Source organism: Hakea prostrata, chromosome 1, assembly GCF_041222555.1.
Source record: "Hakea prostrata isolate BN-2017 chromosome 1, UWA_Hpros_2, whole genome shotgun sequence".
In the NCBI taxonomy this organism is placed as follows: Eukaryota; Viridiplantae; Streptophyta; class Magnoliopsida; order Proteales; family Proteaceae; genus Hakea; species Hakea prostrata.
The window spans coordinates 23,526,920-23,587,867 of record NC_142600.1 but is presented as its reverse complement, the minus strand read 5'-3'; the positions used below and the strand labels follow the sequence as shown (position 1 = coordinate 23,587,867).

Genomic DNA, 60,948 nt, shown 5'->3' with positions numbered 1-60,948 from the left:
AGAAAGTAGAAAAACTTATGCACCTCTGAATAACGACGGATCTGGACTCCTCCCCATTCAGCAAAAGAAACGCAGGCACTTTAAGTTTTTCAATCCAAGTCAGGTTTGCAATATTCGGTTTTCAGGGAACTGGGTTTTAAGTAGGGTAAAAGAGGGTGTTTTATCTTAACCCTTGAATTAGCATATAACACGTGGCAACATCTTACACCTCACTAGGCTTTCCCTGGGAGATATTCTCCCTAGACAAAGAGGACCCAATCCCTTGCTACAAGCTTTTGGTTTTTGATAGAGTAGCGTGTAAAGGTATATTTACCCACAATCCCTTAAAACCTGGACAGCCATTCTCAGTGTCTAGCCATCTCCAACAGTGAAGTTCTTGAGTTCTTCTATCTACATAATGTAATCGCTTGGTTTAATAAAGATTACGATTCAAAGCTTCCCTTGCAACAGATTAGGAGAAGAGACTTTTGAGCAGGAAGATAATTAGCCATAGTGCTTAACGGTAAAAGAATTTTTTGAGACTAACAAGTCAAAAAACTTTAGACCCAATAGGTTTTCAATAAGAAGATGAATCAAGTCCCCTACCTTCAGAAAATTATCTGGTAAGGGGGTTATGATCATAGTTGTGGTAGATACACATTTATAAGACATCAACAGGAAACCAAGATTAATTACAATGGAGGGAGGGGGGAAAACTACACTAACCTGGACAACCAAAGTATAAAGCCTGTGTATAGATAATACACAACAATGAGATCATATATTTCTTGGATACATTGAAAATGAATACCAATAATCTAACCCGAAGGGGTTGGCTCAGTTAGCAAAGACCAACGACCTCATAGTATGAGGTCAAGAGTTTGAACCAAAATAAATTGTTCAAGACTAAAATTACAACTAAATTAATCACAGGTCAACCAGATCTTTCGCTAGTATGTTCACCATCCATAACCAAGAAATGGACACTCTAGGCCTGGTAAGTTCAATATTTGAGCCAACAAGAGTCTGAGCTTGCCTGATGGAGCATGGTCTGAGAGCCAATATTATATTCTCCTCATACCTTCTCTTTCAAAGGAATACCATCCAGAAAGTATGGAACTGTCGCCACAGGAAGTCCTCAAATCACTGATGGCTAAATATGCCAAGTCTGATAAATGGCATGCCTTCGTTAAGCTGGAATTCACCTATAGCATCCCCTCTCTGCAAATAGATATTGCATGTCATGTTCAACCCCTATATCCATCTCCGATGCACCTTAACCAAATAAAGGTCGAGGTTTATACAAAGATTTACCAAACAAGAGAAAAAAACAGGCCCAGGTAATATAGAAACTTACCTGATACTGTATATGGTTGAAGTTATCATAGATCAAATAACTCTTACTGTTTCCAGCTCACCAAACGAACATTAGATCAGCAAAGGGGTACTAGCAGAATATGGATGAAAAATAACCAGAATTCTTCCACAGAAAGGGATACATGCATTTAGGAGATTCATAGCAAGGATTTGCTATGAATTAGCAGATGACATCACGCCTATGATACAATTGCTGGTTCAAGGATGGCCACACATGTATAACCATTGAGCACACACTAAAGGATTTAGTTACCAAAGGTTTCATACACGTGAAAGATTTGACAGTCATTCAAGCTGTTTTGTCCAATCAAAAGGCTCCCATTCTTGGACAAAGCTAGTAACTGCTTGTCTTTGTGTGTCCATTGATCCATACTTCCGGTGACGATACATGTCTTCTTCTGGCAGCTGCAGCATGCCTCTGATAACATTCAATCCAAGGCTGCTTTCGAATTGCTTTTCATCATCGATTACGTGAACAAACCCCTTATTTAGACCAAACTCGACATGGAAGTACGGGAAGTCCTTAGGGATTGAACCACGTAACCCCTTCTCACTAGTGTCAATAAGCTTCTTTGCATTGTGCTGGCTCCACTCATCTTCAGCTTCATCAATTGCCTGAAAAACCAAACATTTGATCGTCCATGAAAACCAAACTAAACAAATTATAACAAATGAAATAGAAAATAAAATAATCAAATAGAGGCTTTTGGTTAATGGTGTTTCCTGGATATGCAAGGTGACCAGAAGACAGGTTGCAACAGAATCAAAGCAGGTTCCATGACAGAAAGCAAAAATTAACCAAGCAAATTAGTCATATACAAGTGAATCATGATCATCTAGGGATATCTGATTGTCATATGACAAGCTGCCAACGTAAAAAAGTACATTGTTAATAACAAATCCAACATAAAATTAAAGAAATTTCATCAGTAATTTAAGATAGGGACATGGCTCTTTGCCTTGGAACATGGCCCTGCAGCAAAGAGACTAATTACAGCACAAATAAGAGCATTAGTAGGGAAGGGGTATTCTGCATTTACAATAATATTGTCTTGCAGGTGAAACACAGCCTGGTAGGGTTCTTTATCCCCATTACAGAAGTAAATGTGGCTGATAGAAGTCAGAAGACACATTGATGAGAACCAAAGTTCACCCCCCGGCCAAAACCCTAACTTTTGAATCCAAAACCCACCCAAAGAGGGAAGCCTCCCTAGTCTGGCCGAACCCTTTTTTTTTTTTTTTTTTGGGGGGGGGGCAATTTTGACCTTATTCCCCCTTAGACTAATTAATCCCTAATTTCAGCGTGTCTTTAGTTAATTAAGTTTTAATTTCAGCATGTGAGTCTTCAGTTTCTTTAATTTTCAGCATATGTCAATTAGAATCTTTAGTTGGATAGATTTCAGCACATGTTAGAGTCTTTAGTTAATTAGAATTTTAATTTCAGCAAGTGTAAATTAGAGTCATTATTAATGGTTGTGATTGAATGTAATGGGATCCTATCCTATAAAGGAGTCCCACTTGAGTTTAGAGTCTTTTAATAGGCTAAAAATAGCCTATTCTTTATTTGTAAAAGTGAATCTGATTATTTGAATTAGAATATTAAGTTTGAGGACCATGGTTCCTGTTTGAAGAGGCCGTGGCGGATTTTAAGTAAAGCTTTCTTCAATGCTGATCAGCAACTTTATCTAGCACTCTTCTTTGGAAATTTCAGCAAGCTCCCAACAAAAATCCAAGTCCAGCAACCCCCAACCCCTTCCTCCCTCTCCCCTACCTTCGCAAGGCTCCCCCACCCCTTCCCTTTCAATTGAAGGCGCTCCCAGCTCCTTCCCCATCCCTGCACAACCCTAATTTCCCCCCCTGCTGCCATACTCTGGCAGCGTCATTCAACCAAGGCCCATGACACCCCAGCCCTTTCCCCCATCTTCACAATCTCTGTTAGACCCTGCCCTACCCTTTCCCTACCTACAACACCCCCCTCTCTTCTCTGACCCTCTCAGTGCGCTCTCTTTCTCTCTTCTTCCCTATGGCAGCAGCAGCAGCACCTCTCCCCTGCTAGTTCCTTAATCCCACCCCCTTCCCTTCCCTTTCTCTCCTAGTTGGATCACATATCACCCCTCATCCCATCCCTACTATTAATTCCATCTAAAGTCTAAAACTCTAACACTTAACAAAATTCTGCATTTCATCTTCTTCATTGAAATTCTGCAAATCATCTTCAACCACTAGACAGTCTAGACCTAAAACCTAGTTCAACATAAACCCTCAAGCACACACCAAACCCACTTAGGTTTACCATCTCCTACACCTACTCTACTTCCCCTTCCAAATACTAACACTAACTGACTTCCCTAAGAGTCCCACTCCAAGTAGGAAACCTCAACTAAACCAACACCCATCAGAATTACACCTAAAATTACAAAATAAGAACAGACCATTCTTAACCTAACCGAAACCCTAAGACCCCAGTTTCTAAACCCTAACTTCTATATTCAGATCTGAAACTATCATTAGAGCAAGGTTTTCAAGTTAGAACCCTCAGCCCCTTAACCCTAAGCCTGGCCGAATTCTTCTAAGCTTTCATCCAACCCTTGTGAACCCTAAAACCATCCCAAACATTCCCTAATATTAGTCTTATAAATATAGGGAAATCATCAAAAAACCTAACCCTAAAATTGGGTTGCACATCACACATCTATGATCAATCATTTCTGGAAGCTTTCATAATGTTTGTTGTCTTCTAGTCTCATTGAATTCTTCAAAAACCACTAGATATACTTAATAATGTTTTTTGGTCTCCTAGTCTCAATAATTCTCGAAGAACTGTTACATACAGGAAATCAATTACTTTATAATATAAGCAAAAGTTAGTACCAAAGAACCAGAAAGCTTCCAAAGTCAGAATCTTTAACAAATGCTCAAACTGGAAAGGATCAAACAAGCATCAGCAGGCATCATCCGTCAATTATAGTTGAAACCATTGTTTCCTTGTATTTCTTCTTCTATTATTCAGGTCCAACTCTTACTTAAACCTATCTAGAGTTACTGAACTATATTCTTCTTTACAAGTCATGAAATGTGTTTCTTTTCCAGAAGCGGGAGCAAAGGTGAAGCTCCACAAGTGTTGCTTCAATTTAGCTTGACAAAGTTATCATTGAATGTACTTGTTTTGGAATACCAGGACAACAGAACTTAGAGAAGAAAGACTAACGTATAAACAAGGCTTTCCAACACGAGCAAAACTGCTATGTTCACAAGCTTGTCAGAACTGTTAGAAGTCAGGGGTAAAAAGGGAAAGGTAAGATCTTGAGTTAGCATCAAGGACAAACTTGAGAATCCAAGTTTCCTAGTTTGTGTCAATCTCTTATTCTGTTCCATGGAGTACTCTTATTAGAACTGTTATCATGTTGATCTCTATAAATAAAGAGTTGTTTACTGACTCAAAACTCAAAAATGAAAGTAGAACTAGGTTCCTACAAACACACTAGGCCCAACTCAACCCTAAGTAGACCCAATTGGGGAACAGAAAAACTACCAAAATACCTCTGGGCTGGCTGAAATTCCCTGAGTTGCTGGTAGGGCTGCAGCGTATTGGTAAATTCCCTGGGCCCTCTATGGGTGGCCCTGGATCTTGTTCACATAAATTGACTTGTTGACAGAGAGCAATGCTTGGTTCTAAACCTTTTACTCTTATGAATCCAAATGTGAAACTTACACCAGAAAGGTAGAGACGTTCTTGATGATCCGGAGAGATATCGAAGTCTTGAAACCCTACTGTAGTTATAGTTTCAGATCTGGAATTGCAATTAGGCTTAGGGTTTAAAGGAATCTAGGATTAGTTGGAGGGTTTCTAGGGTTCGGTTAGCCTAGGGTTTATGCTGTAGTTGTTAATTTATTTTATATTTCACCTAGGTTTCTTACTTGGAGTGGGACTCTTGAGGAAGCCAAACTAGGGCCAGGATTTGGTAGGGGAAGTAGAGTAGCCGTAGGAGATACTAACCCTAAGTAGTCTTGGAGTAAGGCTGAGGGTTAATGTTGAACCAGGGTTTAGGTCTAGAGGTAGAAGATGAATTGCAGAATTTTAATGAAGAAGATGGAAGTCCTGAACTTATAGAAGTACTAGGGTTTAGGTCATTTGATGGAAAATAAGAGTAGGGATTGGGTCAGGGGCTAGGTGTGATCCCATAGGGGAAAAGGAAGGTAACTGGATGGGAATAATGGAGTCGAAAGGGGAGGGGTGTGGCTGCTACGCTAGGGAAGGAGGATTGGGGAAGGATTGTGTGGGGTATAGGAACAGGGAAGGGGGTAGGAGAGGGGCTGGAATAGTCTGCCATGGAGAGGGATGATGAGGGAGGGTTGCGAGTGGAAGAGAAGAAGAAGTGAAGGGCTAGGTTGGGGTTGGGAATGGTACTTACTTAAGGTTGAAGAAGAATGCTGTATTCAGAAATTCTGCAGAAAATAACTTGCTTGAAAGTAGCTGCCAGCCCCTCAAGGGAATCAATGACCTCTTTGGATTGCCTCCAAAATCAATCAATATTTTTATTCATCGAATCAAGGTGCTGTTTACAAGGTTTGAAGGCTTATTTATAGCCTACTGTAAGGAATTAGTCAAGACTTAACTTTAGAAAATAAATTAGACTTGGACTCTAACTTGCATGCAAAATCAAACTAAAACTCTTACGACTTTAACTCACACAAGGAACGTTCCCAACTAATTCTAGAGAGTTCCAATTTGAATTCTAAGAATAGACGTTGGCTCATTGCAAGGAATAGGACAACCCTAATGGACTCCTTCACAAACTTAGAATCCAACATTAACAGGAACTCTTCAATAACTTGCAAAATAAGGACTCAAGTTCAAAAAAAAGTAGATCTAGGGTCCCACACAAAAACTGAACCTAATGGAACCCTGGGTTGGACTCAACAAAAATATGCAAAATACCAAAATACCCCTGGTGTAGGCCAAAATTCTCTGGGTTGCTGGGAGGGGCATAGGACACTTGGCAAGCCCTTTGGGCCCTCATTAGGTGGTCCCGGATTTGGTTTACATCAGGGAGTGTTAGAAGTCAGGGATAAAAAGGGGAAGATGAAATTTTGAGTTAATGCCCAAGTTTTCCCTACTTTGTATCATCTCTTACTGTTTTTGGAGTTCTTTTATTAGAACTGTAATCGTATTGATTTTCTATAAAAGAGTTGCTTTATTGGAGGCTTACAAATCATGGAAGGCCTCCAAGGGCTCTAATCTTTCTTCTTCTTCTTCTTCCTATCTAACCTAGCGGCTCTTCTTTGCCTATTCTCTGATTTACAAAAACAAGTGCCAAATGTTCAATTTATAGTTGCCAAAGCATACAATCACCTTATGTATCAAGGTGCCAAGACATAAAGAACAAAGGACCAATAGCTTGAATTAGAAAAATAGTTGAATATGTGCAACCCAACCTAGTGTTTTGGCTTGGCTTGGCATGATGACTACACAATGCAATTGCAAAACTATCCTAAACCAGTCCGATGAAGCTAAGAATAAGCTTCCTCGATACTTCAAGAATTTTCCAGCCTTCTACTATAGCCCATATGGGAAACTTCATCCCTTTACAATCTTTTCCCTTTTTCAGCTAATTTTGTCCTTTCATCCAGAAAAAGGGAAAGGAAGTTCCAGAAAAAGAAAAAAAAACATTTTACCATATATTTCAAGCCAGAAATCCAAGGACATTATTCACTAACTACACATATACAGTAAGCAGCACTATGATATACCCAGTGATAAAATAAAAGAGCTGACCTTCTTAAAATAAAGAGGAGCCTGCCTCGCAATACCCTGTGGTAAAGGAATGCACTCCACTAAGCAATGGCGACGTTGCTGCGCTAATCCGGTAACAGTTTCAAGAAATACTACGTCCTTCTCTTGCTTTGCAAACATCATGATAAGGCACTTCTTGAAGTTGCGAATTTCTTCCCACACATTGTTGTCAACATTTCTTGTGGCTGATTCATGCTGTACATGGGAAAGATAAACATCACCATCCAAATCCCAACAAGAAAAAGAAAAAGAAGGGGCGGGAGGGGGGGGGGAGAAGGAGACAAACAAAAAAAAGCGCAAAATTTTCTTGGATAGCCAAAAGACTGCTGTGTGGGTGGTTGTCAAATTTTCTGTCATGTATCTGTAAGTAAATGCCATATGCCTAACACCCTCGCCCGCAATAGAGAGAGGAGGGGAAAAAAAGACACGCCAATATCATGGTTTGAGATCTCAATCTCGATAGGGATCCCGGTTCCTTTAAAAACCGAGATCAACCAAGATCTCAGCTGAGAACGGGTAAAAATCCCCAATCAATGAAAATTGTTATCATAGACCGCTTCTTCCGCCTTCTCCTTTGTGTGAGAGTTCTAGTTTAGTGAGTGTATAATCTTAGTGCAGGAACCTAAGGAGACGTCCCTTAACTAACATGAAAAAACCCTCATCAGTTCGGATTGCAGGCTGCAACATGCCTGCATGAAACCAGAATCACTAGTAATCACCGATCAACCGTACAGGGGTGAATTCGTTCCCGGGCCTTGTACACACCACCTGTCACACTATGGAGATGGCCATGCCGAAGTCACTACCTTAACGGCAAGGAGGATGCCAAAAGCAGGTCTAGTGACTCAAAACCACCTCATTGTATTGGCCGGGGAAAATTCAATGGTTTCGACCTTGAGAGTTGAGACCAAGTTTCGATCCTTGTCAGTACAGAACTAGCTCTGGTTAAAAAATGACAGGGCGTTCCTGGATGTAGCATCACTGATGAAAGAATGAACAGCCACCACGTTTAATGGTCAGCTGTGATTCAAATCAGGTAGTGCTTTCATATAATTAGTAAGAGGTAACCTTGGGTCTTGGTAGTCTTTACACTTCAGTGGGTGATCAATGTGGCACAAAATCATTAAATTGCTGGAGAAGTTGCATAACTTCCTCTCAGCAGCATATTATTCAGCTAGTACAGAAACCAAACAAAATGAAAAGACAAGAGACATATAATGCACTGACCAGCATAGGTAAAATGCAGCAATGGCCTTGCACAACAGTCTGCCAAGGTGGTAGCGCCAAGTAAGTGAAATTTGCTATTGAAACAACAAGATGTTTTGGCCTTGTAGGGTTCTCAAAACAGAACTGGCAGCGCTCTTGCTGAGTGAAGATCCGCTTTGAAATCCTACTCTCCTCTCCTTTCTTTTGCTTTTGTTTTCTTCTAGGGCCATCATCAAAGTCATATTCATCGTCTGCCTGACCAGACAGGCTGAATTTTTTGTTTTGCACTATTTTTTGAGCTAAATGCATATCAGCGTCGTCCTCATTTTTCTTCTTCTGTAGAGAAACATCTGTCAACAAGCCCCTGTTGTCAAAAAAATAAATATAATAGTATCAAATATCAATTCAGAGTATGTTTTTGTTCTACTTCCCACCTTATTTTTTGGGTGTTGGGTAGGAGGCAGTGCTGAGTCAATAAAGGTGATAAATTAAGGCAGGAAAATTTTGCCAAAAACAAAATGCAAAGGTTAACAATTTACAGTTTCACAAAAATGATTATGCTCATAAAACAAAATATAAGAGGCACTCGATTGTCGGAATATAAATCTACCTTCCTGAAGTCTCCCTGGCTCCCTGGCGAACAAATTTATCTCCACCATCCTGCTTCCCCTTCAGGTTCTCTGCTTCTTTCTGCAGAATGCAAGAAATTTAGTAATCAAGATTAACAACTAACACTTCAATCCTCCAGAATATCTGTCCATTAATGTTCTCTACAGCCACAATCCCCCACTGGCAGCAAAAATAAAATAAAATAAACAACTACTAGATGCCATGGTTTCTAGCCAAAATATTTAAATGCAGAACAAGGCATGCAATTTGTCCAACAACACTCTGATCATGAAATTTAGGCTCTATGCATCACGTCAACCCATTTCCAAGAACACTCTGATCATGAAATTTAGGTTCCATGCATCATGTCAACCCATTTCCAATAACACTCTGATCATGAAATTTAGGCTGTATGCATCATGTCAACCCATTTCCAGAGTCATGAGACAAAAGTAGATGAAGTAATTGCCTATAGGGTCCAAGTCAAAAGCTATTTACAAATAGACATTTAGGCCAAAGAGATTTAAGTGCTCAATCAAGAATATGCTGTTTCAGGTCAACTCCAGTAGAGAAGTCTACAGTAACAGTTAAAAGTTTATTCTGAGAGGTCTGTGACAAGATAATATCCGCATTGTAACGAGTTCCTAAATGAATAACCTTCCAAAAAGAGAAAGAAGCATATGATTCAATGCAATTCTATACTCAAGAAAAAAAAATTGCATCATGGGCCATAAACGATTTACACCCATAATTACAACATTTACTAGCAACTAAAAAGGAATAACTCACTAACAGTAGTCGAAGTAAAAGGTACCAAACTTTCAAAAACTACATTGTGTATAAGTCTCATGTCTCACCATTAATCTGTCGGCTTCTTCATTCTTTCCTTTCATGCGAAGTTGCAATGCCTTTGCTGCCAACTGATTTACACTCAATCCTTGTGTGACAACAGGACTATCTTCATTAGGTTTGTCAGTCTTCGGCATAACCACTGCTGAGTCCGTATGTTGATGCCTATCATAATCTGAATGAGACGAACCTGGCGAACCATCATTTTTATTCTGGTGACGAGCAAATTCAACAATAAAGCTTCCATCGTTCGCAAACTTATTTAAGCTAGATGCCGCAGTAGAGATAAGCCCAGCATCCTCAGCAGACATTTTGTGACCCTTCCTCTTCCTCCAGGATAATGAATCATGAAATTTAGGTTCTTTCATCTCAGGATGCCGGCTAGATACATCCTTTAAATACTCTCGGCCATTCCCAGGTAATTTTTCTGGAGTCTTGCTTTGGTCATCTACCACAGTTTTATGTTTTTCAGCTATCCCTCTCTTCCTATCTTTTATGGCACCCAAATGAGCATGAGAAGGAGCAGCTGCATGAGATGCCGCAGAAACAGCCAGTTGACCAAGAGATCCCCAACGTTCTCCAACAACCTGGAAAAATCATGTAATTATATGCATCATCGTCAAACGTAAATAACCCAGAGTACTGCAGCTTTGCAACAAAAGGTGAGTCAATGTACCTCCTCAAGTTTGAGCCCTTCCCTAGCTGCTTGCTCCTTCGCACGCTTCAATGCCTTCAGTCGCCAGCTGGCTCCACCATCTCCAACAACTGAAGAAGACAAGAGCTGCTTCCCACCAATATTTGTCCCATTTCCTTCATCAGGATAACCACTTCCATTGTCTTTCAGATACGGATTAAGCTCTCTGGGATTGGATTTCTTTACCTGCAAACCCACAAATGAATGATATGCAACCAACAAAAAGTCCATACATAATGCATCAGCGTTAAATATTCAAACAAAAAGCAAAACTACAACCAAACCCCAGTTCTCACATTTACCTTCAGAGTTACTCGGGCCAGGGTTAAACCAAGCCCACCCTGAGCTCCCAAGTCTTGACTAGATTTTCCTTATCTCTTAAGCTTAGGTTGAGGTTCGGATGATCCCCAGAACCATGGTTCACTTGACTTGCGCTCACGAGGACAAGTCATAAAGTGCTTGGTCGACAGTTCAAACATAAAATGCAGATCCACATGGGTAAAGAATTGATTTTAAGTTTTCCAGTATGGATTTTTACTTGCTTTTGGCTTGAAAGAACTAGGTGTGACACCTAATTTTGACTTTGATATGATGGGTTCATGAGAAATTGAGTGTTTAGCTCTTAGGATTGCACTTGTCATAAGTGCCAACTTCACATATTGCAGTTGCAACCTTCTCAATCAAAACCATCCAATGTTAATGATATGTTCCATATTTCTGTACCCAAATAGCATACACAGATACATTTATATACAGAGCAGCACCAAAACAAATGGCTCTTGAGTTATCGGCTTCAGAAAACAGGTAGTAATCCAACCTCTGGCCCATCCCACCCGACCAAAAAAAATTAATGAAGTCAAAAAAATCTAAAAATTATTTATAAAGGCTATCAGTTATTGAGTTTGGTCAGACTAAAGTGATGTTTTACCAAAACTGTACCGTAACCCCGGCTCCAAAAGCCCAAGCTGGACCCAGATTTCGCCAACTTGGGGTAATTTTTGTCTGCCAACTCATTTGGCCATCTTGGTGGATTATTGAACCTGGGTCAGAAACTTGTTACACAGCCTATTTTGGGCCTTTTGAACACAATGGAACTATCAGCTTTTGAAGAAAATAAGTCTAAATAAGCATATGAGGTACTAAAATCTTAAAATATCCTCCTCTAAACACACTAGTAATGGAGAGCACTAATGGCATACATAAGATGTACAGTAAGTCATAACAATTAGAAATGAAAAGATGCAAATCATCAACCTAAACACAGTTTACAAAGTCACAATTTCACTTGACTTGCTTAAGTCTCACATACATCAAACTCTAAAGAGTTCAACTGTATTATACATCATTCTGACGTTCAAATAACAAAAAAGAAAATACAGACTACATTGCTCTAAATTTTGAACTGTTGTAATATGTGCATGTATCAAGTAGGTTTCCAACATCATAAAGTTGGTATAGAATTTCTTGTATGCTTCCGCAGGATGCAGATAAGTGCAGTCATCAGCAAACAGGGGGAACAAGAACCTAGGCATTGCAGCCTTTTCAAATAGGGCTGCAGCTTCAAGGATCTCTAGGGCTAGATTTGAATTCCAGGCCCAAAACTAGGGTATCAATTAGGGTGTACAGCTAGTTGCTTCCCAATTGGTTCCTACCAATTATGTTCTAATTCCCTGCTTGGGGTTTGGCTTTGTTTGATGGGATATAGATGGACCAAGGTATAAGGATATTTAGGGTATGAATGATACTTTAAGCCATCCCATGGGAGGTTGATAAATTTCTCAATATGGGTAAGAAAAGTAAGCAGAATGGGATAAAACTTGAAAGGAATTTATATTTTGATCCTCAGAATAATGTTTTCAAGTTTAAATGATTTTGGATGGGTAGTGATGAGAACCAGGTCTAGGGTTAGGGGTATCTTAGTAATTTCCCTAGCCTTAGGGTTTGCCCAGGAAATTCCAGTGATGGAGAAGGCTGAAACAGGGGGCCTGAGGTTGTTTTAATGCTCTAAAACACTGCTGTACTTAGTTCTTCAGATCTGGATTTTGTCAGGTTTAGGGTGTTTTCCCGAAATAAAAAAGTTCTGCAGAAATCTCAATGAAGAAGATGGAAGTGCAGAATTTTATAGACTGGGTAAACTACGTTTAAAAAGACAAACAACACTAGGAGCAAGACCTAGGGTTAGGGGCGGCTCTAAGGAAAGGGAGATGGCAGCCTATTGGGCTGGGACAAGGAAGCTACAGGGGGTGGGGCTCTAAGGTAGCCGAAGGGAAGGAGGAGGGGGAGGGAGGTCTGCAGGTGTTAAGGGGAAGGGGTGAAGGGGCAGAGGAAGAGGTCAAGGGAGTCATTGGACCTAGGGGGTGCTACTGAATTGATGCAGCAGCAAGGCAGGGGGTTGGGGAAGGTTGCGCAGAGAAGGGGAGAAGGGGGATGAGCTTGAGTGGGAGGGAGGAAGGGAGGGAGGGAGGTGGGGACAGTAGATGCTATTGCAATTGCTAAAAATAAAGAGAACTCAAACTTCTGCTAAATAAGGACATACCTCTTCAACCTTGGGCAATTCTGCCTGATCAGTAGCTTGAGTAGGCATTCTCTCTGTAGTTGGTAGAGGTTTAACCATCCAATCTAATCCCATCTCTTTCCTTGCTTGTTCCTTTTTGTCTATAGGAGATTTTTGGCCATCACCTACAGATGAGAAAGAGAGCAAGTTGTCAAACCCTGAGATCAAACTAGTGAACACCCACACTAGCAACCAAACAAGAATACCTGATAAGTCGTCCTCTTCAATAGCTTTTCTATCTTTTCTTTTCTTAGTTTTCTCACTTCCATCTTTCCCCGTTTCCTTCTTGGATCTTTCTTTGCCACCAGAAGAATCATTAACACCTTCACTTTCAGAGCCAGATTCTGGTTTTTTTCTACTTCTTTTTGACCTCTTCTTGACTCTACCACTCACTTCATCGGGTGAGCTCTCATCATACATCTTCTTTTTTCTCCTCTTCTCATATTTCCTCTCATCAAAATCAGAACCATTCTCACTTTCACTTCCAGCAACAGAAGAGGAGTGTTCATCTGAGGAATACCAATGCTTCTTCCTACTAGAACTTCTACTAATTTTTTCTATTTGCTCGTCATCAGAACTATAATGAGAGCTTTTTTTCCTCCGATGTCTTTCCTTCCTATTTCCAGATTTCTTTAAGTTCGCCTCATCTGGTTCTACCTAGAACCCAAACAACAAATATCAAACACATAAAACAGATCAAGTCATCAGAAACCCAAATAAAGGATAGAATTCAAAAGATAATAAAAAGATTTTGAAAGGACAAGTAAATCTAAAGATGGTTTATTGCACCAACCTGATCCCTTGGGATGTACTTGACTCCAGCAAACATATTATGCTCTTTTGCCCTACACGTACGTCACCTAATAAACAAAACCATAACATGTCAACAATGATTTTACTGAATTAATCTCAGACGGAAATTAACATGATAAAAGCTGAAGGAACAAACACGAGCCCATTCATAATAAACACCCCTTGCTGATTCTTATATAGAATCATAGATAACATCAAACAAAGTCACAAATATAAGATATAAGTTCTATAACAGTGATAGAAACATGTGAAATTGTTGAATGGAAAATGTCTGATTAGATGCCTAGGGTCTTGTTCTACAACAATGATTTTTTTATTTTTTTTAAATGGATAGCTTGACAAAAATGGTTATGGCACGGTTTTGAGAAAAAATGTCACATTAGAGAATCAGTTCTCCTCGAAAATGGGTGTGAAATACACTTGCGTCTTAAGTGAACGGTGGGCCTTGAAGGAATTTTCCATTAGAACACAATATGACCCAAACAAAATAAAAATATCTCTACACACTCATTGTCACAAGATGGTGCTTAACCTCTACTAGTCGGCGTTTTATTTTCAAGCTCAATCTGCAACTCGACTTATCGTTCCTTCACCCTTCAACATCAATATTTTTTTAATTGAGAAAAAAAAAAAAAAAATCCTTACCTACTAATTATACACACCAGCAAAACCGGAGAAAGTTGGGAGATTTGTAGATGATAAGTTGATTTCATGCATATTATTTTATATGATTAATTAACTATATTTCCATGTATTTACAATTGTTTATATCAATTTACCCTAATATGATATGAAAATGAATATGTTGCACCCTTTCCTTTAATTTCTATAATTTTGGTGATTTTATATATTTCCTAACAAATTCTAATAAAGATTTATTACTTTTACATGTAGGAAATTATCAATCAAATCTGGGTATTATTGCAAGAGTCCTACCTCAAGTCAAAAACATAAAGAGAATGAGTCCTTGCATGCTTCTACGTTTTATTTCCTATTTAGGATTTGATCAAAGAAGGGAAAAGAGGAAGAAGAATCCAATTCAAATAAGAAGGATAGAAGAATCCCGATTTTGAGTGTCTCTGTCCAGTTTTGATCAAGATCTTCATCGGATGGTCATATGGTGTCCGATCGAGCTGATTTTTGGAGGAGAGCTTCACGACTTCTTGGTCTTCAAATCCAACGGTGGGATTATGCATTGGAGATCTCTAAGTTAGTCCGATTCATACGTCAAGACACTCCTTGGTTAAGTCAGATAAGAACTCTGAGTTTGATTCAAACTCTGAGTTTAATTAATCTATAAAAGGAGAGCAAACTCCAGGAAGAGGAGGAGGACGTTTTTGGGAGCTTTGGAGGAGCGGAGAGATCAAACCAGGAGACGTTGGTTGGCTTTGGAGATCTGAATCTTGGGAATAAGTTTTTCTTGATCTTCTTTCAATGTTCTTGAACTCCTCTGTAATGTTTTTAGTTTCTAGTATGAACTAATTTAGTTTTCTAGGGATCGGATGTAGCCTATCTTTGAATTCCCACTCTTGACTTCATCAATATAATTTTGAATATTGTTTCCTTTGATTGAGTTTTTACTCCTATTCTTTATGCTTTTGATTAATTGGCCACTAATCAACTGATTTGTTAATCATAATGAACTGAGAGGGGATTTATGTGTTTAGTTCATTGGAGTAAAAGCCATGAATTACATGTAGGATAGATATATATTTACATGGTTTGTGTAGTTGTTACATGGGAATCCCGTTTAATGATTTCTTGTTGTTGTAATCCACATGAAATATAGTGGGTTAGCAATTGAGGGAATTTCTATTAGTACTGGAGAGACTAATAGATAGGAAGGAATCTCGACTATCAATCGGAAAATATTTCTCAAATTATAAAGAGGGAGAAAAGGGTGGGAATGCTTAGTTATGGTGAAATCGACCCCTAGGTCTTTAGCAATTAATAATCTCAATTTAACTTTCAATTTGCAATATAGTCTAGAATAATTATCTTTCTTATTATTTGTTCAAATAAAATTGGTATAATTAATTTGGTACTTAATCTATAGTCTTGAGGGATCGATTTTTTATCATTATATTACTTGTTCGCGTACACTTGCGTTGTACTTTTTCACAACAAGTTTTTGGCGCCGTTGCGGGGACTATTAGATTAATATCAATATCAATTATTGCTAGTTTTAATTTGAATTCTTTTATTTTTCATTTTATTCTTTTCTATTATTTTATTTTATTTTATTTTTTAGTTGTGAATTGGAGTTCTTTCGGGTCTTCTGATTTGCTGAGAAGGAGAGGAAACGATAATTTACTTCCTTTTGATCCTGAAATTGAAGCAACTTGTGAAGGAACTCAAAAGCAAAGAAAGATAGAACAAATTCATCTTCCACTTCTAGAGCAATGGATCTTGAAAATAATCCACCACCACTTGAAGTTGAAGCACCAAGGCGCAAGACTTTGGGAGAGTATGTTGCGCCAACTGTGAGAGATAATAGGACAGCTATAAGGCGTCCACCTATGCGCTAACAATTTTGAAATCAAGCTGCTATCATTCAATGGTGCAAAATAATCAATTTTCTGGATTGCCTAGTGAAGACCCAAATCTTCACATTGATGGGTTCTTGGACATTTGCGACACATTCAAGAGCAATGGCGTTCGATGATGCCATAAGATTGAGATTGTTCCCTTTCTCATTAAGGGACAACGCTAAGAGTTGGTTGCATTCTCTACAACCGGATCCATCACTACTTGGGATCAAATGGCTCAAAATTTTTGGTAAAATTCTTTCCACCATCTAAGGCTGCTAGTTTATTAACAGATATTTCTATTTTTTTGCAGTATGATTCAGAAACACTATTTGAGGCATGGGAAAGATTCAACGACTTGCTAAGGAAATGTTCACACCACGGATTAGAACAATGGAGGCAAATTCAGATTTTTTATAATGGTCTATCTAATTCCACAAGAACATTAGTAGATCTTTGCAGCGGGAGGATCAATCATGAACAAGGATCCAACAGAAATTTTTGATTTGTTGGATGTTATGGCCTCAAATGCATATCAAAGGCCAAGGGATAGAGTTGCCCCAAGAAGAGTTTTGCGAGAGGAATGGACCGATCCTATGCGCCATGGCCGTCAACTTGAAGCATTAACAAAGCAAGTAGGGTTGTTAGCAACTCAAGGCACCAAACCTCCAGCTGTGATATGCAACTATTGTGAGGGAACACATTATAGCAATGAATGTCAGATGGCTAATCCTTTTGAGCAAAATCAGTTAGAGCAAGCAAAATATGTGGGGAACTTTAACCGACGAAACAATTCATATTCAAACACATACAATCCAGGTGGAGAAACCATCCAAATTTTGGATGGAAAAACAATCAAGATCTTGAAAGACAACCTGAAAACCAACAAGCTCAACCATTGCAGAAGAAGACTCCATTGGAAGATGCTATTGAGAAAATGGCTACAATTTCTTCACAATTTATGCAGAAGCAAGAGACCACCAATCAGAATCTTTTTGCATCCATTAAAAATTTGGAAGTAAAATGGGGCAAATCGCCCATGGGATGAATCAAAGGCAAAAAGGATCACTACCTAGCAATCTTGAGACAAATCCTAGAGAGTATGCAAATGCTATTGAGCTTGAAGTGGAAAAGTATTAGAGGAACCTTTCAAGAAAGCCGTAGTAATGAACCCTCTTCGGGCGGTGCATGATGAGCAAAAAGATGCGAGAGGAATACGTTAAGGAGGAGGAGAAGCCAAAATCCAAATTGTTTCCGGACAATCCACCACCTTATAATCCACCCATTCCATATCCTCGGCGGTTCGGGCGTAACTAGATAAGCAATTTTCTAAATTTCTTGATGTATTTAAAAAATTGCATATTAATATTCCTTTTGCGGATGCTTTGGAACAAATGCCGAGTTATGTCAAGTTTATGAAAGACATTCTTGCTAACAAGAGGAAACTTGAAGACTATGAGCTGTGGCATTGACGGAGGAATGGGTGCTATTCTCAGTGAAGCTTCCACCTAAGCTAAAAGATCCAGGGGAGTTTCACAATACCATGCACTATAGGAAATTTTCATTTTAATAAGGCTTTATGTGATATTGGTGCTAGTATTAATTTAATGCCTCTATCTATTTTCGGAAACTAGGCCTTGGAGAAGCTAAACCTACCACAGTATCACTTCAAATGGCAGATAGGTCGATTAAATATCCAAGGGGAATCATTGAAGATGTCTTGGTTAAAGTGGACAAGTTTATATTTCCAGCAGATTTCTTAGTATTGGATATAGAAGAAGACCAGGACATACCCATTATTCTTGGTAGGCCATTCTTGGCGACTGGGAGGACTTTGATTGATCTTCAAACAGGTGAACTTACTATGAGAGTACAAGATGAAAAGATCACATTCAATGTATTCAAGGCCATCAAGTTTCCAAATGAAGCCAATAACTGCTTCAGAATTGATTCTATTGAGAGGTGTACAAAGGAGGTATTTCAAATAAGCTATCCAGTTGATCCAGTTGAAGTTTGTTTGGTAGGTGTGACAAATGCAGAAAATAAAGGAATTTTCGAATGTGAGATGCAGTTAGAAGCTTTATCACCTATATATGTTGACAAATTTCCTACTGAGGACCATGGCTAGTAACTTAATCACTACTTTGGAAGTGTCTTCGACCCCCAGAAGTCACTCTTTTCTTTGACCTAAAGTTGGGGGTAGTTTGGCTGCGAACTATGATGCAAGCGCTGTTTGGGAGGCAACCCAAAGTTTTTCTTTACTACTTCTTTGATTTTTCAATTGTTAATTTTTTTAGATTCGATGTTTTTTGTTTCTTTTTCCATAATTTGTTTTTTTTAGGAGAATGAAAAGAAGGGGCGGATTTGGACTACATCACTCTTAAAGCTATGAATCAAGGGAGTTTTTTTCACCTTACTTTACATCTGATTACTTTTCTTTCCCATTGCAGGCATTTAATATTTTGATTTTTTTTTGTTGCATTGAGGACAATGCCCTTTATAAAGTTGGGGGTGGATGCTAAGATTCCTGTCTATGGGTTGAGACTCACTATGTTGATTTCTTTTCAAAAGCAGAATTTTTCAAATCATTTCAAAACTTTTTATCAGTGGTTGAAGCTTACTTGTCTAGTTAGTAGAGTAAAATAGAAGGAAGTTATGACATTAAATCTCTAGATCTTATTTAGTATTTCATGTTTTAGTTGTGTTCATCTATAATTCTTTGAATATGATGACTTTGCTAAATATCAGATGAGTATGTGAATCACTTTAACCTTAATTATGCGACCCTTTGAGCACTAAACCTTGCTATTGAATTATTGCATTTAGGGATTTTCAAATGAGACTGCAATTTTCTTGTTCAGTCAACATATTAGAATCCACCTAGATTTCTTCTTGAGGCGAAATTCATGAGTGCCACCATGTTTAAGGATATGATAGAGGCCATTATTCTTTCATTTTAAAAAAAAAAAAATATTCTCTTCTAATCTCTTCCACCTCTACTATACCATGATTCACTATATGGAGATGTATATGGTTTATATGTTAGATCTCATTGGTGACTCTCCCAAGTCGTGTGATCCCTTGAATAGACCGAAGGTGATATGGATTGTTAAAAGCATGGTGAGGGTTAAAAGCATTGTGAGTAGATCTTCTTTGTAGTTGCGGGTCTCCGTAGTTAATGCCACTGAGTGAGCCTTTTGGATTCTCACTGGGTTAACATTGCACAATTGGGGCTTAGGGACAAAGGCCACCGCAACGCTTGGATAGATAGTAATTTGAGAGCCATGTTACGGGTGTAGGATATGTCTTGGACTGCTTCTTGGGAGATGTGTTATCACCTTGAAAAAAAAAAAAAAAGTATGAAATTGCTATTTCTTTTTGCAAAAGGAAGAAAAGAAAAGAAAAGAAAATTGGTGCTTCAATGTTATCATCTCCATATATGTATTTCAGCTCTAGTCTACATTTCTTCCACCTTCACAAGTCCTCTTGACCTTGGATAAGTAATTACTCTTCATTAGAGAGGGATGATAGGTTGGACATATAAGAATTGACCTTGAAACTAGGGAGTTGTCGGTTGAATTTGGGATCTCAAACATGCATCCACTTGATTGGTTAAGGTATACACACACACACGGGTCAAACTTTTGATTTTTGTGATCTATCTACTCATCTCTTATTTAGCTTATTTTATACATTCTTTGAATTATGGTTGAACTTGATTAAGATTGAATATTTAATCAAAATGAGAGTTTGTCTGATCCTGATATTTGCTCGAGGACTAGCAAATGTTAAAGTTGGGGGTAATTTGATAAGTTGATTTCATGCATATTATTTTATATGATTAATTAACTATATTTCCATGTATTTACAATTGTTTATATCAATTTACCCTAATATGATATGAAAATGAATATGTTGCACCCTTTCCTTTAATTTCTATAATTTTGGTGATTTTATATATTTCCTAACAAATTCTAATAAAGATTTATTACTTTTACATGTAGGAAATTATCAATCAAATCTGGTATTATTGCAAGAGTCCTACCTCAAGTCAAAAACATAAAGAGAATGAGTCCTTGCATGCTTCTCGTTTTATTTCCTATTTAGGATTTGATCAAAGAAGGGAAAAGAGGAAGAAGAATCCAATTCAAATAAGAAGGATAGAAGAATCCCGATTTTGAGTGTCTCTGTCCAGTTTTGATCAAGATCTTCATCGGATGGTCATATGGTGTCCGTCGAGCTGATTTTTGGAGGAGAGCTTCACGACTTCTTGGTCTTCAAATCCAACGGTGGGATTATGCATTGGAGATCTCTAAGTTAGTCCGATTCATCGTCAAGACACTCCTTGGTTAAGTCGGATAAGAACTCGAGTTTGATTCAAACTCGAGTTTAATTAATCTATAAAAGGAGAGCAAACTCCGGGGAAGAGGAGGAGGACGTTTTGGGAGCTTTGGAGGAGCGGAGAGATCAAACCAGGAGGCGTTGGTTGGCTTTGGAGATCTGAATCTTGGGAATAAGTTTTCTTGATCTTCTTTCAATGTTCTTGAACTCCTCTGTAATGTTTTAGTTTCTAGTATGAACAATTTAGTTTTCTAGGGATCGATGTAGCCTATCTTTGAATTCTCACTCTTGACTTCATCAATATAATTTTGAATATTGTTTCCTTTGATTGGTTTTACTCCTATTCTTTATGCTTTTGATTAATTGGCCACTAATCAACCGATTTGTTAATCTAATGGCCGAGAGGGGATTTATGTGTTTAGTTCATTGGAGTAAAAGCCATGAATTACATGTGGATAGATATATTTTACATGGTTTGTGTGTTGTTACTGGGAATCCCGTTTAATGATTTCTTAGTTGTTGTAATCCCAAGAGGGGGGGGATGGTGGGGGGGGAGGGGGGGGATTTTTAAGGGGGGGGGAGGGGGGGGGGGGGGGATCCCAAGGGGAAAATATTTCAAATAAAAAGGGGGGGGGGGGGGGAATGGGTTGGGAAATCCCCTGGTCTTTAGCAATTAATAATCCAATTTAACTTTCAATTTGCAATATAGTATAGAATAATTATCTTTCTTATTATTTGTTCAAATAAAATTGGTATAATTAATTTGGTACTTAATCTATAGTCTTCGAGGGATCGATTTTTTATCATTATATTACTTGTTACGACAGCGTACACTTGCGTTGTACTTTTTTCACAACAGTAGACAATAAGACAAAACATGTTTTCCTCTAACCGAGGAAGGCCTAACTAGTTCTAAGTTGGTAGCAGCTCGGTTTTCATCTTCCAAGGAGACTTGTAGAGAAAAGTAGTCAACACAGAGAGAGAGAGAGAGAGAGAGAGAGAGAGAGAGAGAGAGAGAGAGAGAGAGCATAATGAGGAAACTCACCTGCTAGGGTTTCTTTTATCTGACTCCTAAGGCAAAGAAAATCCTAATGATGGAAGTAGTTACAGAATTTCAAAGTTTATGATTCCTTTTAAGGGAGGATGTAGCATTATGTTCTGGAGGCCAACTCAACTGCAAGGAGGGCCCGTCTGCACGAAAAGTTGAAAAGAAACTTCAACCCAGAAAGATCTTGTGATGGAGTTCAGCTTCCTCTTGAGGTCGGCAACTAAAACCAGGCAAGCCTCACCGTTTTCATTCTCCAACCTTGGACTCCCCTTAACATCTGCAGCTTGTCATCCTTTCTCAAGTTAATACTTATTCCTTCGGTCGGATAAGAAATAGAAGCTCTGAAGCATCCCACGAAAGCTAGAGAGGCAGTGAAATCTCGAAAGGGAAAAGCCAAAGGGTTTTGGTGTTTCTTTTCTTTTCCCCCTTTTTCCATAACTAACTGTATTGACGTATTGAACACGTTTAATATGTGCTTAATTCAGAATCATTGAAAAAATGCATTTCTAGTCATGAAATCGTAGTAAGCAACATACACACAACTGATTCATAAGTCGGATACACATTTAATATGCACATAATATGAGACACGAATTTACCAATGTTGCAAATCCCTTTCCACATTGGCTGACAGATAATCTCATAAAAAGATGGGAAATTTTCAGTGCCACCCCCGAGTTACCTACTAAAATTAATGTCACCACCTTGAGTTACCCAATTTATCAGTCAAACACCCATTTAAGGAAAAAATATCAATGACACCCCCTGCCGTTAGGAAAGACATCCGAAATTTTGATTGAGATCTAAGTTTTTTTGAAAACCCAGACAAAATCCTATGGGCGAAATAATTGTCTGGTTTTAACCAGACTGGTAAACTGCCAAAAAATATTCTTTAGTTTTGACCAGACCGAGAGAAATCCTATTTCCTCTTATTCCTTGTTAGCATGTCCCAAGTACCACTATAAGCTTATGCTTGGATAAAGCAGATTTGATAAGTGTGGTTCATACTGTAGTGGAGATGATGCAACCAGATCCCCATGACATGCAACCATCAATTCAGAGGTAAGATTGTGAGAACACTAGTTAGTAACTAAGGTTATGCTAACCTAGCTTTTTTTTTTCCTCCAATGGAGTCCTTCTTTAGGGATGCCAATGGGAGTTCCAGTTGCTCCGTGGCAATATCGGCACATGAACCCACCACTATGGGTTAGTCCAAATCTCCAGATATTCTCTCTTTTAGTTTTACCCCTATACTTAAGCTATAAATGACCTTACTAGTTGAATTATTTATGTTTGTTGTAGCTGAGTGGTGGCTGCAATACGAGACTAACTCACCAAACTTGCCAATGATTGCATGTAAAGTACTCTCACAAATATGTTTTGTCACTAGTGAGCGCAATTGGAACACTTTCAACCTCATTCACTCAAAGATGCAGAACCAATTGGGTGCCAAGCGCTAGAAGACCTTATCTATGTGCAATACGAGACTAACTCACCAAACTTGCCAGTGATTGCATGTAAAGTACTCTCACAAATATGTTTTGTCACTAGTGAGCGCAATTGGAACACTTTCAACCTCATTCACTCAAAGATGCAGAACCAATTGGGTGCCAAGCGCTAGAAGACCTTATCTATGTGTAATACAATGTGAAACTAAGGGAGTAGCATATTAGATAGGGGATGGAACGTGATAATGCCTCGATCGAGTTGATTGACATATTTGAGGCAAAAGGTGATGATGAGAACACCCTATTTGAGTGGGTCAAGGACAAAGAAGAGCCATTGCTAAATAAAGAGGGAGGTCGGCCCAATAGGCATATTGCATAAGAGAAGGGTGTTGATGTAAATTATGACTTGGCAATAGAGAGGAAAGTGCATACATACCCTAGCCATCCATTCATGCCACACCCCGATGCAATCAAGAAATATCGAAGATGAGTTATAGTTTTCCAACACTAATGATGATGATGCCACACAACCACCTACCTAGGCCCGGGAAGATGATGATGACAGTTGTGGCGGTGATGATGATGGTGCTGGGAATGATGACAATAATGGTTTAGTGGTGGTCGAGCACCAGTTGAGCCCCACGTGGAGTGAGTTCTCAGCATGAGGATGTACCACCATTAAGGTTCACAAGGGAGTCTAAGTTGACACATGCGATACAGATTCACATCATGGTGCACGTACCTATAGTTGTCACAGACATAACTGTGGAATTTGGGATGACAGTTCATATGGATATGGCCAACTTGGCAAGCTTGATGGGATCCATGAGCTTGGATGAGCCTAGAGGTAGAAATTCCAGATAATGGAGACCATCATCATTTGTTGATTCCAAATCCCAGGATAGTGGCATGGAAAGTGTAAGATATGTGTCATATAGGGGTTATGGATATAGTGGAGCATATGGTGGAGTTGGCGGGTCATCTGCTGATTCCATTAGTACGTCTGCATATGGGCATGGGGATGGATCAAGTGCATCATTTGAGGACTCCATCCCTGAATATCCATCAGGAGACCATCACACCTAGTTATGTCAATTGAGCTTCTTATCATTGAGTTATAGTCCATGGCCTAATGACACATTGCCTAGGCCGGGTATACAGCATATGTTAACAGGGGCACCTATAGAAAGGCAGTGACAAAGTTCTTGAAGTATAGGCATACCATGATACAGCATGCTTCCAATATTTAGAGTACTACACGTCTCAAGGGATGGATTCAATCAAGCATTCAACTTCAAACCGAAGCCTGAGAGTTTCTTTTTGGTTATTGTGCTTATAATTTTGAATAAAACATTTAATGTATTATGTATGCAATACAATTTGTTCAATTTTACAAAGTTTGTATTTCTCGACTAACACTTAAATTAACACTTTTCATTGATTTTTTAAGCAAAATACCTGTGTCATTGTGTTCTTTAAGCTTTAAATAGGGAATATGCAAGAAATAGACCAAAAAGCCTTGTAAAACCCCCGAAACCTAGTGCCAAAACTACCTAAGAACATTCCTAAGTTCCAACAGAAATTTCCAAAACTTCAGTCTCGGTTTCAAGGTTGGTTTCAAAAGCCTCCAAACCGAGATTTTGAACCTTGTTAAGAAATCACAGTTAACTACCGATGTAAGCAAGTTAAACTATTCAAAAAGACAAGAATATACTTAAGCGAAAAAACCTACACTTGACTCATTTTTTACTTCCTCTACGGTTTGCAACCCCTCCTCTTCTTCCATTCTTGCATTTCTACATGATTTCTATTCTCCCACGAATATTTTTTCATTTTTTATCCTTCACTGTCTTTTTCCTTTATAGTACGAGACTAATATTGGAAATGGATGAATAAAAACTAATTGAGATTAAGAGTGTTAGTATGTAACTAAGAAATTGGGCAAGTCAGCCGGTAACATTAATTTTTAGGGGGTAACGCAGAGGGTTGATGCTGGAACTTTCCCTAAAAGATTAATAGGAAGATTCCTCTCTGTATTTTCATTTGCTATTCCCTTCAAATTTCATTACAGCACTCAACAAACCCCAAAAAAAAAAGTTTTGTCACGGTTTGCTTAAAAACTTGAACAATAAATTCAGCACCTATAGGGCCAAGACCAAATAGTTCAAAATGGGTACCAAAAGCCTCCACAACATCTTCACCAAAAAAAAAAAAAGTTACAAAATAAAAGGGAGACAAACCCAAGCTTTGAAGTATCGCATATCAGTAATGTACTTGTCTGGTGATTTTAAGATATGTATGGCTTCAAATCGTATAGTACCATAGACATGTACTGATGGGTGGGGAACTGAATGCAAATGATCAAAATATGTAAGGAAATGGTTTAAACAAAAGACAGTATATATAGTTAATAAATAATCATTCTATCATGCACCAATTATTTAAACATGTGTGGTTCATAATCACCAAAAAGACATGACACCTCTTTAGATCAGATTTTACTCATTATACTTATGAAAGATCTTAGTCTAAACAAACATCATTCATTCAAGCTCATTGACAAGTAATAATGAACACTTCAGCTGTATTTTTCTTATTCATAACAGTAATGGAGCTTTTGAAGTAATTAGCCATCTTTTAGGTTTTTCACCCCTTTTGTAGCATGTTGTGACTAAATGATAATTATTTAGTATATAGATGACACAAACCTGCTTTAACAATCAATCCTTGAAAGCCTAAATTCAAGATTCATGGAAACACCTCCCAGGTAATCAACAACAGTAACTAGTGCTCTGCAAATATACTCATTTGTATTCTCCATCACCCTATACATGGATAAACCAATCAACTATTGGTCCCATTGGTTTTAGCCCATAGTTGGTTTATTTACAGGTCTGTTGCAACCAAATATCCCTTTGCTATTGGTTTTCAAAAACCAATCAATGAACTATACCAATTGATGGACTGAAACAGTGAAAAAGATTCACAATAAAACTCAAAAATAGACAAACATCAAAAGCAGGAATCCGGTTGATCCCCCATATTCCTGTAAATAATGTTATAGCCCGAACAAGTGCTTACAGACAAGAATTCCCTACTGTACTTAAAAAATAAAAAAAAAAGACCAATATCTAACCACCAAAACGTATTACATACCATGGAAGCCATTGCACCCTAAATCCTAATTAAATTTGAGACCGCAAAACACCAAACCGGAGAACAAAAACTCACAACCAGAGTGACAAAACTCAAATTATTATTACTAATAAAGCATAGATATATGACTGCTATTTCAAGTTTTACCTGGAGATTTCTGAGCGGGTAACCCGGAATGGGCTTCTGTCCTTACGCTGGAGATACCTGTGGCCGCCTAGCAGGGCGAGTGGTAGAAGAGCAGAAGGGCGCCGGGGCAAAGAAGAAGAAGAACAGAGGAGAATAGGAGCAGGCTTATACTTAAGAAATCACATAAGCAGCAGCTGACGAGGAGGACGCTACCAGTCTCCCACCATCCAACTCGTAGCGAGAGAGATCGAGGACAGACGACTTTTTTTTTTTTTTTTCCCTTAACGAACGAGGGAGAGAGAGATTAAGTTCCACACTTCCGCCGCGGCAAAGGGATTTTTATCTGCTCCAGTTTCCTCCGGTTTCACGTTGGATCATTGACACATGTGGTAAATTCCTATCTGACGGTTACAAACATTTCATTTTGAGTTGAACGAACTTCCTCTTTCCGTTTTTCCTGTTCAGGAGTTGCCGCTATTCTTCCTACCCAAGTATTGAAGTTTTACCCCTTTCTCAACCGCAGCTCCCACCGAACCTACTGAACCCTCCACCCCTCCTCCCCTAGCGCCCAAGGCAATTGAAATACAGTCGAATCGAAGAAAACCCACAAGTGAAAACCTCATTCACATGAGAAGTAGTGAAAATCAAGCAAGTACTTCCTTTCCGAGTTTCATACACTCGTCTGGGCATGACAAATTGCTCCAACTAAACAGGAAAATAATCAAATATTGGGAATTTGAGGTCTTCCATCTTCTTCTCATCTAAAACCCCATCGAGTAAACTTCAAACCACCGAAAAAAAAAACCAAAAAAAGGGCTCTGCAAGTCATAGACTATACACAGTCGATTAAGTGGTAGTTCTTCGGGATTTGCCTTCGCTTTCTGCAGTCCGTATGATGCGAAATTGCGAAACGCACGCACAGAGAGAAGAGAAATGTCCCTTCCCCGAGTCCCCTTCGTCTCCTTTTTTTTTTTTTTTTAAATTCACATCCTCTTGATTTCCTTCCCAATTAATTCCCATATAGGATTGTCCCACGTGGTATTAAGTAATTCTTAAATTAAATCTGATTTATATTTATACCCACTCATATTTTCCACTCGATTCTCAAAATTTAAGAATTATTTATAAAAATCCCTGAATCTCTGCGATCTTCTCATCTCTCACTCTCTCGACTCTTCCATGTTCACGGCTCTCTCATCTCTTTTTACGAAATTAGAAAAAAACCTTGAATTTACAGTGATTCTCTCTCCTCAACGATAAGTTGTGACTAATTGATACCGTATCAAAGCAATGTTCTGCCTGTGTAAAGATCTCCTAAGTGCTAGCCAAAAAGAAAAAAAAAATTACAGATCTCCAAGTCCTCCTTGTGTAGATATAAGTTTATTGTTTTTATCATCAACAACAAATGATATATAGATGAAACCCTCATCTGTATGACTAATCACAAAGTTTTTTGTCGCCTCATTTAAATTAATCTCCAATTCAACCTCTATCCTAGCTGCAATTCTAAGGTATTCTAAATTTCTTGAGGAGAGAGAGGACAGCACCGTGAGCATAGAAGAGAGAAAGCTGCTGCAAATCCGGGCTTTTCTTAATTTTGTCAAGAGAGAGGTGAGAGCCATGAGCATAGAAGGGAGAGTGAAAAACGAGAAGTTCGCATAGATTCAAGGATTTTTCTAAATTTTAAGAAGAGAGAGGAGAGAGGAAAATATGGGTGGGTTTAAATAAAAATCAGATTTAGTTCGAATTGGGTGATCGTAGGATTACTTAATGCACATGGCACAATCCTAGATGAGAATTGTAAGGAATTGTAGAGAAGGGAATTACAGATGATGTGAACCCTCTAATTGCACCTGAGGTCAAATAGGTTCTATTCCTCAAATGGAAGAATAGCAGCTGCTCCCAGCCTAAAAAGGAAAAACGGAAGGAGGAAGTTCATTCAACCCAAAATGAAATGTTTGTAACCGTCAGATCGGAATTTACCACGTGTCAAAGATCGAACGGGAAATCCTAGGAAACTGGAGGATTAAGTAACTGGAGCGGATAAATATCCGCGGCAAAGAGACAATCAAATCGGGTTTTTTTTTTTTTGGGTAGAAAAGTCAATTTATTCAGCTAAAACAAAAGAAACAGCATCAAAGATCTTGAATACATACTCCAAGAATCTCTGAGTCACAACTAGGCAAGGTTGTCTCACAAAATAATGACAACGCCCTCCTAGCTAGGGAATCAGCAACTCTATTCCGCTCCCTACAATCAAATTGAACTGAGTAATTAATAAAACGAGATATCAGGCATTTAATATCCTGAACCACCTATCAACATCCATTGGACTTATCCTTTTCTCATCATTAATAAGGGAAGGCAGTTCTTGATTATCCACCTCTTCCTGTACTTGATCATAGCATTCTCCAATGGCATACAACAAGGCATCTCACAGAGCATATGCCTCTCCAAGTAAAATCGAGTGAAAGTGCATTGGTTTGGAAAAAGCTCCTTAGCATACTCCAGTTGTATCCCTGAATATCCATCCCAGTCCACCTAGTGCAGTCTTGGCTTTTAACATTGCATTTGTTTTAATTTTGATAAATCCATTCGAAGGTAGAGTCCAGGGCAAGGATCTATCAATTCTTGCATCAGCCTCCCGATGTGATTGACCAAAATTTGCTTCCTGAAAGTCTTTGTATAGTCCCCATGCCTTTTGAACAATCTCAATCGGTTTCCATTTCCTTCTATTGAAAACTATGTTCTAGCGAGCCATAATACAATATGCCAGTCCGGTCACTTTATTTTGTTGCTAGTTATTCATGGTCGACATATTACTCCATGACTCAATCCACCGATAAAGCTGAGGATCTTCATATTCTGGTGGGAGAAATGATAGTGGAGAAGCAAACTAGGTAGCTCGAGCGAATGGACAGGAGAGAAGAACATGGTCAATTGTTTCATTAACTGCTCCACATCTCATATAGGGAGGGTCAATCAAAATATGTCATGATTCCAATGCATTTGTTGTTCGCTTGTTCTCTCTCTTACGCGGCCCTCTCCCCGTGGCAGCTGGAAAATCTCCCACCTAATTTCCGATATCCTCAGGCTAGCAGAATCCTTCTCCTATATCCCTCCAAAAGCCAATTTTGCTACCGATGAACTTGCTAAAACCATGGCCATCTCACAAGGTTGGTTCATGTACCACTTATCCCCTCCCCCTTTCTTATCTTGGATTTTACCTTTTGACTCTTTAATGTGTAAAATCCCGCGGGGATTTCAGTTAAATAAATAAAGTCTTTATTTCTTACCCAAAAAAAATGCCTTTGTTGTTGCTAGACCATTTAAGACTGCTTTCCAAAGGAAATTTCTAATTTTGGGTAATATAGCTCAGGACCATATGTTCTTCCAAACATTTCTTTGGATCTGAGGTCTTCTACCAATAGATGTGGAAGCTTTAACTAATGCCTCTTAGCCGTGCTTTTTACTGAACCATTGATATGCAACCTTTACAGAGAAAAACCCATTTGGTGAGACTGCCCATATTTGAGAATCTTCATTAAGGATGAGAGGTATAGGAATGTTTTGAATCTCTAGACATTCAGTTGATGTAAAGTTCACCATAGTCTCTGTTTTTCATCTACCATTTTGAGCATCTATTAACTCCTCCCCCCTATGTAGACTGCATCCATCAGTTGACAGCTTTGAATTTTGAATCCAGGAAGGGTAGGCACCCATCTATCTTTCCAAGTATTAACTTGATCTCCTCTTTGTATCTTCCAACATAGCCCCTGTTTAAAAAGATCTCGTCCTTCAATTAATCCACACCATGACCACAATGAATTTCTTCCCAAGTGTGCTTACATGAAATTAGTGGAAGGGAAATATGTGCTTTTCACTATTTTCCCCACAGAGAGTTTGGCTGTTTCCATAGTCACCAGCTGATTTCATAAGAAAGGCAAGATTTTGTCTATAGGGGTCATGCACTCCCAAACCTCCTTGCCGTTTGGGTTTAGTAATTCTCTCCCATGAGATCTAATGAAGTTTATTGCCATGCTCAAATTCACCCTAGAAAAAATTGGGCGCTTTCCTCTTTAAATTAGTATGGATGGATTTGGGAAGTTTGAAATGCGTGGACACATAGTTCAGCATAGTTAAAGCCACTAACTTGATTAATGTCTCCTTTCCATCCTGATTAAGTAGCTTTTGCTTCCATCCATGAAATTTTCTGTCATCTCTATCTATAATTCTTTAGGGCCTGTTTGGTTACATGAATCTACAATTTCAAATGAGTTGTGAAAATCCCTAGATTCATGAATCTAGGGATTCATCTTTTTACACTAAAACCGTGAATCTGTAGATTTATGGGTATGGGAGATTTCATCCTTATTATAAAAGCACTAAACATTTGCGCATTCACAAAAATCACGTCGACCAAACAATTTTCATAGTGGATTTTCCATTTTCCACAAATTCAGGTTAACCAAATAGTTAATTTTAGGGTAATTTTCATATGGACCCCCTGAGGTTTGGTCTATGTCATTTTTAACCTAAAAAATTTGAGACTTTGCATATGCCTCTCCTATGCTATAGAAAAAGTCAATTTAAAGACAAATTATCATTTCTATGACCACTTTGTGCTTATTCTTTTTTTTGGGGCAAATTTCATTTGGACCCTGAGATTTGATTTATGTTATTTTTAGTCTAAAAAAGCTAAGACTTTGCATTTGCCTTCCATGTACTATAGAAAAGGTGAATTTAATGATAAATTATTACTTTATGATCAATTTGCCCTTATTCTTATTATTATTATTTTTTTTAAATTTAAATTTTTTACATATACATCCTACTTGCCATGACACTCGTGACTCCCCTTTTAATCCAAAATTAGGGTTTAATTTTTTACATACATCCTACCTGCATGTACTATAATTTTTGGATTAAAGGGAGTCATGAGTTTCATAGCAGGTAAGATGCATATGTAAAAATTTAAATAATAATAAAAAAAAAGAATAAAGGCAAATTGGTCATAAAAGTGATAATTTATCCTTAAATTCACTTTTTTTATAGTACAAGGGAGGCAAATGCAAAGTCTTAGCTTTTTTGGACTAAAAATGACGTAAACCAAACCTCAGGGTGTCCAAATGAAATTTCCCAAAAAAAAAAAAAATAAGGGCAAATTGGTCATAGAAACGATAATTTGTCCTTAAATTGACTTTTTCTATAGCACAGGGGAGGCATATGCAAAGTCTCAATTTTTTTGGACTAAAAACGACATAGACCAAACTACAGGGGGTCCATATGAAAATTACCCTTAATTTTATGAATTATGACTCCATGGATTTGAAATCTCCAGACTCAAATAACCAAACAGGCACTTAAACATTTCCACCTTTGAATTGCCAAAATTTGCTGGAAGACCAAGATATTTCCTTGCATTTTGCCCCCAAGGAATTTTCAGCATTTTCGAAAACCAACTCATGAATTTGGTATGTGTATTCTTGCTAGAAGTGATCTTGGATTTTTTTAGGTTGATCCATTGACCACTAGCACGACAGTAAAGATCTAGACAGGATCTCAAATTGCTCACTTTCTCAAGACTAAGTTCTGAAAAAAGTAGACAATCATCAACAAACATCATGTGAGCAAAAGAAGGGCCCCGATTTCTTCTCTGTAAGCTTGAGATCATATTGATGTTCTCTACATATTCAAGTATATAAAGCTTGAGGACATAGATTAAATAAAGTGAGGGGGGGGGGGGGGGGATGGGATCTCCCTATCTAATTCCACGTGTAGGAGTTATTTCTCCTTGTATGGTGCCATTATATAAAAGATTGTAAGTGCTTATGGTGATACAAGAATCACCAAAGTCACCATCTTTCATTAAAACCCATTTGATGTAGCACTCTCTTGATGAAGATCCATTATGCTCTATCATAGGCCTTTTGCATATCCAGTTTAAGAGAGATAAATTTCTCCTTACTCTTCTTCTTATGTTTCAAAAAATGGAAGACTTCATGAGCTATAAGTATATTGTCGAAGATTAATCTAAAATGTATGAAGGTAGACTATGTATGGGCTATCATTTGATGAAGGGCTGAATTCAACCTTTTGCATATTATTTTGATTATGATTTTTGCTCCCACATTACAAAGGGCAATAGGTCTGAATTCCTCGATCTTTTCAAGAGTTACACATTTTGGGATCAAGCAAATGAGTGTATTATTGCAAGCTGAAGGCATAGAACCCAATTGAAAGCTTTCCACCACAAATTTATTCAAGTCCTCTTGGACAATTGCCTAGTTCTGCTGGAAATTGAAGAGAAACCGCTTGGACCTGGAGCCTTTGTCGGTCCCAAAGCCATTAGGATTTGTTTCACCTCATCAAGGGTTTGGGGGGGGGGGGGGTGCAACAAGGAGTTGTTTAATTCATTCGAAACACAAGGTTTAATGATAGTCATTACCTGATCAAGAGCCTCTGCATCCATCGGTTCATAAGTGAAAACATTAAAAAAATATTCATGAATTAGTTGAGGCAGACCTGTGTCTTCATCCAGCCAATTTCCAAGCAGTCACACACGAAAAATCGGTAGGGCCTTCCTAACTAGGGTGTCAACAAGACTTTTTTCACCTTTAGAATATGAAAAAAAAATTACAATAATCAGTTGTGGAGATTAGATAATCCACATCAGCCTTGTTTGGCTGATTTTTTTTTCTTCTTTCTTTTGCATCTTGTCTGGCTGACTTAATCCTGATTTTAGTAAAAGTTGTGAGTAATCCATTTTTTATAAAAAAAAACATTTAATTTCATTTTTTTTGGGGGGGAAGCAGCAGTTACGGTTTAATAAATATTGCTCGACAAGTGACAACTCCTTCCCCGGATTCCCGCACAAAATCTTGCAGAGAGGTATTTAAAGTAACAAATTAAAATGAGAATACAAAACATCTTGTGTCATGCAGAGCATTACCTCCGAACTGTCACTCCATTTCCAAAATGGAGAGAAGAAAAAAATGGAGAATGAAACATATAAAGAAAGGTTCCAGACAGGTTTTGGGTCAACAAAAATAGAATTCCGTTGGCGTCAACGGTCATTGCTGTTCATTCACAAGGACGTCCCTGCAATTGAATTGAATTTTTATTTTATTTTATAATTCCATTCGATAATTCCCTTTCTCGATTCCTTTTGATCTTTTTTTTTTGTATAACTTACATGATTCCCTCTCCGTTTCCCTTTTCAAACCATTAGAACATTTCCCCCACTTCTGCATTTTTATTTTCTCCTTATAATTGGAGTTCTTGGAATCTCAAGTCATTTGTGATAACGGAATAATGTTTACTTTCTGCCTTTCGGTCCTCGTCGGTACCTGTAGTTGCGCCCGATTTGTATATCTTGTCGGCGTTTTCCACTCCTCATTTCGTAAGTTAGGTACAGATCTGTCATAGAATTCCATTTCTCTGTTGGACCATTGTGTTTCCTCTTTGCTGATTTTCGATTAATCGTGGGTTCAATTATGTGTGCTGCCAAGAATAGGAAGAAGTTGCACGTCTTGATTTTATGATCGCATTCTGAGTTCAATCTTCTTTTGGTGTGCTGTTTATTGGATGATCAGCTTGGGTTCGGAATTTTGCCCAAAGTGTGTTCGGTTTCATTTATTCATTTCATTTCAATCCTGAATTTTGTTTAACTTCCCATTCCGGGCTTAACGTTCGTAGTTCGTTTTCTTTGAATAAGTGAGGCAATCTTCCATTGCAGTTTACGGGTCTGTTTGTGGAGGGTTTTGGTCATTTTCTGCGATTGGGTTGAATGAAAATTGCTTCTGACATTACTTAAGGTATCTTCTTCCTCCTTTATCCGCTAGTTGTTCGCATATCTGCTCCTCATGTATCTCCTTTTGCCTGCTTATATGTGCCTCAGTTATTGTGTTAACTGTTGATTTTGAATAATTGATGGTCAAGTCTTATACTCGCCTCTATATATTGGGCATCTTTATTAGGGGATTGGAGTTTGTTTTCGTCTATGCAATTGGCGTTGTCTTTGATTTGCCCATCCAGGGGCCTTGCTTAATTGCCTCATTGATCATGATGGGTATGGCTACAAGTGGGACTTCATCTGTTAAAGGACTCAGGTGTTCTAAAGCCTTCAGAATCGTCTTGGCTTCTGCTGTTCTAGAATGGTTGCTGATTTTTCTGTTATTCTTAGATGCAATTTTCTCCTATCTGGTGACAAAATTTGCCAAGTACTGGGAATTGCAAATCCCCTGTCTTTTGTGCTCAAGACTTGATCATGTCCTGGGTAATGAAAAACCTGGTTTCTATAAAAATTTAATATGTTGCAAACATAAGGTAGAGATCTCATCATTGATTCTCTGCCATGTTCATGATAAGCTTGCTGATATCCACGGAGTATGCGAAGCTTGCTTCTTCTCCTTTGCTACGGAAAACAAGTCCAATGCTGAAACATACAGGTTGTTGGTGGGGAAATTGGGAATGGATCTTGGACATCGTGTTGATGAGGATCGAACTCTGAATGGTTCTACTCATGATTCTTATAGGACAAAGTCCTGTTGTTGTTGCAATAATCCATGGACATCGAGATTGTCAGCCCATAAGTTTCTCCCAACCAGATTGATTGCACCTGAGGTTGAACTACCTAATGTTCCTACAGTGGGTTCTACAGTGAAAAAACATTTTCAATCACAGCTTAGCATGCAGAAAAGAAGAGAGATACTATCTGGATTGATGAAAGCTTCTCCTCGAGGGACTCCTCGAGGGAGTAATGGTGGTGATCATTTGTCTCATATAGGGTACACTGAGCTGAAGATTTCATCTGATACTGAGTCCGAAGTCCCATTTTCTGATGAAGATGATGCAAGTGCTCTGGCTTGTGAACCAGATGATTTCAAGGAAGATTTACCATCTCAATATTTGCAGCAGGAGACTCAGCCAGCTAGTCCAGAGAACAAGTTCCATGAGGCTTCTATTACTGATCCTTCAGTGTTAATTTCTCCTGTGCAACTAGAAGTAGACAAGCCTCATGGTGTCACATATTGTGCACCTGATGTCGCCACTGGATATGGCTTGGAAGAGCTTAACTGGAACCATGTTGAAAAGAGCATCAATCCTTCTGCAGCATGTGATCTAATGCCACTAGATGACCTTCCTGCATCAACCTCTGTGACTGAAGCCCCTATTGAAGTACTAGGAGACGACTGTAAATTCTCCATCTCTTTTTCTTTCTCTGTTATGCTCATTCACCCCACCCCCAAAAAAGAATTAAAAAAAGACAAAAATACCTGCTCGTGCAATTGTGTTTACCTTTTTACTGTTCTCTTACATCAAATGGTTCTTGCAGTAGATGCTACAGCAACTTTTGATACTGGGCACAATTCTGCAACAGAAAGTGGTGAAGTCTGTAAACCAGGAATGGGTTCAAGCACAAGAACTATATTGGATTTGAAAACAGACCAGGTTTCAAATGTTCCTAGTTCACAAATGCCTAATTCTATTTCTGATGCATACAAGTTGGCTGTTTTGGGCAAGAGAAGTCAAACGTCTGCTCTGCTCGCAGAACAACTTAGCGGGAAGGATACTGCCAGAGTCAGTGAAGATATCAAGCCAATGCTGTCAGAATTATCTTCTGTTCAAGGGCTTGAGTCAGTGAATGATACGAGTCCCAAAGTGCATGAAAATGGTGATGAAGTTAAGAGTACTGATTCTTCCAGCTCTACTGGGGTGCAGAAACTTCAAAAGAAGATTTCGCTTGAAAGAAATGATTCTGGGTTCGAGTCCTGGGATGGAAGCATTGGCAGTGAATTTGAAGGTGAAAGTGTGGTTGATCGATTGAAACAACAGGCTGAGTATTACCGGAGATCAATGGGTGCTTTGCACAAGGAATTGGATGAAGAAAGGAATGCTGCTGCTGTTGCTGCTAATCAGGCAATGGCTATGATTACTAGGTTGCAAGAGGAAAAGGCAGCTCTGCATATGGAAGCCTTGCAGTATTTACGAATGATGGAAGAACAGGCAGAGTATGATATGGAAGCATTGCAAAAGGCAAATGATCTTCTGGCTGAAAGGGAAAAAGACATTCAAGATCTGGAAGCAGAGCTTGAATTTTACAGGGAAAACTTCCCAGATGAAGCACTGTTGGATGAAGTACAGGGGTCAGCATGTGAGTTGAGAGCAGTACACAGGAGAGTGGAGTGCTCAGATCTAAGTGGCAGTAATGGTAATGCTGATACGCCATATTACTCACCAGTTACTAGAGAATCTGAGAGCCTTAATAATCTCGAAGAAATAATTTGTATGAACACTTCAAAAAGTTCAGCATTAGACTTTGAAGACGAAAGGCTATATATATCCCAACGTATGAAGAAGTTGGAGAAGAGGCTGCATCTATTTTCTAATAATGGGGTTTATGTGGAATTGTATGGTCGGTATTCCAATACCCATGGAACAGATGATCTGGAAGGAATTCATCAAAATGAGTCAGCTCAAGGAACTAATCGGATAACAGGCATTAATTTTTCAGTGCAAAATGGTGTCCTAACTGAAGAAAAAGGAAGAGACAATACTCCAGTTGAGAACCATGTTTCTGCTGATAATGAAAATAGCCATATCGATTGTGATAGGCAGGACTTCGTCATGGCTGGTGGAGTGTATGGTTTGGATGCACTTGGAAATGAAGTGTCAAACCTGAATGAGAGGTTGGGGGCACTGGAGGCAGACAGAGACTTTCTTGAGCATGCTATTAATTCTCTAAGGAATGGGGATGAAGGAACAAAGTTTGTTCGAGAGATAGCTCACCACCTTCGTGAACTACGAAAAATAGGCATGAGTAAAAGAGAGAAAGCTATTGCTTGAGTTTTGTCTGGTGACCTGAGGGTAAGCTTTCCTACTGGCTCTGGTTCTGGTTCTCTGTCATTGTCTTACCTATTTAGCTAAATATGTAATAACATTGTGTTACCTCATATTTTAGTTTGATTCGTAACACCTGGAAGATTATCACAATCTGTGCATAATGTGCTGTTCAACAATGCCATTTGCATTTTACTCCAAAACTACTTTCAACTCTTTTCATATTAATGTTATTCTATTATGCTTTTATTCTGTTCCAGTTTGTTTTCATCTAGTATAAAAACTTGTCTGTAATAGTGTTGGTTCTATCTGTCACTTTTAATAGGCATAAAGAAGAGGTAGCTATCTGGACGGACTTCCTTTTTGCTTAAACTTCCACTAAAATGTTTTGTGTCTTTTATGCTGCTCGATCTCTCTTTAGCTTAATAAAATGTGAACTCTTGCTATTCAAGGATGTAGGCCCCAAAAGATGTCTGGTGAATAAAACAGCTGTCAGGTAGTGAAAGTGAAGTATAGTGAACAAAATAAATATTTTAGAATGTTATTGGGCTTCCATTCTTTTTTGACCCTTTTAACCTTTCAAAATAGAAAATGAACTTCAGGGGGACTGGTTATTTTCTTAGAATTACGGAGGAATTATTAAGCTGCCAAAGATGCAGGAGAATAGAATGGGTGAATCCCGTTACCATTTTCCAATGCAGTGTCAATTGTCAACAACTTCTACATGGACAAAACCAGTTTGCAAGCATGAAAAATGTAACAAAATACTGAAAACCCAAAGTAGAAGTAACAGGACATGGTCCCCACACATCAGAATGAACAAGAGAAAAATGTTTGTCTACCCTATTATTAACTCAAGGTGGATAGCTAACACGATGAAGCTTCCCAAACTGACAAGACTCACAAGACTCACAAGGTAAAGAAGAAATGGAACAAAAATGTTTATCTAAAATTTTCAAACTATTTGAACATCACTGAATTTTGGTGAAGGGTGGACATGCCTTAACATGCAACAGGGGAAATGTCATCAAACAAATACAACCCTCCTGACTCACGGCCTCTACAAAGCATCCTCTTCGTCGTAAGATCATGAAGAACACAATAACCAGGGAAAAAGGTAATAGAACCATTGTAAGTGGTGGTTAATTTATGAAGAAATACTAAGTTAAAAGGGAAACTCAGGTAAGCATAAGGCAAAAGATAGAGATAAGGTGGGGGTGAGACTGACAGTCCCTAACATTGGCATGGGAATAATCAGCAAGGGTCACAATGGAAAAGGAAGGGAGAAAGGACAAAGGTTACTTGAGAACCTAGTCATATAATCAGATGCCTTTGAGTCAATGATCCAGGGACGGGAGGTAGAAACACAAGCTGTAGCATTACCTGTCTAAAAGGTGGCCGTGGGTGGCTGAGACTGAAGTGCCTAAAACTAGGTGAACCAAACATATTCCTCATCAGACATTTTCACAGTCTTCCCATTGGACTTGAGGAGTGGTAGTAGTAGATGACTCGGATGATGCAATATTAGCAACCTGAGGGGGCTTGCCATGAAACTTCCAACAAGACCTCTGTGTATGTCCTGGACAACCACAATGATGACAAGTCATGACATTCCCAGTAGAATCAATAGATCCTTGAGTATTGGGGGTTTTGCTTGATCCTCCACCCCACGTCCATGAGTAGCTCTAGTTCTTGACCCTCCACTAGAGCCATGGTTTGGAGTAAAAGATTTTAATGCAGAATTATTGGTGGGGCTGGACTCATGTGAGTTTTCTTTAGAAACACGAAGCACTCGGGAAAATATTTCAGACAATGACGGTATCTTATCTTCCCCCAAAATCTGTGCTCTAACTGAGTCAAATTCCTTCCTGAGTCCTCCCAAAAAAACCCATAACTGCAAGTTCTTCCCGCTGATTTTGCATTTCAACGATATCCAATGAAATGGGTAGGATAGCATTCAATTCTTCATACATTTTCTTAAAGTCTGCAAAATATTGGGTTAAAGGTTTGCCTTTCCTATCAACCCTATAGAATTCCTGTGAAACCTCATAGATGAGGGAAAGTTTGTTCTGTCCAGAATATAAAATGTTCAGGTAATCTCATAACTCCTTCACTGTGTCAGTATGCGTAACTAAGTCAACAATATTTCTTTCCATAGAGTTCAGCATCTGTCCTAAAATTTGAGCATCTATAGTCTTCCATGTATCATTCCCAGTTGACACAGTGAGATGGTCTTGTTGCCCGCCACCAGTCGACACAACTTTAACTATTTTTTTCCATTGATGGAAATTAACAGTCCCTTGAAGTTTTTGTTCAGAAATACGATCGGATGTGGTTGTGCACTTGTGCTCTCAGTCATATTACTTCTGGGCTCAGACTTAGTTTCAGATATAGACATACTGACTTAATCTGACTTTAGTATCGTCTACTGGAAACAAGGTGGCAGCAGCAATAAATAAGAAGTAGCAACAACAGATCTTCAGAAATAATTTCTGAAAAGAACTTCAAATCTGAAATATAACAGCAGCAGCAGAAAGGTAAATTTCCAACTATAAGATTCTTCTATATCAAAATTGATCCTCACAGCAGTTCCCAACTATAAAGAACTTCTCAGTAGCAGAATAGATTCTCAGTCGAAGAATAACAACCCAGAAGGAAAAAAAATTTCAGAACCAGTAGTCAATCCACAACAGATCAATCACACTTGCAAATCCAGAAAAATTGAACCAGAATATCTCAGAACCAATATTTAATCTTTTCACAGAACAAATTTGCAGAAAGATTTGTAGCAGCAAAACACCATAACTTCTGGTTTAAGCAGAAAGCTCAAAATTGTAGAGCAATCACTTAAAAAAAATCCCAATAAACAAAAATTTCAGAAACCAACTACTAACATCAAATCCAGTAGTTTTGGCTTAGAGTCTTCAAACAAGATTAGAAGTTTAGAAACTTCTAACTCCATGGAGATATCCAGAAAACCAAGAAACAAGCATAAGGTGCTGTCCCCCTCTCCCCTCTTCAAACAAAAACTGTTTAGTCTTCACAAACCAAGGTGTAATGTTTCTTCTTCGTGGTGCAAAGGTTTTCTGAACCGATACACTTTGGAATTTGAGAGTTTAAATACAACCAGGCTCTGGTACCATGTGAATTGATCAGAAAAAGAAGAAGAAGAAGTCGAGTATGAGAAGGAAGAGAAGAATGAGAGAAAAGCCTTGAGAGTTTCCTCTCTCGAGTCTTGATGATTAAACCCTTAGAGAGATTTTAGTCTTTATTATAGGAAAATCACAGCAATAAAGAAGGAAGCAGAATACCCACGATGGAGTCTAATATGGACTCCAATAAATCTATCGTTGGGATCTTTCCTACCCTGATTTCCCTTATTGCCCCTATTACTCAAACCTTATTACTTTTCTAGTATGTTATTAACTCTCTAACAGGTCCCAACGGATATAAGACGGTCATACTTCTAGATTCATGGTTGACTTGAACATCCCCAATTGGCTCATTCTAGCCGTTGGAAACTAGACATTTGAACACAACTTTCCCCTCATGGTCAATTGGCGGTCGTCCATAAGGCTTGGTGGTCTTCTGGTCGACTAGAAGTTCTTCATGGTACATACCATAAGCTCTCTAGAATGGTGGCAGTCGATCAGGCTTATTCATCTGTCGCTCGACCGGCACATAGACTGTGGGCTTATTGGCTTTTCTAAAAATAATTTCAAGATTCCATGCCCCTAAGGACTGACTCAGTAGTCCTCTTTGCCCATATGATTAGTTTCTTATAAGGTCTGACTTGATAAATGCATGCATTTGCATGTTCCACTTTCCTAATCTATATGCATGATCTTCAAGAGAGGTCTTCATGTCATTTTTGAGCCTTGAGCTTGTGTTTGCACGTGGGGATGTCCAAGGTTGGTCTTCCACTCCTTCAGTCCTTAGAATCTTGCATTTTATAGCATTTGGACTGCTTCTGTGCAATATATGCTCTCTACTTGGATGTATGACTTTATGTATGAATATGCCTATCTTGAACACATAAATAGACCATTAGCTCATAGTTGTGTTTGTGATTGTTAGGTACCAGAATGAGGCTACTTAACAAGGTGGAATAACTCAAGAAGAAAAAAGGGACTTTGAATAAAAGTTGAATAAGAAACAATACATTCTACCAGCAGTAGGTGATTCCTACGGCTACCTAAGAGCAATGGCTCTCACATAAACTTCTCTATATCTCAAAACATGTCTCTTCTACTCTTCCTTCCCCCTATTTATAGCAATTACGTTCCTACAATATTAATTAACAGAATCATCCCAATTCGAATAGGACTCTTCAAAAGTAACCTGAATGTAATATGACTCTTCAATCTAATCCTAAAAAGTAACCTGAATACAATAGGACTCTTCGAATCTTCCAATCGTTTCCTTCCCTAGAATTTAGGGATTTACTTTCCCTGTTGAGTGTAGACTTGTGATACTAGGGACCTATCAATACTCCCCTCCAACAGTTTCACCTTGTCCTCAAGGTGAAAATCTGAAAATCTGAAAATCTCTTCAGCAGGGTTTAATGGAGTGGGCTTGACCCAAGGGGGTTTCTTTGGGGGTCTAGCGGCCCAGTCTTTGTGTTGGGTTTGTTTGGGCCTTAAGTTTGAGACAAAACATAACTGATTAAGGCCCAAATAACACAATCTTTGGCTCATAGGGATTGGACCAAACCCACGAACCGGTTTGAGGTGAACCGAACCAACCCCAAAAACCCTAATACTCCATTGTCTTCTTCCTTTGCGAATAGAATTTTTGGCCGCCTGCAACTTGCCGTCGATTGTACCTGCTTTCTATGCTTCTTCACTATCGCATCTCGATTTTATACAGAGAATATTGCTCCTCCACTCTGGTCCGGTAGGTATCTTCGCCAATCCTATCTTCATCTTTTTGCTAACCACGTTTGGTGATGCTTGACTTCAGTAGCGAGTACTTCATCCTTCATTCGATACTTCTCAACCTGGTTGTTGTCTATCTCCAAATTTGATGTCGGTTGTCTCCCGTTGCTAAACTCACACCTCAGGGCTTCTTAAATCCCGTCCAAGAAAATGCCGTCCAATTCTTGTGATAGATCTAGTCAAGTGCCTCTCCTTCTAGATGTTGGATCGCCACCCCCAACCACTGTTCTTTCTCGATCTGGTTCTCCCAGCAAAAGAGAAGAACCTCCAAAATCCATCTCTCGAACTCCTCCTTCACCGGGAAACAAAGGTAATGCCATCACCTCCCAGATTGACAAACCCAATTTGTTAGGTCCCGAATGAGGCTATTTAACAAGGTGGAATAACTCAAGAAGAAAAAAGGGACTTTGAATAAAAGTTGAATAAGAAACAATACATTCTACCAGCAGTAGGTGATTCCTACGGCTACCCAAGAGCAATGGCTCTCACATAAACTTCTCTATATCTCAAAACATGTCTCTTCTACTCTTCCTTCCCCCTATTTATAGCAATTACGTTCCTACAATATTAATTAACAGAATCATCCCAATTCGAATAAGACTCTTCAAAAGTAACATGAATTCGAATAGGACTCTTCAAAAGTAACCTGAATGTAATATGACTCTAACCTGAATGTAATGACTCTTCAATCTAATCCTAAAAAGTAACCTGAATACAATAGGACTCTTCGAATCTTCGAATCGTTTCCTTCCCTAGAATTTAGGGATTTACTTTCCCTGTCGAGTGTAGACTTGTGATATTAGAGACCTATCACATATCATAATATTTTATTAGTATTTTTAATCTAAGTAGATCAGATTGTAATATTCTATTACATGTATTTTTCTTATTATTGCAATCATCTATTCTAAGTAGATTTCTCATTGATTGTAATCTTCTATTCTAGGTAGATTTCTCATTTATTGTAATCTTCTATTCTAGGTAGATTTCTCATTTATTCTAATCTTCTAGGTAGGATATTTTTTCCTATTCTGTAGATAGTAGCTGTATAGGATATCTTCTTATTTTGTAGCTGGCAAATGTATAGCTTCTTTCCTATTTCATAGATAGCAGCTGTGTATATATTGATTGTAAAGTTCTGAATAATATACAGAAGAATAAAACATTTCAATTCTTATTTCGTTATGGTATCAGAGCCAACCAATCTTGAGATTGCTGTCCAGCTTTTAGGCCTTCATTGCCTTTAATCTCTGGAGTTTCTGCCACACAGAGATTATTCTTCCTTTGGCCTTTATCGCCATTCTTTATTCAGCTCTGTTTTGTTTATTTTTCCTTACCTGAAAAACATATTTTTTTTTCTCCGCCTTATCTGTCGTTCTATTGCATCTTTGGTTACTGTTTCACATACTATTTTTAAGCACCTACAAAGAGTATGTCAGAACCAAGAGAGGTTACTTTCGGGACTGCATTTGATCAGACAATCAAAAATCTGCAGAATGGAGAATTGCAAAACAGAGACAATCTATGGTGTACCTACTATAAGAAAGCTTGTCACACACGGGAAAGATGCTGCAAAACTTCATGGTAAACCTCCTAGCCGAGAGTGGCGGCACAAAGGAGAGCAATCTGGAAATAATGGTCAGGCGCATGTTACATCTGCACAGCAACTTGAAGCCATTAATAAAGAGGTTGCTAGCCTTAATCAGGATGACATAGAACTTGTAAAAACTCTTTTGAGCAACCTTAACAAAAAACTAGGTACATGTTCTTTGGCATATTCAGGTGAGTTTCCTCTTTCTATTGGATTAAATGTCTCTAGTAATTCTCTTCCAAGCTCCTGGATCATAGATTCAGGTGCAATTGACCACATGACACACTCACCAAATCTTTTCACCACATATTCTCCCTGTCCAAGTAGTAGGAAGATAGTTACTGCTGATGGCTCGTTAACTACTGTGGCTGGAACTGGAAAATATTAAGCTCAACTCATTCCTCACCTTGAAAAATGTCCTACATGTTCCTAGACTATCTACAAATCTTGTTTCTGTGAAGAAACTCACGCAAGATTTACATTGTAATGTAGTCTTTCACCATAGTCATTGTATATTTCAGGACAAGGATTCGGGGAGGATGATTGGACATGCTAGAGAAAGGGATGGACTCTACTACCTTAAGGCACCAAGCCAATCATGTGCTACTAATGGTAGTCCTTCTCAAACCAATAAAGAAAAAAATCTGGCTTTACCATCACAAACTTGGACATCCTTCCTTTAGGGTAATCAGTCTTTTGTTTCCTTCTTTGTTTCAAGGCATACATGTCGATGAGTTTCATTGTGATGTTGGCGTATGATTCGCTGTGGGTGGAGGTTGTTGAGTCTCCCAGTGCGCGTGTGACGTGCTTACTAGCCTTTGTTGTGAGCTTGCTAAACACAAGCGTGTACCACTTCCTTTAAGCAAGAAAAGAAGTTCCATCCCCTTTTATCTCATTCATAGTGATATTTGGGGTCCTTTTAGAGTTCTTAATGTGTCTGGGGCTAGGTGGTTCGTGTCATTCATTGATGATTGCACTCGCGTCTCATGGATTTTTCTACTAAAAAACAATCCGACATTAGTTGTGTTCTTCCTAACTTCCATTCCATGGTTAAAAACCAATTTGGAGTTAGTATAAAAAGATTTAGATCTAATAATGCCAGAGACTATTTCAATCAAATTCTAACTCCATTCTTTCAAAGGGAGGGAATTATACATGAGTCATCGTGCGTTGATACCCCACAACAAAACGGAGTAGCTGAACAGAAAAATGGCCACCTTCTTGATGTAACTAGAGCCTCCCTATTCTAATACAATGTGCCTAAGTCATTTTGGGGGGAAGCAGTCCTCACAGCAACTCATCTCATAAATCGGCTGCCTTCGAGAGTCTTAGGATTCAATAGTCCAATGGATGTCCTTTCCCAGTTCTACCCAAACCTACAAACGACAAATAACCTTGTTCCTCGAATTTTTGGGTGTGTCTCATTTGTTCATATTCATGGACCACATCGGGGTAAATTAGATCCTAGAGCACTCAAATGTTTATTTATAGGATATTCCTCCACTCAAAAGGGCTATAAGTGCTATCACCCTCCTTAAAAAAGGTTATATGTTTCCATTGATGTCACTTTTCATGAACATAAGTCTTATTTTTCCACACCTCATCTTCAGGGGGAGAATTCAATAATGGAAGATAAGAATGGGAATTCCTTACTTGACTTAGAGTTCACTCCCAAATACTTCACTATGTCACCTGAGTCAAACTGTGAACAACTTAAACTTGTGTCAAATCGCCTGTGTCAAACTGTGAACAACATGAATATATGTCAAACTTTGAAATGAATGATCCTATTTCTGATATTGAGCATGTGAGATTTGGCAAAGGAAAGGTGTTCTCAAGGAAGAAGAATCTTGTTCCAGAATCACTTCAAGTTCAAGACTCCAATCCAAATTCTGGAAATGAGGTACAAATGACTAATCCTTCACTACAAACTGAATCTGATGTGCCCACAGATAGTAATGAACTAGACCTTCCTATTGCTATTAGGAAAGGCACTAGAGAATGCACAACGAAACCCATATACCCTCTTGCCCAATTCTTGTCCTTTAAACATTTTTCCCCTTCTTATAGAGCCTTTCTAGTAAGTTTAAACACCATTGCCATTCCTAACACCTTATCTGAGGCTTTATCCAATAAGGAGTGGAAGCAAGCTATGAATGTGGAGATGGAAGCATTAGAAAGCAATGGAACATGGGAACTTGTAAGATTACCAGAAGGGAAGAAACCTGTGGGGTGCAAATGGGTATATACATTGAAGAATCGAGCAGATGGATCTTTAGAAAGGTACAAAGCAAGGTTGGTAGCTAAGGGCTACACCCAAACTTACGGGATTGACTACCTTGAAACATTTGCTCCAGTTGCAAAAATGAATACTATCAGAATCTTATTATCCTTGGCGGAAAATTATGGTTGGGACTTGCAACAGTTTGATGTTAAAAATGCATTCTTGCATGGTGAACTAAAGGAAGAAATTTACATGGAGGTTCCACCGGGTTATGAGAAGAATTTAGCTGCTAATATTGTATGCAAGTTAAAAAAGGCCTTATATGGACTCAAACAGTCATCGCGGGCATGGTTTGGCAGATTTACTAAAGTCATGATTAGTATGGGTTACAAGCAAAGTCAAGGAGACCATACATTGTTCATCAAGCACTCATCATCTGGGGAGTCACGACACTACTTGTGTATGTTGATGACATAATAGTGACAGGAAATGAAGAAAAAGAGAAACAAAATTTGACTCAATGCTTGGCTAAGGAATTTGAGATCAAGGTTTTAGGAAGATTAAAATACTTCCTTGGCATTGAAGTTGCTCACTCTCAACAAGGCATTTTCATCTCTCAGCAAAAGTATATCACTGATCTCCTTAAAGAAACAGGAATGGCCGCATGTAAACCAGCAAGCACTCCAATAGATCCCAACAGTAAACTTGGGAATGCGAAAGAAGATGTTGTTGTGGACCGAGAGATGTATCAAAGACTAGTAGGAAGACTAATCTACTTGTCTCACACAAGGCCAGACATAGCATATGCAGTTAGTGTAATCAGCCAATTCATGCACAGTCCAAAGGAAATTCACTTGCATGCAGCTCACCGTGTGCTACAATATTTAAAAGGGACGCTAGGGAGAGACCTTTTATTTAGAAGGAATAAAGGAATGATACTAGAAGCATACACTATGCTGATTATGCAGGGTCAACAGTAGATAGAAGGTCCACCACAGGATATTGCACATTTCTTGGTGGCAATCTTGTGACATGGAGGAGCAAGAAGCAGAATGTTGTGGCCCGGTCAAGTGCAGAAGCCGAATTTCGTGCAATGGTTCAAGGAATATGTGAATTACTTTGGTTGAAGATTATCTTAGAAGACCTAAAGGTTGATTGGGGTGGACCAATGAGACTCTACTGTGACAACAAATTAGCAATCAGTATAGCACATAACCCTGTTCAACATGATCGAACCAAGCACATTGAGATTGACAGACACTTCATCAAAGAGAAGCTGGATAGCGGATTGATTTGTACGCCGTTTGTGTCTACACATAGTCAACTTGCTGATGTACTTACTAAAGGATTGAGCAGCTCAGCCTTTCAAAAATGCATATCCAAGCTGGGAATGGAGAATGCCTATTCACCAGCTTGAGGGGGAGTGTGGAAAATCTTAGAATCATATCATAATATTTTATTAGTATTTTTAATCTAAGTAGATCAGATTGTAATATTCTATTACAAGTATTTTTCTTATTATTGCAATCTTCTATTCTAGGTAGATTTCTCATTGATTGTAATCTTCTATTCTAGGTAGATTTCTCATTTATTGTAATCTTCTGATCGGCAGAACAAAGAAACCCAGCTCGCCCAAGCCTAGACGCCCCCCCGGCGCGGCCAGGAACCCGCGGCGGCCTGTGAACCCCCTTTGCCCCCGCTTTGGCCAAGGGCGGGTGGGGGGGGGTGTTTTCTTTTGTTTGGGGGCGTTTTTCCTTTGTTTTGTCTCTTTGTGCTTTCTTGTGTACCCTTTTCTCCTTCCCCTCTCCCGGTTCGTTTGTTTCCTCCCCCTCTGCCCGGTCTTCTTGTTGTCCTTTGTTCTCTTTTCTCTTTTGTTCCTCCTTCTTCTTTTGCTCCTTTCTGTGTCCTTGTTTCCTTCCTGTCTCCCTCTTTCGCCTTCCTTTTCTTTTCTTCTGTCCTCGTTTCCGGTCCTTTGCTCTTTGTCTCTTCGTTCTCTTTTTTCCCCGGGTCTTTGTTGTCCCTTCCTTGGGTGTTCCTCCCCTCCCGTCCCCGCCCCTTGTTCCTCCCTCCCCCCCCCCCCTTCCTTTCTCTGTTGGTTTCCGGTGCTTCCCTTCTTCCCTCCTCCTGTTTGCTCCGTTCCCCTCCCTGGTCTTCCCCCCTTCCTTCCTCTTGCCTTGTTGGTTCCCTGGTTGCCCGGCTCCTCTTTCCGTTTTTCTCCCGTTGTTCGTGTGTGTTCCCCTTCCCCTCCCCCCCGCTCTTCCGCGTGGTGGTTCCCTGGGTCTTCGGGCTTGTCTGTGTTGTCCGTCTTCTCCTCCGGTCTCCCCCCTCGTGGGGCCCTGTGGGCGCCCCCTCCCCCTCCTCTTTGGGGTTTTGTGCTTTCCCCCGCGTGCGGCCTGCTTTCCTCGCTGGGTCGTCCCCGCCTTGGTTCTCGCCTTCGGCTCGTCCCGTTGGTGTGGCGTTCTTCGTCCCTTCGTCGGGCTGTTTTCGCCGGGGGTTGTGCGTGCGGTCGGAAGCCCGCTCGCCCATTAGCCTGGCGCCCCCCCCTGCTTGCTGGGCTGGCTTGGTGGGTTGCCCTGGTTTCTGGGCTTGGTCCTTTGTGGAGGTTCGCCCCTTTTTGCTGCCCGTCTGCTTTGGTCCGGGCTGTGGTGGTGTGGTTGTGGTGGGGTGTGGTGGTTTTCTTTTTGTTTTGCTGTGGTGTTGGGTGGTGTTGGCGTTTCCTTTTGTTTTTGCTGTGGTCTGGGTGTGTTGGTGTTTCCTTTGTTTGTGTGGTTGTGTTGCTGTGGTTGGTGTTCCCTTTTGTTTTGTGTCTTGGTGCTATATGAGCTTTGTGAGTGGCCTTGTGTGTCTTGCTTGCTGCTTCCTCCTCTGGCCCTTGTGTTTGTCGGTTTGGTGTTCGTCTCGTCCCCTTGCGGTGTGGCCGGTGTTCTGTTCTTTGTTGTCCTTATTGTTCTCTTTTCTCTTATATTGTTCCTCCTTCTTCTTTAGCATCTGTTTTGCCTGTTGTCCTTGTTCTTAACCATTCCTTGTTCCCACTCGGTTTCGCCTTCCTTATTCTGTTTTTCTATCTTGTCTTCTCTGGTTGTTCCTTGTGGGTCCTTTTGGCTCTGTTGTCTTCTCGGCTCTTCTTCTATTCTAGGTAGATTTCTCATTTATTCTAATCTTCTAGGTAGGATATTTTTTCCTATTCTGTAGATAGTAGCTGTATAGGATATCTTCCTATTCTGTAGATGGCAACTGTATAGCTTCTTTCTTATTTCATAGATACCAGCTATGTATATATTGATTGTAAAGTTCTTAATAATACACAGAAGAATAAAACATTTCAATTCCTATTTCGTCATCCTGGCTCTAAGCTTTCTTCCTTAGGTTGAGAAGGATTTGGAATCCAAAACTCATTTGAACTCCAGCTCCAGACCTGTCAAGACATTTATGCCCTTTTTACCCCTACAGCCATGGTTTACTCTCATTTTACCCCTTGATCCTAACACTTCCCAATGGTAAAGGGTGGCATGGTATGAAAGATCGGTTTGGGCAAAGTGGTGGGACCCATTGAGGGGCTATGGGCAGATGGGGGCAAAGGGTATGAAGAGATCTGAGTAGAGTGTGAGGCACAAAGAGGGAAAGAAGTGTGGTGCTGTGAAGGGGAGGTTTGCATGGAAGGATAGGTTGAAGTATGGATTGGAGGGGAAAAGCAAGCAAGAGGGCCAAGCCTAAGCAAGGAAGTCCTTGCAGAACTGCAGACATCAGTTGGTGAAAGTGTTGTGCACTTCAGGTATGGCGGAGAACCAGGGAGCTGCAGCACCGAGAGGATTGCGGTCTGCCATTGCAGGGGGTGTAGGGACAGTTTATAAACCTCATACCTAAAAGGCCAAAAGCAAGCAAAGAATAACTATCCCCGACATAAACTTATGATTCTTTACAATTATAGAATCCCTAATTCAGAACGAAAGACTAAGTTGGGGGAAATAATGATTTCTAACAATAATAGAAAATTTCCAAAAAAAAAGTAAAATAACTAGTGAAATAGATCAATGTATCTTAATGGCACAAAAAATATCTGCTAAAGCTAAACAACTTTGAATGTGTACAACTGGAGCTTTCTGTGATGCCTAAACCGTTTTCATGGCCATGACACTTGAGGAGGGATGTGTGGGCATGAATTGTGGGTCAATAATGGCTTTGGTCTTGATATGAGGCATGTCGTAGTACTGTGGCTTCATGCTAACTTTATGGAACAAGTGCAAGAATTATTTGAAAAGTCATTGCAGTTCGAAGTTTACTAGTACAATTATTTGGGTGTGGTTGATGTCTAGTTATGAAATAGAGCAAAATGTGTAAGTTGTACCTTGAAGAAGGTTGGTGTGCCTTGCCCTTCTTGTTGCCAATGGATCTTAGCATGGGATTGTAGCATAGGGATTTCATGGTAGGACTCTCAGAACCAAAGTGAGGGATAGGTGTTTCTGTCTACGTTTTGGTTACTGATATATGTTTAATATAAGGTGCTAGCTGTTAGAAACTACTGGGAACAGCAGTAAACAGAGAACAAGAGCTGAGGAGTTGAGAGAAGTTGAAGGAGGAGAAGGCAAGGAGAGAGAGGAGAGAAATATAGAAGAGTGCAAATCATGGGCAAGAGATTCATTACTTGAAATATATTAGGAATTACATCCACCTCCCTAGGGAGGTAAAAGAGAGAAAATAAAGAAGAAAAATTGCAACTTAAGTTGACATAGATAGAGCGTATGACTAGAGTATCACTATTACATTCTAACACTAACATTGCATACGCTGGGGAGGCAGAGGTTTGGGACTGTGGATGCTTACTGGAACCTAATATGCATTAATGGCATGCAGGCTTAAGTGATTGGGCAATCCTGTGTTGTGTATGTGGGTGTGCCTATCTTGGGGATCAATAGTGGGTCTTAGTTGGTACACCTTGTGCAACAATAACAGTTGGCATGGGTGAGTCTGCCATGGCTCATAGATGTAGCGAGCCTTCAGCATGTTTGGTGCTGTTCAAGTTTGGATGCTGTTAGAATGTTGGCAGACACATGATAGTTGGCTTAGCTGTCTTCTTAAGCTCGACTGGCACTAGAAATGGGCTGCATTCAATCAGGGATTGTTGGATGAGTAGTGAAAAGTAATAGTCTGGTTTGGTTGATGCCACATTGACCTGCTCATGGATCGAGTAATTCTACCCTGAATAAGGAGAAAGCCAACTATGTCACCATAAGACTTATATGTTTATTATTATTATTTTTTTAAAAATACTCAAATCCTGAAGGTCAAGCATGCCTTGAAATAGCATTATGGTTTGTGCATAAGCGATGTCCCATTGAGTGTTGCGATCAGTTGGGTGAATGTTATGATGGCTTGAGTGGCCTAAAGCTTGTTTAGTCAAGCATTGGCTACGGGACTGCATTAGCAGATTGGTTCCAGGAAAAATTTGTCCATGATATCTGGTCAATATGGAACATGTGCTGGTTCTAATGCAGGACTGATTTGGGTTCGTGTGGTCCAGAGTTGAATGTTTGATTCAAAATTTGGTTTCCTTGATTGGATGAACAGATTAATGAAACAGCCTTAGCTAGTGAAGTTGTGGGATGATTTAGGACTTCCCTTTCTTACTTCTATTTATTATTTATTATTTTATTTATTATTCATTTGTTAGAGTGGCTATGATCACTTTGACGCAGGCCATTTTTCCATTCTCAACATGGTATCATACCTAGGATCTACAACAAGACCACAATCTGGTACCTTTTTGCTCTCCTTTTTCTTATCTTTCAATTTCTTGTTTTCTGCATCTACAGCCCTGCCACCACAGACATTCTATACTACTCTCTTTTCCCCTTTCAGATTCACCAAGCACCACCACTACCCCCAAACTCTTCCCCCCCCCCGGCGCAGGTCTCTTTCCCTCTCTATCGTGACTCACTCTCGATGGTCCCTCCCCTTCATTCACCTTTTGCAACTCCTCCACCTTCTAACCTTTCTTTCTCACCGTGGTGGTGAGTTGTCTCCCTCCAAGTGGTCTTGCACGAACCTCGGTTTAAATCCTGAATTGTTTTTTGGCTTTCTTTGATTATTTCTTCTATGGTCCTTGCTGGGTGTTGATCGGTTGGTTTGGAATTTTTTCTGACCGGCAACCATGCCTGATCCAGATATCTTCACTGCCTCTACCAGATAAGGTGTCAAGGAGCAACTCTCCATGATTTGCTTCATTCCCTGCTAGCCACACTGAATTAAGTAGGAGCAATGATCTCATGTGGCCGAGGTGGTGTTTGTTGGCTGCAGGTTCCTGTGGTCTTTTTGGTTACATCACTGGAACATCTGCTATAAATGGATATCATTAGATTTTCTTGATATAAACAAAGAGAACACGGGAACCTAGTCAGCCTATCTAGGTGACATCATGAGAGTTTGATACAACTGGACATAAGCTGCTACCGGTATGAGAATGTATGTATCACTAACATATAAAACCAAGAATGAGACAAAGTTGTTTACCACGCAATTAGAGGTAACGATAAATATAATCTTCCTAGATCTTTTTGCCCCCTCAAGTACGTGGAAATAGAATTTGGAAACATTAGAATCATCAATCCTTATTTCCTTTTTTAGTCTGTCTTCTGTTTACTGTCTAGAATAGCTAGCATTTCATGTGCTTATATTTTGGTGAAGACATCAGTATGCAGAAGCATTTTGCTGACTTCATTGATACTTGGATATTTCAGATACAGAAGGAAACCAAAGTTTGAAACAGCTAATTATCATCCAAGACTTGGGTAAATGGGGTGCAAGATTTGTTACATATATACCGACAATCCTTGCAAAGTTTGGTTAAGGATCTGTATGTACAGTTATTAGCAGCTGCACGATTTTTCTGTGGACTGACAATTCTCCAAGAGTTTGGCATCATCCAGTTTGAGGGTGCCATTTTGCTTTTCTTGGCTTGTGCTTCTATCTGATATGTTTTGTATTCAATATCGGCTTTCCTCATGTTGAGTTTTCTACTAGTTTTTGGGTAGTGGTCTAATTGTACAAGGCTGTGATTTTTTCTGATGTAAAAGATAGTTTCTGTTATAAAATAAAGAGAAAATATAGAATACAAAGAAGAAAGACAAAATCATTTCAGCTCTTCTATTGAGTTAGTCATTACATATTCATAATGGAACTAGCATTTTCTCTCATATGGTAATATCAGAGTCTACAAAGAAATACAATATATGATCTTTATACACAATAAGATAATCTTGATTTGGAAGGATAGATTGCTACCCAAGATAGAAGGTGCACAGAATGGAAATATTGACTGCCAACATTGTGTAATGATATCGTTGTGATCTTCACCAATATTGCATCCTGAGGTAGTTGAGATCTTCAATTGGAAGTACAATCTCTTTGGGGTAATGGACATCCATAATAAATATTATTTATAACAATTTCTAAATTATTTGTCTTTATTCTTTCTTTAGGTTTGGTTCAATTAGCCATACTATTACTGCTGTAAATTTAAACATGCCTAGATTTTTTTTATGTTAATAGAGTGAATCAAAGTCCTAAACCCAACCCCCAGAAAAAAGAAAGAAAAAAGAAAAAAACAAAGAAAAGATGGTGATCAAGAGATTATGTTTAATTTAATCTTGAGGGATTTTTTTTGTGTGTGATTTTTATACTATTTCTTGCACATTTAGGCCAATGCCCAATCTTACCAATTTTATCACAATTATTCAAGACTCAATAGTTAATGTATTAAATGTAATTTAGAAGAAAATCTATATAGAATAACTTATAAATAGAAAAACTTTTTATAGCAAAATCATCAAGATTAATGAGCAATCTTACCAACTATATTCTAGTGATCTAGTTCTCAAAAGTTAACATGCCAAATGGGGTTAGGGAAGAATATATACATGAAATAATTTATGGAAACAATTTACATTATGAAGATATTTTGTAATAGAATCGTAGTTAATCTTTCCAACAATGCCGAATGATTTAGAAAGGTAAGAATTAAATGTGGCTAGGCAGATTTAAATGGAAATATTTATTAAGAAATAATTTAAATTATCAAAGTCAACATGCCAAATGTGATTAGGGAAGAGTGTATACATGAAATAATTTATGAAACAATTTAAATTATTAATGAATCTTATAAAAGAATCTTAAGAGTGATTTGATAATCGTTCCAATTATGTCCTAATGATGTGCCTATAAGGTAATATATTAAATGTGCTATGTGAAATTTAAATGGAATAATTTTTGAAAGAAATAATTCAAATTTACCACATATTTACATCACGATTAGGATAAGTATCAAATTTATCAAAATTATTGGTTAAAATATTCAAAAAAATTTGGGGGGAATGCTAGAGACCGAGAAAACCTTGATCCCGGGGGGAAAGCCAACCCCCACCCACAACTACCCCGTCAAGGGGTGTGTAAGCCTTTCTGGGCAAGCCTCAATTCCCCCCCCCCCCCCCCCCCCCCCAAAAAAAAAAAAAAAAAAAAAGAAGAAGAAGAAGAAAGAAGATTATAGTTTGTCTAGATTTTCAATTATAAGCAAGATAAGGGCCATGGATTAAGTATTATACTTTTTTTTTTGTGTGTACATAACTAGGGTAGCTCTAGCTACAGTATTATCCTTTTAATTTAGGAAATTTTCAATGCCACCTCTTGACTTATCTCTTAATGTTAATGCAATGTCTTGAGTCAACCGTGAATTTTTTGTTCAAAGTTATTCTTGTCTTTTTTGAAATATTTAACTTACTTACATCAATACTTAATTGTGATTTTGATAAGGGGGGCGTCTTTGATTGACTTTTACCCTGTAGAAGGTCTGATTCATAAATTGAACTCAGAGGGTGGCATTAATCTAGGGGATAACTCATGGGTGGTGCTGAAAACTTCCCTTATATTTAATATCATTAGTTAAATATCATAGACATATCCACATCTGGGTGAAGCAAAACCATACCGAGCCCAGCCCACTTGAGCTAGGTAGGCTAGACTTGTGCTAAGCTCGAAGAACCCATGTTAGGCCTGGGTTTTCAAAATCCAGCCCAGCCTGATGATGTGGTTGCTTACTTTGTTTTAGCCATGTCAATACAATTGTAGATCTTCTAGCTCAAAAGGGGTGAGAATCCGGATCTTCTACCTGCAAGGGTAGAAGATTGTGTTTCCTTTACACCTCTTTATATATATTATGAGTGAAATCCACCTCTAATAAACCTTCTTGTTGTCAAAGGTAGGCTCCTTCTTAAATGAGTGGCAAGGGGTGTGAGGAGAGTACAATCTTCTATCCGATGAGGTAGAAAATCACAACTCAATGATTGGTACTCCCACAAAATGTTTTTAATGTTGAAAATTCTGAGTCTGGAACCTCTACTCACAAGAGGAAAAATTTTACGATCACGTGGTTGGATTCTTGACATGTGTTAATCTCTAACTAATATTCTTTTCTTTAATAAAATAGTTAAAATAGAACTCAACACCATTAACCATTATTTTAGTTAATTTACTTAAAAAGAAGAAGACCAAAAAGATTTTGCATTGAAATTAGGCAAAGGTCAAGAATTCAACTACGTGGATTGTAAAATTTCTTCCCAATGTCAAAGGATTCAGATTCGAAAATTCCATGAGACGTGCAAGATAGGTTTAGATTCAAACTTGGGGAGTTGATGGCAATGTCAAAAGGTGATGCACGGAAGCCCCAAGTTGCTCAGCAGTGATGGCTTTCTGAGGGTGTCTTCGCAAGCTAATTTGTAATCAAACTCCGAACCCAAACGAGTACGAGAAGGTTTTTGGAATTCAGTGTCATGTGTACACAATTTTTTATTTTTATGATTTTCGGGTGGCATCTGTTTTAAACTTGATTCAATTCGGTTTGAGTTTTTTGATATGTCTGGTTTCTGAAATTCTTCCCAGAACAACTTCTGACAAGTTTACCAAACCCGTTGATTGCCGCCCATGAGCTCAACAAATTTCAAACTTTATTTAAAGGAAGGTTGAACACAAAGATCAATCTTCGTACGTCACTGGCGGCTCTCCCAACTCATTATACAAATATGATAACAGTTGGGGTGAGAAGTCATGCATTGACGTTAAGAACAAAGCATGCATGTACGTGGAGTTTGATCAGTAGCTGTGAAGAGCCATGGCAGTGCTTTGCTGGCTGCATCAACCCAGCACACAGGCACATATAGCTCGCGCTCAGGCCTGCCTTCCTTACTTCTCAGTCGAGTCACTATTGACGACGGTGGTGACGGCCATCCATTGCAGCAGTAGTGTTCGATGAAAGGTCTGACTTAGACAGCCCAGACGCAAGAGAGAGAGTCAGACTCTTCACATCAACTCAAAATTTTGGTCTTTGAACATGTCAGTATTTTTGTTTTTCAATCTTTGACCACTTCTTGCAATTTTTGAATGGAATATAATATAACTAAAGATGACTTTTATCACATAACAGATCAATGTACACTCTATCACACGTTTATGAGGTTAGCTTATCTTTGAACACCAATGAGATGACTACTTCGAAAATGAGTAATGGTGGGGCCTCTTAGATAAAACTTCTATATAAATTTAAAATACTAATGCTTGTTGATTAAAATTAGGAAAATTACTGATGTTCCCTACATTATGGTTTAATTACTAAAAGAATCTTACTTTTTATGAAATTATTGTTGCTTTCCTCAATTTTACTGGTGTTAAGAAATTGTTACAGTTGAATATTTAATGTTTATTTTGTCCTTCTAAAATTAAAGTCAAAATACAATATTATTTTCATTTAAAAAAAACTATATCAAATACCAATTTTAGAGTTGTATTCTTATTATTTTGATATCCAAACTGCTAAGAAAATGAACTTCCTAAAATTGATAATACCAAATTAAATAGTAATTAAATGAAAATATAATAAAAATGAGAATTTCTTGAAATTGATAACATCAAATATCAAATTGGAAAGTAAATAACAAAAACTAAAAAGCAACACTAAATTAAAAAGTAAATATAAAAAAACTAAAAAATAAGGAGCTACTTAATTAGGATTAATTTTTTCAGACTCATGTAATCAAATAGGCCTAAAGGTTATTTTTGAATTTTTAAATAAATAAAAATTGCCACATCATCATTTAGCTGACGGAATTCAACAGTAGGGACAACAACAATTACTAGTGAAGTTTGACGTTAAATTAATAATTTAAAAAAATATAGAGAATAAAGTAGTAATTAAACTATAGTAGAAAGACAACATAACCAACGGGGGTTGGTCCAAGTGGTAAGCAGTTTGGTTCGCTTAAGCAACCAGTATCGAATCCTTGTGGATGTAAAAAATTCTCACTGGGAGACTCACCCACCACAGCCCGGTGTGCGATGCAGGTCGAACCATTGATTTATAAACTGGGATTGGCAAAACCAAAAAAAAGAAGAAAAACAACCATAATTATCCTATTAGAATTTGATTTTAATTTGATAGAATGATAGGGGCATGAAAATGATCAATGACCGGTTCTAATTGATGAAAACCAAATCAATAATACCCGTGATTGAATCCCTTAAAAGTTAGCCACTAGAGGAAGCAATAGACAAGTCTAGTTATGATGTGAGAACAGGAGGAGAGACCCCATATGTAGGAATGGGATCTCGACCTGAACTAGATGACTTCCTTCTAAATACAATGTTTCAAGTTCCATCAATGAAGGTCCATCTTTTCTTCTCTTCATATTATTTATTTCTATTTTCGTCAGCATATGCAAAACTTCAATTAAAAGAAAAGTAAAAACATATTTTTCATAGATGAGCTAACTTGAAGTTAAAGGTGTCAATTGCGTATCGAAACTGTTTAACCCTACTGAATCGCGTCGTCTAAAACTGCACCATACCGCACCATTCAAAATTTGGTATGGTACGTACCGAAACTGAATTTCTCAGTACAGTTCCAGTTTTAGGTACTCACACCATCGGTATGTACCGAAACCGTACCGTTAACCTACCAAATTAAGGGATATAAATATAATTTTGTAATTAAAATACTTTACCTTTATCCTATCCATAATTCCCTATTTCAAATTTTCTTTTCATTATTCACTCATTTTCTTAGATTTACTTGTTTTGTCTCTATTAATTAGATTTACTTGCTTTTTGTCTCTGTTAATATCATATTCTATCAATTGTTTGATCGCAATTTCATTAAGATCTTAATGAACTAATAATATAAGTGGCATGGGTTTGTTTGTACCAAAATTATATAGCACTAAATACCGTGTCTAAACCGTTTTCCCGCGAAACCGTAACGTTTTTGCAAATACCAAACTGTGTGTAAATTGATCTGGTTCTAATTTCGGTATGTTGATACCATACCAAATTATCGGCCGACCGTGGGACATAGAGAGGGGCCGAATGTATGTGGGCCAATGTGGGACCCACTGTAGGTCCCATCTCATAATATATTATTATATTTTAATGTGGAGTCTACATTAAAAATTAGGTAAATTAATAGAAAATTCGTGAGTGTGAGAGAGATAAATAAATAATTTGAGAAAGAGAGAGTGAATACCTGATGTGGAGAACATTTAGGAAAATTCCAAAGTTTGCTAACTACTTCAATATTTTGTGAGACGTGTGAAGAAAAACAAGAAAAAAAATAGGAATAAAAGAGGAGATTCATGAGAGAATAAATAGAAATGAAAATAGGAGAGAATATATAAGGAGAAATTCATAGATCGTGAATTAGTTTTTAATTAGAATTTAACCTTTTATTCCTTAAAACTAGGGATTGAATGATAACCATTAGATAGAGATTATGAATGACATTTGTACCCATCATCTTTCTCTTAAATTTTTATTTTTAATTTTTGGAGGGGGCCAAATAGTGGTAGTTTACATTTAAAGATAGAGAAATAAGAAAAAACAAAAAAAGGATATTTACAATTTAAAAAAATCCGAGAGACATGCCCCCTCCGGTCCCAATGTGGCTCCGCGACTGACCGTATCTATTAACACCCTTACTTGGAGTACTATATGTGCGAACCTAATCATTCCATGACACCATGTAACCCATCAATTTTATCTACAATTGTTTTTTTTTTAATGTCTGAAACTCTCATCCAAGTCTCAAGGAAATCTTTTTTAATATTTCATTTTAATTTTTGCCACCTAACACAAACGTGAAATCTTTTTAAGATGGTGACATCTATTTAAAAAAATAATCCTATAGTCATTGGTTTGTCCTTGGTTTGTAGATAAACTTTAAATTTCAATAACAACTATTTAAGCCCATCAATTCCCCTATAAATACAGAGGTTGAAGTCTCTAGATTCATGAATACTCCCCATAAAGCTTTAGGAATTCATTTTATCTACAGATTGTTTTTTTTGTACATGTCTGAAACCGTCAATCCAAGTCTCATGGGAAATCGTGTTCGAGAGATATCTAATGTTTACATTTTTGCACATCACAAAAATCACATCGATCAAATAATTTTTTACGGATGACATCCTGTTTAAAAAATCATTCCACAACCAAACATCTAATTTTATAAATTATAACTTCATAGATTTGAAATCTCCAGACTCATATAACCAAACATGCCCTAAATAAATTTGTAGACACATGATATCATACAAATAATGGATACTATATGATAAGTCATAAGATCCCTAAAAGAGAAATTAAATAATACATAAAATTAGTCCTAAAATAAAGCATGAGTGATATATTCTTTTATTCATAGAAACAAAAATCGCTTTAAAAGATCTTTTCCTTAACATTGAAGTTAATTTTTTTTAATGCACCTTTACCTATATATGTAAGAAATTAAAACTTTACAATCATGTTCCATGGTTGTTTAAATAGGCCAGAGTCAATTTCTAGAACTAATTCTCATTTGAATGTAAAATGATGCCATTAATATTCTCTCCTATATAGGCATGAACACATGATATAGGAGGTGACATCATAAATCTATTTGTTTCAGTTTTAGAAGGTGCATGTAAACTTTGAAACGGCATGGTTTTTTTTCTTTCTTTTTAGTGGCTAAAGACTCACAACATTTGTTTTTTGGGTAGAAAACTACAGGCTTACAACATTGATAGAAGCATAATTAATTATAATATTTATGTATTTGAATGAAATATTATATAAGAGCCTAATGAGATTTTAAGTGTACAATTTAGGGTTTTGGTTGAGAGTTTATAATTCTAATTTTGATTGTATAGGGTAAAGTCTTTAGCTCATGGAGATTCGAACTCTTTGTCTTTTACCAACTAAAGTATCTTAGTGTAAAATTATATATTTAAGCTTTCATTAACACAATGTGCTCGACTTGACCTCATGTAAAGTTGGTGGATGGGTCAGATCTCGCCGTTGATCTCAATCGATACTGATCCAATGGATAGATCCAGTTCAAGATTGCAAACCATAGTATCAGGGGTATTAGATGTAATTTTCAGAACTTCAATCTATACTGATCCAACTCTTCCACATAGGAGGTCAGAGTTCAAATCCTCTCAGGTCCAGCGGTGAAGCTCCGCCTATATTAATTATATAAAAAGCGCCTTGAGGATGTAGTCTTGCTGCGTGCAAGCTGGCCCAGATGAACCTTAAATCCAAAAATAAAACGAAATAAATTTGAACTTTTTTATTTTGTAATGTTTAAAAAAGTCAAATACCACACGTAATCATTCAAACCAACATTACCCTATTATTGCCCAATGCCCCGCTTGAGGGATTTCACATCCTTTGCAATGGTAGTTAAGAGTCCAACTCAGCGACTCCGACGGGAATGCTCCGAACTCTCCCTGACCACATAGATCAGTGGGACCTACGGTG

The 60,948-nt window shown here is 38.4% G+C and overlaps 2 protein-coding genes and 1 non-coding gene across 7 annotated transcripts; 1 reads left to right on the top strand and 2 right to left on the bottom strand.

The window, feature by feature from the left end:
- Positions 1 to 276: 276 nt before the first annotated feature.
- Positions 277 to 27,491, bottom strand: LOC149028363 (CwfJ-like family protein). 4 transcript variants are annotated; one of them, XR_016169991.1, is made up of 11 exons: positions 26,544 to 27,491; positions 13,856 to 13,922; positions 13,269 to 13,719; positions 13,045 to 13,187; positions 10,491 to 10,694; positions 9,823 to 10,401; positions 8,967 to 9,046; positions 8,378 to 8,720; positions 7,133 to 7,345; positions 1,337 to 1,971; positions 289 to 1,254 (listed from the first exon to the last, which is right to left on the bottom strand). XR_016169991.1 is itself a non-coding variant. In XM_089136079.1 (10 exons), the coding sequence occupies exons 2-10, from the start codon at positions 13,889 to 13,891 to the stop codon at positions 1,642 to 1,644; spliced, it is 2,379 nt and encodes a 792-aa protein (XP_088992205.1). In that variant the 5' UTR covers positions 13,892 to 13,922; positions 26,544 to 27,491; the 3' UTR covers positions 277 to 1,641. The 4 variants fall into 4 exon arrangements, 2 of the variants coding, with proteins under 2 accessions (XP_088992205.1, XP_088992206.1); XR_016169976.1 differs by having other exon boundaries at positions 292 to 1,200; XM_089136079.1 differs by having other exon boundaries at positions 277 to 1,971.
- Positions 16,689 to 16,790, bottom strand: LOC149028364 (small nucleolar RNA R71). The gene has a single exon (XR_016171302.1). It is a non-coding gene; the product is annotated as a small nucleolar RNA R71 (small nucleolar RNA).
- Positions 27,492 to 34,187: 6,696 nt separating the features above from the next.
- Positions 34,188 to 53,159, top strand: LOC149028362 (putative myosin-binding protein 4). Of its 2 annotated transcripts, XM_089136067.1 has the most exons (4): positions 34,188 to 34,339; positions 34,502 to 35,718; positions 35,860 to 37,391; positions 52,851 to 53,159. In XM_089136067.1, the coding sequence occupies exons 2-3, from the start codon at positions 34,587 to 34,589 to the stop codon at positions 37,368 to 37,370; spliced, it is 2,643 nt and encodes an 880-aa protein (XP_088992193.1). In that variant the 5' UTR covers positions 34,188 to 34,339; positions 34,502 to 34,586; the 3' UTR covers positions 37,371 to 37,391; positions 52,851 to 53,159. The 2 variants fall into 2 exon arrangements, with proteins under 2 accessions (XP_088992193.1, XP_088992185.1); XM_089136059.1 differs by having other exon boundaries at positions 34,188 to 35,718.
- The last annotated feature ends 7,789 nt before the right edge of the window (positions 53,160 to 60,948 follow it).

Coding starts and splice junctions, on each gene's coding strand:
- LOC149028362 (XM_089136059.1), top strand. CDS start 34,455: ATGGTCAAGTCTTATACTCGCCTCTATATATTGGGCATCTTTATTAGG. Junction 35,719..35,859: donor TGAAGTACTAGGAGACGACT/GTAAATTCTCCA, acceptor TGGTTCTTGCAG/TAGATGCTACAGCAACTTTT.
- LOC149028363 (XM_089136079.1), bottom strand. CDS start 13,891: ATGTTTGCTGGAGTCAAGTACATCCCAAGGGATCAG. Junction 13,188..13,268: donor TGAAGAGGACGACTTATCAG/GTATTCTTGTTT, acceptor TCTCATCTGTAG/GTGATGGCCAAAAATCTCCT. Junction 8,721..8,966: donor GCCAGGGAGACTTCAGGAAG/GTAGATTTATAT, acceptor TTTTGACAACAG/GGGCTTGTTGACAGATGTTT.